This window comes from Ursus arctos, unplaced genomic scaffold, assembly GCF_023065955.2.
Source record: "Ursus arctos isolate Adak ecotype North America unplaced genomic scaffold, UrsArc2.0 scaffold_25, whole genome shotgun sequence".
Taxonomy (NCBI): Eukaryota; Metazoa; Chordata; class Mammalia; order Carnivora; family Ursidae; genus Ursus; species Ursus arctos.
In genome coordinates, this window is record NW_026622930.1 from 8,388,209 (window position 1) to 8,458,067 (window position 69,859).

General features: G+C 52.8%; 2 protein-coding genes and 1 long non-coding RNA gene across 5 annotated transcripts; 1 reads left to right on the top strand and 2 right to left on the bottom strand.

The window, feature by feature from the left end:
- Positions 1 to 255: 255 nt before the first annotated feature.
- BDKRB1 (bradykinin receptor B1) lies at positions 256 to 26,621 on the bottom strand. 2 transcript variants are annotated; one of them, XM_026515356.4, is made up of 3 exons: positions 26,532 to 26,621; positions 8,493 to 8,619; positions 256 to 1,779 (listed from the first exon to the last, which is right to left on the bottom strand). In XM_026515356.4, the coding sequence occupies exon 3, from the start codon at positions 1,766 to 1,768 to the stop codon at positions 707 to 709; it is 1,062 nt and encodes a 353-aa protein (XP_026371141.2). In that variant the 5' UTR covers positions 1,769 to 1,779; positions 8,493 to 8,619; positions 26,532 to 26,621; the 3' UTR covers positions 256 to 706. The 2 variants fall into 2 exon arrangements, with proteins under 2 accessions (XP_026371141.2, XP_057174364.1); XM_057318381.1 differs by having other exon boundaries at positions 8,493 to 8,671; positions 26,532 to 26,617.
- BDKRB2 (bradykinin receptor B2) lies at positions 19,398 to 49,884 on the bottom strand. Of its 2 annotated transcripts, none has more exons than XM_026515354.4 (3): positions 49,289 to 49,884; positions 26,532 to 26,641; positions 19,398 to 23,042 (listed from the first exon to the last, which is right to left on the bottom strand). In XM_026515354.4, exons 2-3 carry the CDS (start codon positions 26,603 to 26,605, stop codon positions 21,938 to 21,940), a joined length of 1,179 nt encoding a protein of 392 aa, XP_026371139.2. In that variant the 5' UTR covers positions 26,606 to 26,641; positions 49,289 to 49,884; the 3' UTR covers positions 19,398 to 21,937. The 2 variants fall into 2 exon arrangements, with proteins under 2 accessions (XP_026371139.2, XP_026371140.2); XM_026515355.4 differs by having other exon boundaries at positions 26,532 to 26,636; positions 49,289 to 49,867.
- An 8,465-nt stretch (positions 49,885 to 58,349) lies between these two features.
- LOC130544817 (uncharacterized) lies at positions 58,350 to 62,235 on the top strand. Its single transcript, XR_008961441.1, has 3 exons — positions 58,350 to 59,219; positions 61,549 to 61,700; positions 61,918 to 62,235. It is a non-coding gene; the product is annotated as an uncharacterized LOC130544817 (long non-coding RNA).
- Positions 62,236 to 69,859: the final 7,624 nt, after the last annotated feature.

Below are 69,859 nucleotides of genomic sequence, written 5' to 3' on the forward strand. Positions count from 1 at the left end.
CCTCTCCTGACAGCCCCTTTCCCTCTGAACACTCAGGGTGCTGGACATGGGGCGTGCCACTGCGATTTCTTGTTTTCTTTTTTTATATTCTAATTATTTATGCAAGTTCCTTGTGGGTGGGATCCCTAGCTCAATCATCTCTGTATGCCTAGCAGTCAGCCTAGAACCTTTTGGATTGGCACGTGCAACATAGGCAGGGAGACCCTTACCAGAAGTTTCCTGTGGCTGCTGGAACAAATTAGCACAAACCCGGTGACTTAAAACAACATGACTTTATTGTCTTCTGTTTCTGGAAGTCCGTCTCAGTGGGCTTAAGTCCAAATGTCTGCAGGGCTGGCTTCTTCTGGAGGCTTGAGGGGAGAATCCGTCTCTGTCTTTTTTCCAGCCCCTAGGGGGCGCCAGCGGGCCCTGGCTGGGGCTTCTGGCATCACTCCAGCCTCCTGCTTCTGCTGTCACGTGGCCGCTTCTCTTTTATAAGGACCTTCGTGATGACACTGGGCCCACTCAGAGAATCCAGGATCATCTCCCCATCTCTCCTTAGCTTAATCATACCTGCAAAGTCCTCGTACCACAAAAACTTACCCAACAGTTTCCAGGGACGAGGTCCTGGCCATCTCAGTGGGCTCATTCTTGAGCCCACCACAGCCGTATCTATTATGTCCGAAATCACAGATGAGGAAGGCACGCCTCGTAACTCCCTGCTGTTTTAATTCTGCCAGAAGTGTTGGAGAACATCTGTCCGGTGGGGCAAGGACACTGGAGTAAGACTCCGAGGCGTGCATTGCTGGTAAAGTTCCCAGGCCTTGGTCCTGAAAAGCCGGCCCACGAAGACGTAAATCACGGGGTTCAGGCAGCTGTTGATGAAAGCGAAGAAGTTGGTGTATTGCAGGCCCAGGTCTATGAAATCCTCCCAGAAACAGCCTCGGACAGCCCGCATCTGGTAGAGGAATTCCAGGAAGGCGAAGAAGTGGTAGGGGGTCCAGCACACCAGGAAGGCCGCCACGAGCGTGAGGATGAGAGCCGTGGTCTTGCCACCCGTGGGGCCCCCACACCGCGTCCCCTGCACCTCCGCCTGCCCGTGCAGGGAGGCCAGGATGTGGCAGTTGAAGAAGACGATGGCAGCCAGTGGCCCCAGGAAGCCCAGCACGTTCAACTCCACCATCCTGGCCAGGGGCCAGGGCCCGGGTGGGTGCAGGAGCACGCAGGCGTAGGAGTTGTTCAGCTCTGGGACGGCTTCGAGGGAGCGGAACAGGAACGTGGGGACGCTCAGGAGGCCGCCCACCAGCCAGATGAGCAGGCAGGTGGCCTGGGCCCGCCGCCGCCGCCGCCGCCTCCGGCTGGCCATGGGGTGCACCAGCACGCGGTAGCGGTCCTGGCTGATGGCCACCACCAGGAAGATGCTGATGAACAGGTTGGCCTTGATGACTCCATTGACCAGGCGGCAGAGGAGGCCCCCGAAGGGCCAGTGGAATTGGTTGGCGATGTTCTCCGCCCAGAAGGGCAAGCCCAAGACAAACACCAGATCGGAGGCGGCCAGGTTGGCCAGGTAGATTTCTGCCACGTTCAGACGCCGCCGGGGCAGGAGGAAGACGGACAGCACGAAAAGGTTTCCCAGCAGGCCGCAGACGCAGATGACGATGATCCATGTGGGTAGCACTCGGTGCAGCAGGGCCCAGGCTTCGCGAGCGCCGTCACAGGTCGTGGCATTGGGAGGTGACAGCTGGCTCCGGTTCAGTGACAGGAACTCCAGGAGGGTCCGGGACGCCATCCACAGGGGACCTGCATTGAACAGCACGCGGCGTCACCTGGGAGGCCACCAACTGCAATTCGAGGGCCGGATCAAGCCCGCCCCGCAGGTTTGGAAAATAAAGTTTTATTGGCACACGGCCACACCTGTTCATTTACATGTTGTCCAAGGCTGCTTCTGTGTGGCAGCGACAAACGCTGCGTGGCTTGCAAAACTGAAACTATTTGCCATCTGGTTCCCTTGATGAAGGGTTTGCTGACCCCTGGTATAAAGGAAAGGACCAGGTCTTTCAAAACCGAGTCCAAACCCTGGCACAACTACTCAGTGTGGGCCACTTGGACCCACTGATTTTTATTTTCCTTTTTGGAAGTTGGAACTAATCGTATCCCTCTTGTGGGATTGTGGCGAGGACTGGGGATAGGATCTGTGGAGCGCTTGGTGTGGTTGCCTCGTCCAGAGGAAGGGCTCAGTGGAAGGGGCTGATTAGTCTTATTAACAACCCCATGATTGGGGCGCCTGGGCGGCTCAGTCATCATCTGCCTTCGGCTCAAGTCATGATCTTGGGGTCCTGGGATGGAGCCCTGCATCGGACTCCCTGCTCAGTGCGGAGTCTGCTTCTCTCCCTCTGCCCCTTCACCACCCCCACTCGTGCTCTCTCTCTCTCTCTCTATCTCTTGCACAGGCACAAACAAATAAATAAAATCTTAAAAAAAAAACCAACCACATTATTATTGTTAACAGTTTTGTTAAACATTTAACGAGCACCCACTTTGTGCCAGCTCTATGCCAGGTGCCAGAGATACAGAACAGGAGCCAGCCCCCAGCCTGCAGGTGCTCACTGCCTAAAGGGGTTGCAGACATGGAGACAGTAGTCAACGACCTAAGAAAGAATCAAGAAGGGCTAGGAAAAGGTACAGCCGGTGGGGATGCCCATCCATTGGAGCCGAGACCAGCACGGTGGAAAGGGTGGGGGCAATGGTGGGAAGTTTCCAGAACGAGGAGGTTCTCAAGCTGGGCTTGAAAAATACAAGTAGTAAAAGAGTAGCAGCTCACACGGATGAAATGTTCTCTATCTCCAGACACCATTCTAAGACTTCCACATTTAAATATTTTTTCATTTAATTTTCTCAACAGCTCTGTGGGGGTATGGGCTTTGTCCTCTCCAATCGGCTGCTCAGAAAAAGGAGCGCCGAGGGACCCATCACTCCTCTACAGTCACACAGATGTGGACTGCCTGATTCCAGAGCCCGGGCCTCTGTCTACTTGATCCTGCTGCGTGTTTTGTCCCCACTTGGTAGATGAGGAAGCCAGGCTCAGACGTTAACAACCTGTCCTGGGAGACCTCTGTCCACGCTGACCCCTAGCCACAGAGCTGGCCTGCCTCCTGCATGCCCACGATGACTTTCAGGGTGGGAAGGAAGCAGACCGTGCCTCCCAACCCTCTGGAACCCCATGGAAAGAAGGGACCACATCCTGTACTCGTGGGTTTGTGGGTACCTGCCAGCAAAGCTGGCCACAGCCGGCTCAGAGGACGCACGTGGTCCCATGCCCACAGCGAGCAGCGGTCTGCACTGTGGGATTTCTGGGGCTTCGCACCTAAAACTCTTACCCCCCCGGATGAGTTAATATATGCAAAGTGCTTAAAATGGTTCCTGGCTTTTCATAAGCACTCTATAAATGTTAACTCTTATTATCATTACTGTTATTACTTAGTGATGCTTGAGAGTCCTTCAACTGGGCACGGCCTCCCGGTATCTAACAGAAGATACTGTGTAAGAGAGAACCAATCTTGGAAGAGTCTATTTGGCTGTGTGATGTTGGGCAATCACTTCGTGTCTCTGAGCCTGACTTTCCTTATCTGAGGACACGATGACCATCAAGTTTTTATTCTGTTGGTAACTCACACACTTTTCCATTCACACCGAGGATAATTCACCAGTTCCTCCATGCATTTATCTACTGAACTAGTATTAATTGAGCACCTACTGTATACCTGGCGCTGTCCTAGGTATTTGGGACAGAGCAGTGAATCAAACTGGCAAACCCCCCATGCCCTCAGGGGGCTTCTAGCCTAGTGGGAGGAGAGAGCCCACAACAATGAACTTAGTGAGTAAATGTGTTAGGTGGGGAGGGGTACCAGTGGGCATGGTAAAGTTGCCATCAACCGAAATGGAGGTTGCAGACTAAAGGCGGGGCAGGATTATTTGAGTGTGGGGGGATCAGTTCACTCTTGAACATGTCAAGGTCAAGATGTCCATTGGACACCAAGTGCGGATTTCCAGGGGGCACCCAGATATTCAAGTCTGGTATTCAGTGACAAGATCTGATATAGTGACACGTAAATGGGAACTGTGATCAGCTAGATGGTGTTCAAAGCCACAAGACTGGGTGAAATCACCAAGGGAGAGTGTGTAGACAGAGAAGAGAACAAGGGGCTTGGCCCCCAGGGGGCAGGGGAGTGGGAAGCACGGGGAATTATGGGTTGGGTGGCTGTGGGGTATCTGGCATGTAGGAGCTCTGACCCTGAGTGTATGAAGACTCAGGATACTCTTGTGTTGTCAACTCTTGCAGGGCATAAATCCACAACTAAATATATATTTGGTTATTTGGAAATACTCTTTTTTTTTTAATTCTTTTTAAAGTAGGCTCCACGCCCAATGTGGAGCTCATACTCATGACCCTGAGATCGAGAGTTGCATGCCCTACCGACTGAGCCAGCCAGGCGCCCCTGGAAATACTTTTAAATTTTGCAATGTGCCCTTTCTGGCAGTGATGAGCTAAAAATTGAAAGCAATGAAAATTTAAGTAGTGAGCTTCTGTTTCTCAAGGAAGTTGGTGACGAAATGTGCAAGTTGCACAGAACGCTTGCTGGTGTTTACAGCACTGTGGGGGCTGGAGCGATTTCACTGACCACAAGAATACCTAAGACACAAAAGCTGCCCCTTGAGAAGTTAGTACTTTTAAAAGATCTGCCATAAGACGCTGATCTCACCCAAATGGCAGCAGAAGGGCACTGCTCTAGGTCGCTCTGGAAGCATGGCTTTTCAACCTAGACCAAGCAGCTGTTCTGAAAATTAATTCAGCTGATTTTTGGTTCCAGGTTTTCTCCTGCACAGACAACAGTGGAGGTGGTGGCTGATTAGGGGGCAGACTCGTAAGAACGCCACACACGGAGTTCTCGGTGCCGGTTTGATATTGTTATCTTCAAATTCTTCCACTAGAAAAATCTGTCCTTGCCAATCATGATCCAGTGCACGGACTCAAAGCCAAGCTTCTGGAAGTTCTGTCTGGCTGAACGGAACAACGCACTTCTGGGGAATGCTCTTCTAAATTCAGTTTCAGTTGTTTACATTGGAAATAGAGTTATATTTTTGTGACGGTAACACAGAGATAGATTTTGCCGGGGCACGGTGTCATGGTAACAGTTACGTTCTGACTAAATAAGAGACCAATGAAACAGAAATGTACTTTGAACAGGCCACAGTGCACACACAGTTTATAATTGCATGCAAATAAGTTTCAGTATTCTACCAATTGAAACGGAGAGGATAGTTGACAACATTCAGAAAATTTAAAGACATACGCACAAAGTTAGTGAACCACAAGCTTATTGTAGTGAATTTGATGGTGAATTTAAAAATAATGCAAACCTTCAGCACGTATTTCTCCCATCATCACTCAATTTTATAAAACCTTGAGCCTAAATGCCTGTAAGTGTTACTAGCCTGTTTGTTAGAGGAGAGCTCTAGTTTTTTTTTTTTTTAATTTTGTTCCAAATCAATGGGAAATCTTTAATCAAGGTGTTCAAAGAACAGAGCGCCAAAACGTCTGCTTTGGCATGTCTAGCAGATTGTAATGATAGAAAACAAAGCTATTATGCAGAAAATAAAGGAAATATGTTGCAAAAGGGATTAAATGATTACGTTTGATGATTTAATGATTACATGATTAAATCAGAGAATGAGAACTCAGTGGCACACAAGATTTAATTTTAAAATTCCATAGTGAGCTTTGGAATACCTCAGTTTGTGGGAAGAATCTTTTGAATTGGATACATTCATATTCTGTACAGAAATGAGATGAAATTGAGAAAACCCACCATGCACAACATCTAAGCTCGGCAAAGCATTCAAAAATTTTACTACAGCTTATTTGTCGAGTTGAACCTGATAAAAATATTTGTTGAAGAAAGCCACTTTGAACTAAGGCCTAGAGGTACCCCCTGTGAAAATATCTGGGCTAAAATAGTTACATCATTTTATATGCCGGAAGTCGGACTTGAGAGTAGCCCCCACTTGCCAGAACTTGCTCAGAGCCTATCAGGCACCTGAGCACCTGCCTAGCCACGTTTTCTTAAATAAATACGTTCCAGTCTAACAGAAGGGTCAGTTGAAGGTGCTAATTTAAATGTATTAACTGTAAAATTTGAAGGCAACGATTTCAGCAATTATACGGATCAATTAAAAATAGTAAGACCAGGCAGAAAGAAAAATTCGTTCTCCAGGAAAATGCCCAGGACCTACCCGAGTCGGGCACAGAGTGGATATGTACCAAAACCAGTTTATTTTGCTTATGTTCTTTTTCAATGTTCAGCTCAGTAACATAAAAACTTTCATTTTGCCTTAATGTATGTGGGTGTCTATATGTACTTGAAGACATAACTATTTTTGAAAACAATTTCTTAACTAGAACTACTTTATAACTCCATCGCTATAATATGGCCAGTCTGTTGGGGGGTGTGTATAGAGAAAGAGTTAAATACGTCATTTTTTGGAAAGTAGCTTTGGACGAAAACTGCTTTAAAACTTCACCACTATAATATGGCCAATTGGTTGTTTAAAGCCACTCTTTGTGGGGATTCATTTCGGCAGCTGCAGGAAGCCGGTATACCCAGCAAACCTGATTTCTGAGATGCCTGGTGCCCCCCAGCACCCCGTTGTACCCCATACACATCTGCGGAGCTGTATCCTGAGACTGTCATGGGACCTCACGCCATACCTTCCTGTGCCCTTCTCTGCACGTGGTGACCAAGGTCTACCCGCCCGGAAAACCCACACGACAGCTTGGTCTCGGCCCCAGTCCTCCCTGACACTAGAGCTGGAGGGAGACCCAGATGCCCAGGTCTGAGCCTTCAGTATCAGCCACACCTGTCATCTGCAGGGGGTCCGAGATTCCGCTGGGCTCTCAGGAACTTGATCCTGACAACATGGCTGCATGAGCAGTCTTAGAGTTGTGCCCATGGTACAGATGAACAAACTGAGGCAAAGATACGACACCGGGGCCTTTGAAGATGGAGGTAGGGGCTGTGAGCCAGGAGACAGAGGCAGCCTCTCGAAGGTGGAGAAAGCAAGGAACGGATTCTCCCCTGGAGCCTCCAGAAGGAACACAGCCCTGCCAATACCTTGACTTTGGCCCAGGGTGACCGATGTTGAACATCTGACTTTCAAAACTATACGACCATAAATTTGTGTCATTTTACCGCTAGGTTTGTGCTAATTTATCACAGCAGCCATAGGAAACTCATCCAGGGGGCAAGGCTTCACCCTACGGAGGAGATCAGGGACTGCTTCCCAAGCCACGCGCAGAGACCTCTGACTTCAGCTCGAATCTGATTGGTCCTGCACACACTGCCCTCCATCCCACAGCCTGTGTCTGCTCAAGCTGGGTTTATTCGTTTTTTTTTTTTTTCTTAAGACTTATTTATTTATCTGAGAGAGAGCACGAGCAGGAGGGGCAGAGGGAAAAGGAGAGGGAATCTCAAGCAGACCCCGCGCTGGGAGCCTTACAGGGGCTCCATCCCAGGACCCTGAGATCATGACCTGAGCTGAAACCAAGAGTTGAAGGCTCAACTGACTGCGGACCCAGGCACCCCAAGCTGGGGGTTATTTTTAAAGGGTTTGTCTTTACCATCTGCTGTCTGTGTTTATGTCAATTTGGACAGAAAGGAGAGACCTTCCTTTACCAGTTCTTAGTTGTAGCTCTGAAATTTGCCTGGCACATAGTAGGTGCTCATTAAACAGCACTGTCAATATTTTTAGTAATACTCAATCTTATTTATTAAAAACTTAGAGGTGACGTTGGGCAGGTCTACTAGAGAAGACGAGTCTGTAATTTCTATGTGCTATTTTCTGAGTTCTGTGCATTTTAACATTGGCATTACTACTCGGGAGACCACTGTCTTCCCACAAGGAGGGCTTCTTGGAATTCACTCCAACAGTGAGGTGGTGATAAAGGCATTTGAAATACAGACACAGAAATGAAAGAATCTCAACTCAGTCAAATAATAAGACGCTATTGTCAAGCCACAAATAACCCAGTCTTCTGATATCTGGTAAGCCGGCCTGGGGAGATCGGTCTGATTTTTATCCATCAGAATTTGTGGATGGAAGCCGGTCAGAGTCCACACGGAGCCCACTGGAGGCTGTCTCCAGCCTCTACATGTTTCCTGTGGGCTTGATATAAAGAAAGAGCTTCTGGAAACTTCACAGACTAGTCCAGATGCTCTCCTCCTTTTCTTCTGGAAAAGCAACTCAACCCCAAAGCAGGCATGGAATACAGTCTCTTAAACGGATTTAGAATTATGATTTAAAAAAAAAAAAACACTTAAAGAAAACCGAAAATTCTGCCAACATTTAATTGTAAAAAGAAGCTTTTTTTGTTTTTTGGTTTTTGTTTTGAGAGATGTGGATCTCCTCTTACACCTCACTCTCACAAGAGAAGAAAAAAAAGGTGGTCATTTACTTACCAGAGGGCCCAGAACTTCAGCCGGCTTTTCTGATGGCGAGAGCAGCCTTCGGAGGTGAGTTCTGCACTGGGAAGCCCCGTGGAAATGCTAAGGCCTTGGATTACACCACCTCGTCCCAGTGAGGTCACTGGAGGGATTGCCGAAAAAGATGAGTCTTCAGTGAAAGAAGCAAGCTGGGGCTTAAAAGGAAAACTGCTTTACATCTTGGGGCTGGCGAACGATTATTCAGCTCCAACCCCCCTCCTAACGTTGCTGACATCTGGGGAGGCCAGTGACTGCCCAGGAGCGGTATGTTGGCCAACATGCACTTGAAATGCATCCCGGCCCCCTCCTGAGCCCCCATGAGCCTCAGTGGACATTGAGTGATGACAGCCCCATCTACCACGGGGTCCTGCGTGCCTGAGGTTTTGCAGCAGTTTTCCTTAAATGCCTCCTTCCGAATTTCGGCCCTCGAGGATCCATGGCCAAGAATCCATTCATGTGGACCCCACTACACAAACAGTGAGCTAAGAAAAATTTGACTCATGCGGTGTCCAGAGTTGAGTAAGATCAGATGCACTTCTCCTAATCTTCTCTGGCAGCTGCGGAGCCCATTTTTCAATGTTCATCTGCATATATCAAGCTGAACTACTCAAGACCTCGTGTTCAGACAGTAAGACATTTCTGGCTTGCTTTGACAGCCTCAAGATCCTTTCACTGAAATGCTCCTTATCCTCCCGCTTAGAAAATGAAGACGTTTCAAACTCCCTCCCGAAATGCAGGAGAACACATCCACACCAGGACTTGAATTCTGGCTTCTGGGTGATCCCCAAAAATCTCAGGGCCCCAGCCCTCCCCACACCTTAGTCCTGCCTCTTGGATGCTCCATGTCCCCTCCGGATGTTACCTTGAACCCAACATGTCTGGAGCAGAAAAATGACCCCTTGGTCTTCAGAATCTGGTCGTCTCTGTTTCCTTTTTCTGCACTGGCACCTCAGTGGGGACAATCTGCCCTGTAGAATTTTCTAGCAATTTTCTCCTGTTGCTAGATGTATTAAAATTGTGGAAGCAGCAAATGAAGAAGAAGAAGAAGAAGAAGAAGAAGAAGAAGAAGAAGAAGAAGAAGAAGAAGAAAGAAGAAGAAGGAGGAGGAGGGGGAGGGGGAGGGGGAGGGGGAGGAGGAGGAGAGAAGGAGAAAAGAAGACTCCAAGACTCAGTAGCCCATGAGTATTTTAGGGAGGAAACTGGAATTTGTCTTTGGGAAGGCCCCTTCCCATCAGGGGAGACCTGGGATTTTTTTTGAGTAACACAGATGTTAGGTGAGTGTCAGCCACCGTTTGGGGGAGATTTTCATCAGAGGGTCCTTCCTGATTAGTAATGAAGATTGGGGTCTCACCAGAGCAAACCCTTTCCAGAAAGCAGCTGCCTTTTCTCCCTTCCGTATGTGTTTAGACTGGACTATTTCTCACGAGTATCTGTTCTTATGGGATGCCTTCCTGCCCAGGCCCTGAGACCAGTTCTGGGGGAGATGGGGTCTGCGGGTCTGATCCTAGCCCCGCTCACGTGGGGTGGGGAATGGCCAGTGAGGACAGGGGGCCTGTGCATGGCAGGGCCCTCTGGCCCGCTTGCCATGGGATGGCCAAGGGAGCTGGGCTTTGGGAGATGACTCCATGGAGGCCTTGCCAAAGCCATGGGGCCCCATCCCGGGGGCGGGATGGAATGTTCTTTTAAGAAAATGGGTGTTTCCAGTGTTGCTCACTCAGGGTGGAAAATGGGAAGTGGGCCTTGGTCCCATGGGGGAGAGAGTCTCCCTCTACTTCTGGGGCTGTGGGGAGAGGGGGCCTGAATTCTGAGGGTTTGAGGACAAGGTGAGGGAACCCCAAGCCTGTGGGAAGAGGGGCTCGATTTCTCAGGGCTGAGGGCAGGATGAGGGAACCACATCTAGGAAGGGGTACAGGCCCCTATAATGTGGAGGTGGGCGAGGCTGGGAGTAGGATGAGGGTCCTCTGGGTCCTGGGGTATGTGGGGGGCGTGTGCAGGGAGAGTAGGACAGCAAAGAGGCACGAAGAGGTGGCCAGCAGATTACCCAGGACTGCCATCTACAGAGGACAGCCTGTCTGGCTGGGCGGGACAGGTCAGCCTTCCCTGGGATGGTCCCTGAGGTGAATGCCGGGGAGTCTGGGCAGCTGTGTCTCCTGAGCTGTGGGTAGGCTCGGGCTATGCTCCATGCATTTTCAGGGAAGGTGGGCTGGAGTTTGAGGGACCCGGGGACTCACGGGTCACAGTCCCCACTGTGACATACACAGTTCTCCAGTCGCTAAACCCCAGAACCACCCTGTCTCCTCTCCCAGTCCCATCCAGCAGCTTCTGCGAGGATACATCGTTGGGAACACCTAGAACCCAAGCACCTTCGGGGTTCTTGCTCAGTCTCCACAATTACATGTGCGGTCCCTACTATTAACTTTTCTTGCAGCCGCAGGAAAGAAACCAAAGCCGGGCACCTTCTGGCCCGAACTGAAGGCCCCCAGTCCTCTTTGCCCTCTGTCCAAGCCTTCCTTCCTGTCGTCAGTGTTAGACACTCATGCAGCAGACACGTCTATGACACAGAACTCCCAACAAACCGCCTTGCTTTCGGATTCTTGTCCTTCCGTCGATGCTTGTGCTAGATTAATATTCCAGAGACCCGGGATTTCATCATTTCACAGGACCACACCCCAGCCCCTGGGAATTCACGGACTCCTCCACGGTCCTGCTGTAATACCCAGAGCCACCGCCCACCCTGGGTCTTCTGTTGCGGCCGAGGGGTGACTTGCAGGCTCGTAGCACCTCTGGACTTGTCTCCCCGTGGGCATTTGCTGGACATGGCCTCCTCTCTCTGTCTACCTCATGCCCCTCCATCATTCAAGGCCCATTGTAACCCTTTGCTCCTGGATGAGCACAGGTCTGTGTGTTCATCCTCGTATTCTGCAAAGACGAAGGGAGCATCTGCCTGCCTGGTGCCTGGTGAGTGCTGGGTGTCAGGGGACAGAGAGAAGAAGCCTTGGTGTCCCCCCGGGACTGCTCATGTGCCGGTGGACCTGGCAGGTGGTCAAGCCTGAGTTCGCAGCCAAGTGGGCAAACCCCGCTTACAAGAGCACACAGCGGGCCGCACAGAGTGGGCGGGAACGGAGGCGGCCAGACTAAGGCGTCAAGGTGGAAGGGGGTAAAAATAAAATCTTAAGGTTTGTAGGTTTCACAAAGTGCAAACCCCTGGAAATCGAAAGGGTGACGATTGCCGGCTTGAGTGTGTCCCAGGCAGCTCTAAGCACTGCCCCGGCCTAAGCTGATGGCCATTTTGAGGTGAAGGGCTCTGGGCACTGGCCACTCGGCAGAAAAAGCTCTGCTGGGCCAGGGGTTCCAAAGACCAGGAAGGTTTAAAAATGGCCACATAAAACTCTGTCTTTGTGTCATTTTTGCTTTGGGAGATGCTTTCTCACCTGGACAGGGGGGCCAGGCAGACCCTCATTGGAGGGGAGTTGGGAGAAGCCTGTGAGCTAACAGCTGCGGCCTGGAGCGCACTGGCGCTCTGGAAGCCTCTCCAGGGACACCACTCGGAAAGGACGTGTGACCGGGGATGCTCAGCCACATTCTGCTACGTTCTAAAGCCTAAGTCTGACCGTGTCGTGTCTCTGCTGGAAACCCTGACTGCTCCCATCTCAGGCACAGGAGCGCACCAAGACTGCCTTTTCTGAGTGTCCTTGTCGCGGTCCCCACCTGCTCCTCCATTGGCTCTCCTGGCTCTCTTGCTTTGTTTCGAACACGCCACATCCTCTCCCACCTCGGGGCCTTTGCACTGGCCATTCCCTGTGCCTGGAGCACACCTCCCACGCCTCAGGTCCTTCTGGTCCTCACAAATCCTCCCTTATCGGAGAGCCCTTCCCTGAAATAACTTCTCCTCCCCTCGCCCGGCTTCACTGTTTATCATAACCGATATCATCACCTGGATACGTGGTTTAGTTTTTACTTCCTGTCTCTCCCACTAGAGCGTGAGCTCCATCGGGCAAGGGGTTTATCTCTGTTGATTAGAGTCCTATTCCAAACTCCTACAACAGAGCTCAACAAATATTTGCTGAATGAATTCATAACCCTATTTATTTATACATCAGAATATCAGTAAGTTTGTCTCCGGATCAACCCGCAGTCCTGAACCCCTTGAGGGCACCAGGTCCCTTGTGGGCGCTGGGAAGACACAGATGAACAAATCTCTTTCCCTGGCCCGTTCTGGGGCTCTGAGTCCATCTGAGGACAAAGACACACAGTGACTGTATGCCATGGAATGCAGAGTGACAATGAAAAGCCAAGGCTCTGTCCGAGTATGAGGACCTAAAGAATTTAATTCTGCTTGAGGCCGAGTCTGGGAAGAATTATGGCAGAGGGATATTTGAGCTGGGTTTTGAGAGATGAATAGGAGTTTGGAGGGCAGGCAAGCTGAGAAAAGCTTTGTAGGTTTCTGCATGCGTGTGTGCATGGACATGTTTGTGGAAGGCTTCCTTGGGACCCGGAGTTGGAAAGCCCAGGCTCAAGCCTCCTACTGCATTGACTCATTCTTTCTGGGTATCACTCAGCCCCTACCCTTGGGCAGGCCCTGTGCGGGTATGCCCCGAAACGCTCCTGTTTTGGAGTAGCAAAGAGAATTAAACAGTTTCAGATCGGACTGAGAAATTCTCCGACAACACAGATACCCCACCCCCAGCCCCGTTGTCGGGGAGGAGGGAGAGCTGGGGCACCCTGGCCATCCTGGGGATCCTCTGACCCGGTTTCTTCATCTGGAAGTGGATGTGCCCTGCCTACTTCCTAAGCTGTTGTGAAGATCGAATAGATCCATGGAAAACGTCGATACTGCGTCGATATTGCATCATACGGATGCTCTCAGGGAAGATGAATGTGTATTTTCCCAGTTTTATGACCTTCCTCTGGGTTCTCTGGCAGAAATTGCCCATATGGAAAACCTCTGACATCATTTTTCAATCAACCTAGACGCCTAAATGGCCCATGTGTGCAGCAAAAAAATGGGGGGCATGAAATCAAACCAGTTTTCCTGAGAAACCAGTAGTGCTGGTATGTCTTTAAGAGAGATGGGGTTGATGCTGTAGGCATGTGTCGTTCACGTAAATCGCGCCGGTGCCCGTGATCAGAAATGCTTCCACGACCTGGGTACAGGGGAACTGACATGCTGGAGTGAACTTTCACCTTTTCTTGAGGACTTGGGGTCACCCTTGACTGTCCCAGTCCTCATAGTGGCTACACACATGTGACAGAGACAGAGAAGTTGAAGATCCCTGTGAAAGACCTAAATGGGGTTCTCCCCTGGGCTCTGGGATCAGGGAAGATGCCTCAGAACAGAGCTAATGTTTCAGAATTACTGGCTTAGATGTTGTCCCAGTCAGGGCTCTCCAGAGAAATCGAACCAATAGGATAACCACCTCTTTCTTTCTTCTTTCTTTCTTTCTTTCTCTTTTTCTTTTTCTTTCTTTCTTTCTTTCTACCTACTTACTTATCTATCCATCTATCATCTGCCAATCAATCGATCAACCAATTAATCTATCTATCTATCATCCACCCATCAAGATATTTATTCCAAGGAGTTAGTTCATGTGCTTACAGGGGCTGGTTGGTCAAAATTCATACAGCAGACCAGAGAACTAGAAACTCAGGCAGGAGCTCGTGCTGCAGTCTCGAGACAGAATGTCTTCTTCTCTGGAAACCTCAGTGTTTGTTCTCAGGCCTTTCAACTGCTCAGACGAGGCCCACCCACATTACAGAGGGCCATCTCCTTTACTGAAAGTCGACTGATGGCAGATGTTCACCACAACCCCCAAAGACCTGCACAGCCACACCTGGATTCGTGTTTGATTGAATAACTGGGTGCTGGAGCCCCACCCAAGCTGACATTTAAGACTCACCAGATGGCATTTAGAGCTGTGATCCTGGCTGAGATTAGTAAGGGGCCCATGTAGAGAGATGAGAGGAGGGCTTAGGGTTGAAGCATGAGGAGCTCCAACATTTAAATGTCAGGTGGAGAAGGAGGTACGGGGCAAAGAGAGTAGAAAGAGCAGCCAGTGGTAGACAGGTTCTGTGCCAATCAAGCCTGGGAGACCATGGGTTAGACCAAGCAGAGAGGAGTGTGGCCCTCTTTCCTGCAGGACTTCTCAGGGCCTTTAATACATATCCGTGCAACGTGCAGCCCCGCAAGGAAGATGTAGGAGTTGCAGTTCTCGGACTTATTTGACCAATCGGGAGTTAGGTTTTGGTTTGGTTTGGTTTGGTTTTGAGAAACTTTGGGAAAAATCTGCAAAAGTCAATAACGGCACTGAAATAGCTTTAAGATTAGAAGGTGAGCTCTATACTTCAAGGAGAAGCTGATATCGAAACTGAATTGAAGAGAAGGAATTTGGGCAGTGATGGGGTGGGGTCGCCGAGGGGAGATGACCAGTTCTCACAGTGACAGGGTCACTTCTTCCTCGTGGATCGTGAGGACAGGGGTCCGACCGCCCTGAAAGGCCATTTGCGGTCAGGATGCCAGGGTCTCAGTGCTTTGTCTTCCTCCAGTGGGATAAGTATTTTGGGGAAAAATCTGATTTGGAAGCAAGGCCTGATCTGGAATTCAGGGCAGGCCGGTCTGGGCCGCAGAGCTGAATCTCAGCTCCCTCACTGTCGAGCCAGGGGCGGCCAGTTTCTATGCCAACTCCTGAAGCCTCGGTTTCTCAGTCTGTGGTCGGGGGGTGCTTCTCAGAGTTTGGAGATCAGGTGAGCCACAGGGGTGATGCTGCTGGCCCTTGGTCAACAGCCGATGGGAGCTGGCTTGGTATCGCTTTGCTCTTGCATAAGGAAGGGTTACGTAAGCCGTCCTCCGTCTTGGCCAGGACCCAGAGAGGAAACAGGCCCACATGGCTGGCCCGCTGAGTGGGCCTCGGAAGGTGACTCAGCGTGGAGGGGGTGCCCAGAGGGGCCTCAGCCCTCTCTCGGGTCATCTTGTGGGGACTGTCTAGCAACAACCTCTCCCCAAGGTGCACTTGGTGGCCAGGCTGCCTGGAAGCCAGGAGCCAGGCCCTGTGGCCTCTTAGATGCCCTGAATCAGCCTGCCTTTGGGGCCTAGGCAAGGAAGAGGGGAACAGGGCGGGCCTGGGCCTGGGCCAGCAGGGGGGCCTGGGTCAGCCCCTAACGTCTTGGGAAAGGCCTCAGGGTCCTCCTTTTGAAAAACTCTCCGACATTCTGTACGATGGTCTATTCTGCTCTTTCTCAGGGGAACATCTGTCACCACCTAGCATTGCCAGCCCTCAGGAGACCCGAAGAAAGCCTGCGGCTGACTTCTGCCTGGCTGGGGACTGGGGTCTGTGTGGACCGTGGTAGGCGATCTCAAAGGCGAGGGGGCATGCCCTCAGAGCCGGGAACACACGTCTGTCCATCTCCTCGGGCTGCCGCAGCAAAGCGCCACAGACGGGGTGGGGGCTTAAAACAGTGGGAAGTCGGTTCCTTCTGTGAGGGTCCGAGGGGCAGTCTCTTCTATGCCTCTGTCCTGGCTTCTGGCGGCTCCGGGGAATCTTGGACGTGCCTTGGCTTGTGGAAGCATCACTCCCAACTCTGTCTACATCTCCTGATGGCCTCTGTGTCTCTGTGTGTCTCTCCTCTTCTTATGAGGACCCCACTCATTGGACATAGAGCCCACCATGTTGCAGTTGACCTCATCCTAACTTAATGACCTCGGTGAAGACCCTATTTCCAAGTCAGATCATGGTCTGATGTCCCATATGGATATGAATTTGAGGGGGGAGAGAGCCCATTTAGCCTGCGAGAACACTTTGATCTGTCTTACTCTTCAAAGTACCTGGATCCTCATTTTATAGGCGAGAAAACAGACACTCAGAGAACTTAGCTGGCTTTGTCCAAATTCCCACAGCCAGGAGTGGCAGAGCGGGGATGGGAACCAGGATCTTGGCTCCAAGCCCAGGGCGGTCCTTGTCGAGTGGCTCTGCCCTTTATAGTTTGTGGAGCCCCTTTTCAGAGTTATTAGCTCTGGCTGAGATAGGCACACTTATTGCGTTCTCTCTCCATTTTACAGATGACGAAACGGAGGCCAAAGGCCATGGAGGGGGTGGGAATGAGCGGAGTGGTTTGGCAAGATCACACGGTGAGTTAATGGCGTGGTAGGGACTCCAGGCCTGGCCTCCAAAATTCTTCCCCTACAATTAAATATCACATCTCAGCGTAAGCCCGGTGAAAGGAGCCAGCCACAAAAGGCACACGGCGTATGATTCCATCCATATGAAATGTCCAGAGACAGAAAGAAGGTTAGTGACTCCCAAGGCTGTGGGGAGGGCGGGATGGGGGATTTCACTTTGCGGTGATGAATGTGTTCTGGAAGCAGAGAACAGTGACCATCACACAGCTCCAAGAATGAACTAAAAGCCACTGGAATGGGCGAACAGTCTGGCATGTGAATCATATCTTGATAAAGCTGCTACGGAGAGTATTTCTGGGTCAGGTGTCAGCCGCCAGCCCCAGCAGAGATCTGCCGGGGGCAAGTACGCACAAGGCCGACAAGATCCAGTCTGTTGATTAGGACAGACACAGCCCCAGCGCCGGCTCAGAAGCTCTTCACGCAGGAAGGCACCTTGAGGCTTTCCTGGTGACAAGATTCCTAACCCCCTGGTTAAGGCACGAGCCAGCCGAGACCAGGTGGGCTTCCCGAGCCCCCTCCTGAGGAACCGTGTGGCCTTGGCGAGTTACTTCCCTCCTGGGTCTCGGTTCCCCCATCAGGGACTGGTAAGCACCTGGTTCTCTGAGTGGTCATGAGGGAGGTTATGACCCCTCTGAAAGGGGTCAGCAGAGAGTGGGACATTATCATGGGGCCATTTGACCTCAGCCAAAACCCAACAAACAAACCTTCCAGCCAATGCCATTGCCCAACTGTGACCTCCTTGCTCACCCCGGACCCCCGTATCCTCCAGGGCTTGGCGACAGGTTCAGAGCTATGCGAGGCTCTATCACGGGCTCAGGGGCTGAGCGACCAGGAGACAGCGGAGCTCGTTGCTGGGGGCTGCCAATCGAGGCTTCACCTTCCAAACCATGAAGACTCCGTTGGTGGTTTCATACATTGATGGTAGCCCCCATCACTAGCATTCGGTCCCGCCAGGTCACTGGGGGTCGGTTTGTATCTCTACACCGGGTCCTCACCCACTTGGCCCCGGGGCAGTGTCAGGGGCTGGGCAGTGCTCCCGGGCTTCTCCCCATCACACCAGCTCGCTGGTGCCACGGAGGGTCAGTGGGGGTGAGGCCGCTCATGTTGCCTGGCTGGGTGGAGGGAGGTGGCAGCGAGGCTCTCCCAGCCTGTTTCCACCCGCCCAGAGCCCTGCTCATGGTTCCAGCCGGGTGGCTTCTTCTGGAGTGCAGACTTCCTCGAGTCAGGCTCCCATTTGGGAACCAAGTCCCTTGGATGAGTGAGCTCCCTCGGGCCGTCGTGGGCCACTTTCTCCAAGCTCAGAGCTACTGGGGAGGGAGGCGTGCAGGCTGAGTGGGAAGGGTGGGCACTGGAGGGGGAATGGAAAATCTGCCAGACTCTGTCTAGTTGTGGACCCTAGGGCCAGAGGGTAGAGAATGAGCCAGAAAGTAGAGAGAGGGAAACAGACAAGGCAGGCCTGGCTCGTGAAGGGTCTTACAGACCACATTATGGATGTGGAACTTTATCCCAGGAGTGGTGGGACACTGTGGCAGGAGTTCTCATTAGAGACCATGGTCACTCACATCTGCCTCACGGCCGTCATCACCACCATGGCAGCTCTCATGGGTCCAGTGCCAACTCTGTACCCGGCACTGTGCTAACACGTGCTATGTGAATCCTGTTAACAGTTCTATGGGGTAGATCCCATTATTATCCCCATTTCACAGATGAGAACACGGAGACTCAGAAAGGATAAGAGCTGTTCAAAACCACACAACAAATAAGAGCCCCGGCCAGAGCTAAAACTGAATCCAGGTCTGCGATTCCAAAGCCTTGGCTCCTCAACACGGTCTTTGGGTGTATAGCCCCTCAGAATGGTATGTGCATGACAACACGTCCTTGGCTGCAGAACGAAGAATAAGGATTCGCAGATGGTGGTGGTCAGACTCAGAAAGGAAAGAAGCAGTTAGGTTCAGGAAACCCTTAGGTGGAATCTAAAAAGAAGTGCTGATCCATTGGGTGGAAGGAATGAAGGAGAGGGTGCATTTACCGATCAACCCCACGTTTCTGGCATGGGTGGTTGGAGGTGTAGACGGACTAGTACCATTTCTGTAGACACAGAACACAAGTTTTCTTTAATGAATGAGGGAAGCAATGAATACACGAATAATGGAGAGGCCCCCCAAATGAAGTGGATAATGAGTTCCCCATCACTGGGATCATGCAAGCAGTGGCTAGACAACTGTTTAATCTAGACATTGTAGAAGACACTCCTGATTTGAAGGGGAGGTCAAATGGAAGGGACTCAATAAATATATTGCATGCATGAGTGATTGAGTCTCTGCCATCACTACGATACGAGGTCCTCATGGGGTCCCACTGGACCTGATGGGAGCTGGGTGGTGAGTTACCACTGTAGGGATGGAGGCAGGGGAAAGTAGCAAATCCTGTTAAATTTTCTTACATTTCTATTTCAGTATATTTTAGAGCCTACATTTTAATACATATTAGTAAGTTTGCATATTGGCTATGTATAATCAAAATTCCTTTACTTAGAGAGTTACACAATCACAGAAGTTTGGACACCACTGTTCTGCGGGCCAGAAGCCCTAAAATAGGTTGAGTGGAAATAATGACCTGCCCCCCCACCCCCCCAAGGCTTCTGACTGCCTATGACAGTGTCCTCACAATACTCAGGGGTTCCGGAGTTATAACACATGAAAGATCTCTGCAAAAAAGGCCTCATCCATTTATTAAGCTGTATGGAAAAGATGCATGTTTACACGTTTCACCCATTTCTCATTATTTGTGAAATGCTCCCTCTTTACAATGTAACAGCTCTTTGGGTCTTTCAAGGACAGATGTTCTCTATCGCGGTGTCAACACAACCCACAGGGCGGCTGCCGTCTCACAGACTGATTGCTCCTCAGACCACAGGAGGACCCCCAAGGGACCATTAGGGTCCCAGAGCTGTGATGTGGCTCTGCTCAGAGAAGACCTTTAGACCATCACACGGCAGCTGATGCATGAGGACTCCACAGCGGCAAAACACAGCCTCCTTTTTATTCCACAATATGTGCACCTGTGTAATTTCATTCAAATACGAAACCACTGCTACTCCTTATTCAACTGTTTTCTTTCTCCAGCTGCAAGTGCGTAAGTTTACTGGGAGAGGTGTGTGTGGCAGGGGAACAAAAGCTGGGGGTCTTTTCTGATCCTTTTTGTCTGAAAATCTAGAGCCGGCTTGATGAGGATTTATGGGCTGTTGGCCTTCCCAAATTGCCCCATCCTTTGGGTTTCCATCTTCTCCAGAGAGAGCCTGCTAAGAAGTATCCATTTATTTTATTGAGCAGATGAGCGCTGCCCAGGTGCTGCGTACCTTACTATCGTGGAAGCTCCTGAGCCCCACTGCTACTGAGCTGGCCCTCCCTGCCTTGGTTCTCTGCCACTTGATGTCAGAGCCTGGGTGGTGCGTTCTCCATACTCCCCAAGGGGCTGGGCACGGTGCTGACCCCAGGAGGCAGATTGTGAAACATGTGGGAAAAAAGAAATGAATCCTCCCTGGAGGACCTGGGGCTTGGGGACAGGGCTGTTTCTTAAGGCTCTGGCCAAGGATGCTGGTCCAGCTTCCTGCTGCCTGGCACCTGGGAACCGCCCCACCCCACTCGTCACCCCGCCCCTCTATAGTGCTGGCTGCAGGCCTCCTGGGGGAGGGCGTTCTCCCTTCTCTGTTCTGCAGAGGACCAGCTGTTTTGCTGCTCATTGTGTGGGTCCCTCCCCAAGGCTTCGTCACAGTCACACCTGCCCGGACCTAGCCAGCCCTCCTGACCCAGGGCTGCTGCTGGCACCCATGAACCGCTCAGCCCTCTAAGGGAGCTTGGTACCAGGACCAGTGCTTTGGGGTCGATGACCTTTTTGCCAAATCATTGGTCGGCCACCCTCGAGTGGCCCCCACTTGGCCACCGTCCAATAAACCACCGGTTGGTGCCCTTGGTTGCTGAGACAGGGACGGTAGGCAGGCCTGGACTCCTCCCGACTACTGTCCACCCCCAGGGAGGGTCCGAGCATGTGGATTCCCTGAGTAAGTTCCATCGAAGATCTCTTGGGCTCATCACAAATCAAACACTGAACGGGTGGCCTGCCCCCAAAATGCTTGTGTATGTATGTGGCGGGGGGGACAGAGTATGGGAAGGAAAGGTGGAAGGCAGTGAACATTACTGAGCTGCTACAATGTGGCAGATACTGATGGGTACTTGACACGACCCTTAGCAACAAAGCTATGTCTTTACAATCAATTTACTTCCGTTCTGGGTGCGTAATAATGCCACACGTGTATATAGCACCTTTCCTTCCTTCAAAGTACTTCTATGCCTGTTGCCTCTTTCAATCTTCACAACACCCTGGTGTTCCAGAGGACGACACGGGCAGGGACAAAACGATGTGCCACAAGTTACGGGCTGGCAGCGGCAGGCTCCTCACCCCTCTCCTCTGCACCGTCCCCAGTGCCTTGCTTGACCACGTTGGGTCACAGAACAGCCTTCTGATTGCAAGTAATCACCCCGTTCGAGTTTGCAAGTTCCTTCAAGACAGAGATGATGCTCTCTTTTTCTTCCCTCTTGCCCATGGTGCTCAAGGCTGCATGAACAGCAGGTGCTGGCTAAGTGCTGACTGAGGGTGTTTTTGGCACAGACTCTCTTGAACATGGGCAGGGGAAGTGATGGAATCCTGGTCTCTGGGTTCTTACCAGGGATCCCTCAGAGTTAAACCTTCATAAATCTGAGAAATCATCCTCCAGAGTCCCCGCTGGGTTATTTAAGAGACCTAAGGTGAAACCCCAGCCAGGTCCCACCTGTGCACTCAGCCGCGGCACCAGAGCTGGGGTGGCCGTTCTCCTGGAAGCCTGAACTGGCATGCTGTGGCGGGGCGGGATGCCACGTGGGAGGGAAGCTCAGTCACTCCTGTCCCTGGCCCCAGGTGCCCTCCATTCCCAGGATGATGCAGGCTGGCCCAGGGGTGGCAGCCAATGAGCACAATAATACTGTCGTGTGTATGGAGCCCTTGGCTGTGTGTGAGGTCACCCCGTCCTCACGGCCTGGCTCACTGCAGTTTGGGCAGGGCAGCCATGAAGCTCCTGGGTTTTCCCGGAGTCACCGACTTATTGCCTGAGGTCACACACATGGCATGCCCTCCATTCCTTCCTGGGCACGTCCTGAAGTGCCACTGTCCCTCCGTCTTGGCACACATGAACAGGGGTCCTGGTGGCGTCCCCTCACTGGCTGTTCCCCACCCACTCTGGCAGTTTGTGGATCTGGCGCTCCACGGAGATGGAGGTCCGGAGCGTGCCCATGGAGTTCTCCATCTTGCTGGGCTCCAGCATGCAGCCCCCTTTCTGGCACAGTGCCTGGAACACCTCCCGGGACTTCTTGCGGAAGCGCTTGCCCACAATCACGTACACCAGCGGGTTGAGGCAGCTGTTGCTGTAGGCCACGTAGGTGGCGATCTGCGTGAAGACGTCGATCACGTACTCATCCCAGCAGCCAGACAGGATGTCCAGGCGCAGCAGAGTGTCCAGGACGGTGCTGATCTGGAAGGGCAGCCAGCAGATGACGAAGAGCAGCAGCACGGCCAGGACCAGCACCGTGGCCTTCCTCTCCGTCTGGATCTCCTTGAACTTCTGCATCTCATTGTTACGCAGCACCTGCATGATCTGCACAGTGCAGAAGGTGATGATGGTCAGGGGCAACAGGAAGCCCACGAAGTTGAGGAGGATGTTGGTGAACACTTCCCAGGTGCGGGACGGGTAGGTGATGACGCAGGCAGTGACGTTGTGGCCCTCGTCCCTGTACTCCTTCATGGTCCGGAAGGCCAGCATGGGCGAACTCAGGAGCAGCGCGCAGCCCCAGATCACCAGGCTGTAGAGCTTGGCCCAGCGCACCCCGCGCATCCGGCCCGTGGACATGGTCTTCACCAGGGCCAGGTAGCGGTCGATGCTCACCAGCATCAGGAAGGAGATGCTGCTGTAGAGATTCATGTAGACCATGGTGTTCACCACACGGCAGAGGACCTCCCCGAAAAGCCAGTCGAAGTTGTTGGCGATGGTGATGGCCCAGAAGGGCAGCCCGCAGGCCAGGATGAGGTCCGCCGCGGCCAGGTTGCCCAGGTAGATCTCGGCCACCGTGCAGCTGCTTTTGTGCAGGCAGAAGATGCTGAGGACGAAGATGTTCTCGAGGGCCGCCAGCACGAACAGGACCCAGAGGAAGGGGGCCTGGATGGTGTTGAGCCAGTTCCACTCGTCGGAGTAGAGGCAGGTGCTGGGCGCGGTCCCATTGAGCGTGGGCATGAGGACTTGCGACGTGAGGTTGAGCATTTCCGTGCTGCAAGAAAGTGGAAAAGAGGCTGTTACACCTCGAGTCACAAGAGGCAGGAGAAACAGCTGCTGCAGAAGGAGAGGGGAGATCAGCAAGCAGCTTCCAGAAGCGAGGTCGGGAGTGGCACTCAGGCCCTTTCTGCCGCACGCTCAGAGACTCGGGTCCGGGCAGCCCGGACTCCCTGGGGTCTTTGAGAGGTACCCCGTGTCCTTGGGCTAGGCCGAGAGCTCATGGTCTTCGCCTCTTGGCTCCACTGGGATGTTTCCTTGGCCAGCGTCCATCATCAGCACTGACAATTACAGTCTTGGACCCTGGACCTCCTCGAAGCTTCCGTGATGGGAGTTCACCATTCCTTCCTTATCGCACGGGCCCCTCCCAAGGGAGCTGGTCGTCTTTCAGCCTCTCAGGGCCTGGTCATGGTGAGTAATTGATTAGAGGAGAAAAATGATATCATGCCAGACAGGGAGATTCCAGCCTGGCTCCGAGACCACAGCCCATGTGCCCACACCCTGTCTCCTTCTGGTAGAGGGCAGCATTGTGCTTCCAGAACTCCCACCAGCAAAGTGTTGATGATCATCAGAGGTTGCATGATGGAAAAGGAGGGCAGGGGCTTTGGAGCCAGGCAGTCCTCCTGGGTTCAAATCCCAGCTCATTCATTAGCTGTGTGACTTTGGGTAAGTCTGAACCTCTCTGAACCTCAATGACCTACCTTGCAGAATGGGAATAACAAAATCTACTTCTCAGGGTTGTGGTGGGAATCCAAGACAATTTGCAAAAAGCCCCAAACTCTGCACTTGGTTCAATAAGCATGAATAATTATCTATTTTTGTGAACTTATTAAACCACCAGCAACACTCTGGTTGCTCCTGTGTTAGTGACTTTATCATTAACCCACTGGTTCCTCTTTCATGCTTGGGTGAGACTCAGACCATGGGACAGTTCATTTTCTAGAAGTGTCACTGTTAAGGCTAATTCATCTCTACCTTCAGCAAAAAGGCATGGGGCTTGGACAGATATGGGTTCCAATCTAGCTGTGTGGTCTTGGGCAAATTGCTTGACCTCTCTGAGCTTCTATTTTGTTTCCTTTGGAGTAGAGTATTACTCTCTTCTTGACTTGCTTTGCATAGTCGTTGCAAGGTTCGAATCAGAGTGGGTCTGAGGACACATTGAAAGCAGAAAGCACAACTCGGAATGCAGGACTGAGTGGACACTTTCCTAGTGCCCTCTGGGGTTGGCGGGGAGTGGGGGGACGGCGGCACTAGAGGGGCTCTTCCTGGGAGGGTGATTCCTTCCTGGGCAGGCTCATGGGGGAGGAGTTGAGCCACGGCTTATGGGAAAGAATCTGCTGTTCACCTCTGGGACTTCCTCGGAAAATCCCCTCTACTTCCAGGAGTAGCTGGCCAGCCTTCAGCGGCCAGACTGGGCACCTGTGACTAACATAAGCATTGATGAATTTATCCTGGAAATGTGCCTCGAGCTGCTTCTCTGTGCTGAGCTCCACCCTGGCTGTGGGGAGCCAGAGGCCAGTACCGCGTGTCACCTGCCCTGCCCAAGCTCCCAACTGTGATGAATGCCATGGGGTGGAAGGAAGGGCATGGGGCACAGAATTGGGGGGGTGGAGAAGGTTGGAGGTGACTCTCGAGCTGGGTCTCCAAAGATGAGCAACGAATCAATGGAGAGCAAGAAGGACCAGCGTTATACGGTGACAGCTGATGGCTACGCTTGCGGTGACCACAGCATAATGTACCGAGAACTTGGATCACTGTGTCGTACACCTGAAACCAAGTGTCGTACACCTGAAACCAAGGTAGCTTTGTGTGTCAGCTGTACTCAAATAAAATTAAAAAATAAAACAAACACAACAACAACAAAGGAGAAGGGACAGACCAGGCAGAAGGAGAAGCTTGAGCGGAGGTGCAGAGTGGAGAAGCCTCTGGCATGTTCTGGAAGGCAGACTGGACAGGGAGGCAGGAAGTGGCAAGAGATGGGATGAATGAGGGAAAAGGGACAGTCACCACCGGCTGCTAAGAGACTGAGACTTTAGCCCTGAGGGCTTTACGGAGGGAGCAATGGAATAGAAAAAACACTCTAGAAAGATCCTTCTGGTGGAGTGGTGGTTTTAGTCTGTCCAGTTTCTGTGCTGCCCTTCCCTTCAAAAGGTAGAGTCTAGTTCCTCTTCCAGTGCATGCAGCCAGACTTAGTGACTTGCCTCCCACCCGTGGTGGCAGTGACAGTGTATCACTCCAGTGCCAGTCATAAAACGCATTGCAGGGGCGCCTGGGTGGCACAGTCGGTTAAGCGTCTGATGCTTGGTTTCGGCTCAGGTCGTGATCTCAGGGTGCTGAGATCGAGCCCTGCGTCCGGCTCCACACTCAGCACGGAGTCTACTTGAGATTCTCTCTCCCTCTGCTCCTCTCCACCACGCACCGCCCCCCCCCGCCCTCTCTCTCTCTAAAATAAATACATCTTTAAAAAAGCTGCAATGCAGCTTCCTCCTTGGCCTCTTGGGTTGCTCGCTGTGGGGGAGGCTGGAGAGCTGCCTCTCGGGGTCTGGCTCTCTAGAGACTGAAGGATGGTACCAGCTGCTGCTGGCTCATTGCCCAGCAATATGGTCCCTCACCAGGGGGATGGCCCCTGGCCCCTAGTTGGCACGGGATCTTCCAAGGTGGCCTGGAGAGTGTGTACCTGGGAGTTACATGCCCTGTGGCACGGTCATCTGCACAGTAGGCTGTACTCAACACAGGGCTGAGAGGCCAGGCTGGGCCCTTCTCTGCTTTGTCGTGCCAGCGTTGCCCCCTGAGGACCGACCCTCCCTTTCCTCTGCTTCCACTCGGGATCAGCTGTCCCAACATTCTCTCTCTCTCTCTCTCTTTTTAAGATTTTATTTACTTATTTGACAGAGAGAGACAGCGAGAGAGAGAACACAAGCAAGGGGAGTGGGAGAGGGAGAAGCAGGCCTCCCGCCGAGCAGGGACCCCGATGCGGGGCTTGATCCCAGGACCCTGGGATCACACCCTGAGCCGAAGGCAGACACTTAGCGGCTGAGCCACCCAGGCACTCCCGCCCCCCACCATTCTCTCTTTAGCATGACTTGGCCTTCCACCAGACGTCAGACATGTGTTGGACACTTCCCATCTCCATAGTGACCTGGCACATCTCTGTCTGATTCCTTGGGTGTTGACGTCAGAATGTCACTTTTTTCATTCCCAAGCTCTTTTGGGATCGCTTGCACATGACCACCAGTACTGTGTCCTCCTCCTGCATCCCTATGCCCCACCAAACCCCACAGAACGCTCCAGTCCCTCTGCTCCCACCAGGCCCATGGGGATTTGAACACCGGCCTCACCAGCCCCCCTGAGAGTTCTCGTCTGTGGATTTAACATCTCCTGTTGCTTCAACTGTTGTCCAGAAGATGAGGGTCACGTTCTCCAGGCCTTCTCCAGGCTGTCTGCCCCTCCCTTATAAAGACTAAATCAAGGAACTCTTTTGACTTACCCGAAAGAGGCTGTGATGGGCACAGGGTCCTCATGAAAAGACAGGAACATTGATCTCTTCCAGTTGGAGAACATTTGGACTCAGAGTGGGACGTAAGTGAGGCTCCTGGGCTGACCAGGGGAGAAAAGACAGTGAGACGGTGGGCTGGGGACCATAAAACACGCCAGGGAAGGGGAACGGAGTCCTTCACTTAGCAAATGTTTATTAAACGACTACTGCAGCCGGGGTGCCTGGGAACATCATGGTACAATGTCTTGTCCTCCAGGAGCGTACAATCCGATGGAGAAGCTAGATGTTACTGAATTAGTCACTAATTAATTGAAAACTGGCATAAATGCTATGAAATAAAGATCCCATGACAGTGTGTAACACGGAGTCCTAACCAGCCTGGTGCGGGGAATGAATGGATATTTATTTTGAAGCCGGAGGCTAGGCAGGAGGAAACTGGGTAAAAGGATGGTGGTGGAGAGGAGGATGTCTGGGTGGAAGAAGCAGCAGGTGCAAAGGCCCTGAGGCAGGAAGAAGCTTGCTGTGGACATGTGTTAGGCCCTGGTGGCTCCTGGGGGAAGGAGGGGACAGGCTTGTGGCGGGGACGTGGAGGCCGGGAGATGGGTTAGCAGGTGCTGCCCATTCATCTGGGGGCAGTATGATGGAGACTGGAGAGGGCGAATCCCAGGGGTGTTTAGAGAGGAAAGCTGACATGCCTGGCGTAAGACTGGCTAGGGAGAGGCTGGGGATGAGGGTGAGCAGCGTGTCAAGGACCAGCCCCCCCCACCCCTGCCTACGGGTGCTCCTATCTCCTATGAAGGGAAGAGGCAGAGGGGGCTAACTTGGAGAGAGCATCATGTGTGTAGACTGGCCCTTGTTAAGTGCCAGTGGGGGTGGAAGTAGCTGTTGGTCCCAGAGTGGGTCTGGAGCTCAGGGGAGAGGCCCTGGCTGGAGGATCTCCAGGGACTTCAAGCCTAAGGAGAAAGGCAGGTGGGGAGAGCAGTTCCAACCCTTTGTGGTGGTGGGTGCTCCGGTGAGCTCTCAGGTGCTGAGAGATGTGAGCCTTTCTGCACAGCAGGGCTCTCGCTGACAAAGCCTCCCTCCATCCCTCATCCCTTTACTCTGTACAGCTGGCCCTTGCACCGCACAGCTTCCAACGGCAAGGGTTCACTCATGCGGATGTTTTCCAGTACATATGGTACCATCCTGTAAATGTATTCTCTCTTCCTGATGCTTTTTTTTTTTTAAAGATTTTATTTATTTATTTGACAGACATAGAGACAGCCAGCGAGAGAGGGAACACAAGCAGGGGGAGTGGGAGAGGAAGAAGCAGGCTCATAGCAGAGGAGCCTGATGTGGGGCTCGATCCCAGAACGCTGGGATCACTCCCTGAGCCAAAGGCAGACGCTTAACCGCTGTGCCACCCAGGCGCCCCTTCCTGATGCTTTTCTTAATAACCTTTTCTCTTCCTTAGCTCCCTTTATTGTAAGAGGATACCATATAGTACGTATACAAAGTCTGTGTTCATCGGCTGTTCATGTTATCGGGAAGGTCTCTGGTCAACAGTAGGGGATGGAGGCTTAGACCCCCACCTTCTGGTCCAGACCTCGAGCTCGCTCCCCGATCTCACGGGACCTCTTGTTCCTGTCCCAGAAGGGTGTGAATGGCTGGGTGCCTGGGTGTACATGCGTGTGAACATGTGTAGCCATGGGTCTGCCCTGCCTCAGGTTCCAGCCCCTTCTTAGCGAGAGCAGCCTGTGCGAACAGCAGGCACACAGGCTTCCAGAAGCCAGCTCTCCGAAATCATTTGTGGGGCGTGGAGGTAAGGCAGTGGACTGTTCAGGAAATAGGAGCACATTAGGAAAAGAAGAGACTGAGTTGGTAAGGGAGAAATGAGGCAGAAGACATTTGATTCACATCTGGGAAATGTTTTGGCAAACCCTAAGCTGAGTGGAGGCCAGGATTTGGGACTCCCCAGGGGGAACAACGGGCAGCCAAGTGTTGCTGATCCTTTGGGGGGTGCGATCTGGCGAGGGGAAGAAAGACCTCGTAGATTGCCTTTTTGGGAGGCCCTCCCTGGCCCCCACGAAGAAAATTCAGCTGGAGGTCAGAGGTGGTGTATTTGAATCATTCATCCCTCCGTGCTGCTTGCTGAGAAAGAGCAGGTGAGCTCCCTCTGCCCCATGGGGCTCCCTCTCCTGCTGAGGGACCTGAGCCTGGCACAGGCCTCCCTTTTCCACGGGGACAGTGACAGGCGCACAGGCGACTCAGGGCCTCCAGCTCTGTCACCCTGGGGAGTGCCCAGCATTTCCCCACTGCCCTGTCTACCTGCCGGAGTGCTCCCGGATCTGGCCAGCTGATCCTTATTGACGGCTAATGGCTGTAAACATTGCTCTCATTTTCAAAGCAAAGCTGAGGGCTTCTCTCTTTCCAGTCCTGCAGAGAGAGGGATTTCAAGTCCAGAGAAGTTGGTCCTGTGGAGGCCTGGGTGTTGTTTCTCTGCCTCTGCTTTGGAGGCTCCCAGCGGAGGTCTGTGTGTGTGGGAGCTGCAGGCTGCTCCCCGCCACTCTCCCTGCAGCCTCCCCCACACCCGGGGGACCGCGCCAGGGGCTCTGCGCCCCCGCTTCCCAGGGACTTGGCCAGTGGGAGCACCAGCAGAGCCTGGAGGGAGGGAGAGCATGAAGATGGGGCATCGGCTCCCATTTCCCTGCCTCGGGGCCTCAGTGGCTGAGGTCACAGCTCCTATCAGGGGCCCTTTCCACCTCCCTGGCCAGGATTCCAGAGACGACTACCTCGACCGCCTCATCTTGCTCAGTTCTCAGGGAGGGAGAACTCCTAGCCCCGAGGCCCAGGTGGCACCCCCACACGCTGTCCACACTCTGTAAACAGACCCCCTGTCAAAAATCTCTCCATATTACCCGGTGTGAATGTGCCTTCTCTGTCCTCCTGGGACCCTGTGGCGTATACCCTGGGATTATAAAATCCGAAGTCAGAAAGGGATTAGAAGGAATATGGGAGGGAGCATGGATGGGAGGCACCTTGGCGACGAGGGCGGGGCGGGGCCAGGGCCGGGGGGGGGGGGGGGGGGGCGGTCATGGTGGTGGTGGCCAGGAGTGCGGCACTCTCTGTCACCCTGAAGGAGCCCCTTGTCCCCCCCCCCCCATGTTGCGGTCAGTCCCCTGCAACAGGGCTGGAGCAGCGCCAGGAGGCGGGGATGACTCTGCAGCTGGGCTTCCCCTCCTGCCTCAAACGGGTGCTTCAGAACGCACATCCCACGTCCTGATTCACTTGTTCTGCATCTGCCTCCGAATCCTGGCCAAGAAGACTCGCTTCAAAAATATGTCCCTTTGCTGAATCACATCAATACCGGCTGTCCGCTCCGCAGGAGCAAATGCCACTGGAGTCTCCGAGGGAGCCCGTTCTGGCTTCCCAGGAAGCCGTGTCTGAGGGGCTCTGAGGCTGGGGCCGCCCCCAAACGCACAGCGTCCCTTTCTCCAGGACCAACCTTCCACTCGTATGGGGCCCCCAACCTTGCAGCCAACTCCGGGCATCGCTTCGTGGCTGCAGTGAGGGGTGTGGGCCCTTCGGTGCGGAGCCCTGTAGCGTGTGCTCATTCCGCCTGACGGGCCAGGCCCGTGTGGCTTCAACACCTGTCTGGGATCTGTACCCCGCTTTCGACAAAGAGGGCGGGCCCCGTGCCTGAGTCTAGCCAGACCCCAAGAGTGTTGTTCATAGTCCACTGTATTTATTTTTTGCAGGTTGTTTTCATGACGGATGATAGTCAGTTTCCATTTAATAAAGTTGGTGATAGGCAGTCACAGGTCAAAAGTAAGTGTTAGAGAAGCAGGGGTATAGGGGGCTCAGGGGTGGCGGAGACAGCACGCGGAATGACCAAATTTGGGAAAACACCCCCAAAGCACCTAGCTAGACACTTGTGGCCCATGATGAGGGGGGCTGCCTGGCAGCTAGGCTGTGGGAGCAGACGTCGGACCTGGAATTGGGTCCTCCTCCCCTGGCTTGTTACCTGGGGGTCGGTATAAAGACAGCCGCCCCCCCAGGGCCGCGGCGTGAGCTGGATGAGTCAGTATGTGTCAGTACATGCACACGGCACCTGGGCAATACGTTCTAGAACGTGAGCTGACCTTCCTGCCCCAGCAAGGGGGCTGGTCTGCTTCAGCCACACAATGGGTTGTGGGATTTAGGAGACCCTTCTCAGGACACCCAGGCTCCGTTTTCAGACCCTGACTCCTCAGCTGGGTGGAGAGAGATAAGCGTGTGGCTAGGACGTGACTGGCCGTGGATGCAGGGAAACCACGAGGGTGCAGTTCTAGCTCCCATGGGAGCCGGAGCGCGGGTGTTCTCCTTTTGCCTCGTGTGTGTGCGTGGTGTATATGTGTGTGGTGTGTGTGTGTGATTGTGTGTGTGGTGTGTATGTATGTGGTGTGTGTGCGTGTGTGTGTGTGGTGTGGGGGGTGGTCTGTGTGTGGTCTGTGTGTGGTGCGTTCGTGTGGCCATCGAGCCCGTTGTATTCAGTACCCCACGAGGGGACGCTCCGTCAACTTTGCACTCTCCGCTGTGCCTGCACTGATCTGCGCGTTCGGATCTCTTGAAAAACACTTGCTCCGTGAATGAGTGGAATCCCTCAGACCACCCAGCAATTTGGAGGCAAGGCCAGGGCCAGAGAGAAGCGAGGTCTCTTGAGTCACATCGTGGAGCCCTCTCCCGGACACCTCCCCAGAACAGATGCTTTCCTCTACACTCTCATTTCCACGAGTACCCGTAGGGTGCTGTTTATAGCCGGTCACCAGGGAATAGTTGGGGCCGCAGTAAACATTGGAGTGGCGGGGGAGGAGGGGCTCCTGCGCCTCATTGGCCTCAGCAGCCCGGGAGAAGCGTGTGTGGCCTGGGCACATAGTTTCCAAGGGACCCGTTTCTCCTTTGCCCTGAAAAAAGGTCAAAGCCGTGTCTGGGGAAGGATGGGGTTCTGGGAAGTCAACCCCCATTCTAGGAACTCCTAGAGAGCAGAATCAGAAGGCCCAGTTCCATCACTTGGGCTCTCCTGGCATTTGCACACTTTACGGGCCTGGGATGTTTTGGAAACATTTGCAGAGACGGCAAGAGAAGCCGGGGGCCCCGGGCCGCACTGAGCTCTGCAGCAAAGGGTAGAGCGCGCTGGCCCGACTCTGCACTCTGCTCGCCTTCGGACGCCCCGGGCCTGGCTCAGTCTTTATCTTTTGCTTATTATTGGCAGCTTATTCTGCTCAGCATGTTTTCCTTCCTTCCCCCACATTGGGTTTTGAAGTTTTCATGATCGGGCAACGTCATCCAACAACCTAACACCAATCCTTCCCCTAAAAAAAATCCCACCCTCCCTTTTTGTTTTATAAGATAATATAAACACAGTGAACAGCCATTTAAACATGTTCAGGTCTCCCAGAGTTCTATCCCTATGCATATCCACATGCAAGCATCCTTTCCTCTCCTGTGGTTTTACATGGAATATCATATCAAAGGAATTTTTTCCATGTTGTTCCGTGGTTGTCATAATGACACCTTTCAGAAAAGCATTGCATTTGTTTATCGTTATTGATGAAACCATTCCTTTATTCTAATCCCTTGTCATGGGATACATTTTCCTAGTGCCTGTGCAATGGAATAAAGGGAAACCTCATTTAAAATGGGGTCAGTTTGGGGCACCTGGGTGGCTCAGTTGGTTAAGCACCTGACTCTGGATTTTGGCTTAGGTCATGATCTCAGGGTCGTGAGATCAAGCCCCGCGTCAGGCTTGGTGCTCAGTGGGGAGACTGCTTAAGATTCTCTCTCTCTCCCTCTCCCTTTGCCCCCTCCCCACCGCTCTAAAAAAAAAATTAAAAAATAAAATGGGACCACTTTACCCAAAGGATACAAAAATACAGATTTAAAGGAACATACACACCCTGATGTTTATAGCAACATTATCAAAATAATCAAACTATGGAAAGAGCCCAAATGTCCATTGACTGATGAATGGGTAAAGAAGATATGAGATATATATATAGATATATACACACACACATATATATCACATCATATATATATGACGGACTATTACTCAGCCATCAAAAAGAATGAAATCTTGCCATTTGCAGTGATGTGGATGGAACCAGAGGGAATTATGCTGAGTGAAATAAGCCAGTCATAGTCAAATACTGTGTGATTTCACACACATCTGGAATTTAGGGAACAAACAGATGAACATATGGGAAGGAAAAAAAGAGAGAGATCGGGAAGCAAGCCATAAGAGACTCTCAACAATAAAGAACAAAGTGAGGGTTGCTGGAGGGGAAGCGGGTGGGGGATGGGCTAGATGGGGGATGGGTATCAAGGAGGGCACTTTTTAGGATGAGCCCTGGGTATTATGTGTAAGTGATGAATCATTAAATTCTATACCTGAACCCAATTTTACCATATGTGTTAGCTAACTAGAATTTAAATAAAAACCTGAAAAAAAATAAAATAAATATTTTTCCAAATAAAACAAAATTAAAAAAAAAAAAAAACGCAAAATGGGGTTGGGAGGCCAGCAGGGGGAGCTCTCACACCACACACTCCCCGTAGCGCTTTACAGACCCAGCAGAAGACATGAGCGCGGAAAGAAGCTTGTGCCTTAGGACCCCAGCAGAAAGAAGGAAGATTCTTTTCTTGCCCAGCAATAGCCCAGCCAATGAGAGATGGTCACAGCTCAGCCAGTGAGAAACCACTGCGCTTGGAACTCCCAGTTTACTCCAACAGGCTTTTTGTTTACAACAGCCCCTCGCAAGTTTGCCCTTCTCTCTGTAAAAGAGCCTTTCTCTTCTTGGTTCTCTTCACTTGCCCAAGGTTTTGCTGTAGCTTGTGTGTCCCAAATTGCAACTCTCTGCTATTCTCAGATAAACCATTTTGCTGGTAAAGCCACCGACAGTCTTATTTTTAAGGTCAACATGCCCCAGCCACGTTGCCCCCCCTCCTGTTCCCCCAGGACATTTGCTATGCTCCCACCTCTTTGCCTTTGCTCCCCCTTTTGGGTGTGGGGGTGGCTGCAGCCTGTGGGGATGGCAAGGGCAGTCCAGCTGGCTGCGTGAAGGAAGGTTGGGGAATCAGCAGTCCCTGCGCTTTTGGTTTGGGGCTTGAGCAGGGAGTTTGATGAGTGTATATGGAGGAGCAGCCCCGGTGTGTGTGCGTGTGTGTGCCCGCGTGTGTGCACGCATGAGAATGTGGAAGAGCACAGGCTGGGTACCTGGAGATGTCCCCAAGGGGTTGGAATGACTAGGGATGGGAGTTTCACGGCCGAGATCCAACCAGGTCAGAATCCCGGCATCAACACGTACTAGCTGTGTATAACCTTGGACAAGCAGCTGAACCCCTCCAGCTTTTTCATCCATCGAATGGGCATGTTAATAGCACTTACTTTGTAGTGTTTCTGGGAGATAAAGGAGGTTAATGGTTGCAAAGTGCTTAGAACAACTCGACACATATTCAATGCTCCATCAAGTCAGCGTTCCCTTCCTCTCCGCCCTATGTCAGGTTACTGCAATTTTATTGGAGGAAAGAATTTTCCTTAAAAGGAAAATGTTCAACCTACCCCCACCGTCTTTTACAGAAGGGAAAACTGAGGCCCAGAGAAGTGATGAGATGTCTAAAGTCACACAGCAAGTAAGTGCCGGCCTGTGACAAGAGCTGAGGCCTTGCCTGTCTCCTGATGGAGTGGCCTTTTAGGGGTCTGGTGCAGGCCAGAGGCAGTCAGGGTTCTGGAGGCAGTCACAGGACTGGGGCCATTGGGGACAGAGCCCGAGGATCTGTCTTAATTGATGCATGGGATTCTTGTACCAAACCTATTCCTCCTTTCTTCTTCCTTTCACCCCTGGAAACTCTTCCTAGGTTAATCTGACAGGATCCTGGAATATTAGGGTGGGCAGGGCTTTCGAGCATTTCATCAGACCCGCTCACATTATGGAAGCGGTCACGGATGCCCAGAGATGGTGGGCATTTTCCCAGGACACACAGCCAGCTAGTGGCTGCACTCAGCCATGAAGCCAGGTCCTGGAATCCTGGTACCCAGACTCTCTGTTCGTTCGTTCTTTCGTTCTTTCTTTCTTTCTTTCTTTCTTTCTTTCTTTCTTTCTTTCTTTCTTTCTTTTAATCATCCCACAGCTGTCCTCATCCACATGGAAGAAAGAGCTGGGTGCTAATATTGTCTGATTGTGAACATGTTTAAAACCCCCCAACCTCACACCCCTAGCCCGTGCAACGGTGTGGCGGGCAGACACCAGACCTAAGAGCAGCCACTTTTGTGTAATTATAACAGTGTCCTTTCCACTCCCCAAAAGTTCCAGGGTTGCTGTCACGAGCATGTAAATAATTTATAAAGGGAGGAAATAGAAATCCTTGCAAGAGAGCCTTGCAAGAAAGGAAGGCTGTGGGTCCGGAGGGAGTGTTTTCCAGAAAAGCAATTCCCCTGGAAAGGCTCCGGTTTGGGTGTGCTGAAAACACTCATTTCTTCTGCAGACTCTCTGGCTCCCTGAGGGTCCTGGTGGCCCAAGGGTGGCAGTGGGCCTGCTGGGGTGGGAGGAGAGGGCAGCTGGCCAGGGGCCTTAGCCACCTTGGCCACTAGCCTGGTTCCTCTGCCACAAGCACGCGTGTACCGTGACTGTCTTCCCACGCAGCGGGTTTACAAAACGAGGGGGAGGAAGACAAAATAAACAGAGACTTGGAGCCAGCTGTAGAGAAAAAACCAACACTTGTGGCACGAAGTGGTTCGGGTCCTGCTGAAGGTGCGTGCGAGAGGAACAGTGGAGAACACCCAGTTTGGGGCAGGTGGAGTTTTGTGCCTTCCTGCACACCGTGACGTCTGAGGTCTCCGTTCCGAAGGGACGTGTTCTATTGCGCCTTCGTTTCCTGCTCATTTGTGCATTCAATGCACTTCTATTCCCCATGCAATCGTCAGGTTCAGTGTGAGATATGGGGGCGGGGGAGGAGCGCAGACACACTGGGCAGGACCAAAAGAACGTGGACATCAAGCCACGCCTTAGTGCCATCCCTCAAGGACCATCTCCTGTCTCTGTCGCTGAGCACCAGATGTGACCTTGGATCAATGCCTTGCCATCTCTGGGACTTCATTTCCACGATTACAATAAGCAGATGTAATAGATGGTTCTGGAGACCTCTGTACAACCATGTCCCTAAAGAGGAAATGGGCTGCCACAGGGAAACATGCAAGCTGGGGGAGGGGGACCAGCACAGTGCTGTTTCAGGGTCTCATGCTCTCACTTGCTGGCATCCAAAGCCATTTATGGAGATGGATGGAATGAGTCAATCTTAGCAAGCTCCCCTTTACCAGGAAGCATGCCTCCCTGCTTGCCTGCCTCGGAGGACCCCGGGGCCCTGCCTGCCAGGCCTGCCCGAGACAAAGCCACAGTCAAGTCTGAGCCTGGCTCCAGCACTGGGACTCTGGCTCTCTGCCCAGTTCTGCGTTGGGAGGTGGAGCCTGTTGGAACCCAGGGAGTCAACCTTCAGAATTAATCCCAGAGCCCCAGGTTCAGCCTGTGTGATACCTTTTCTAGAAAGGAGTGGAAGGGGAGCATATTTCTTAGTGTTGATCTGCAAAGGAATAGACCTTGAGTCTCCCAAGACCTGAGAAGCAGAGAGGATGGGAAAAGTTGGCCCTGAGTCCCCAGCACAGGTATTGATATCATGGACATTGGCAAACCGGGTGTCTTGGTTTTGTCCGGCTGATGGCCTGCGGCAGGAGACCTAGTCCCTAGGGTACATGGGGATAGCCTCCCATAGAAAGGGGATTGTGAAGACTGATAACGGTGCGTAAAGCACCTGCAAAATAAATGTTTTTTCTTTGCACATTTCAAGGCCCATTATAGATCATCTTCTGCAGCATAGGGACTATGTTACTTCCCTATTTCATAGATGAGCAAACAGAGGCCCAGCTAGCACGGTGGAGCTGCCGGGATTGGAATGCAGGCAGAGCCCCAGGTTTGTCTTTCTGTTTTTCTTTTTTAGCTTATTGTTACGGATAACTTTGAAAATATACACAAACGGACAGGCTACCATCATGAAACTCTCCGTATGTATCCCCCAGCTTCCGTAAGCGCCAACTCACGGTCAATCTTGTTTCTACACCAGAACCCACCCCACCTCTCCTGTGAGATTTAAAGCCAGTCTCCCATGCCTACCCTTTATTCCGTAGTATTTCAGGGGGCGTCTCTAACAGATAAGGACTCTTTTCAAGAAGCGTCCCCCCAGACCCATGATCACATTTATAAGAAATCAACAGTAATATACTAGCATCAACTCTCCAGGTGGTGGTCCAATTTCTGCCGGACCCAGATGTCATATATATTTTTCAAGTTATTTTTTCTTCTCTCTTTTTTTTTTAAGTAGGTTCAGCACCCAACGTGGGACTCAAACTCACCACCCTGAGATCAAGAGTCACCTGCTCTACCCGCTGGGCCAGCCAGGCGCCCCCAGTTATTTCCTTGAATCAGAACCCAACGTACTTTACATATTGCATTGGTTGATATGTTCCTTATGTTTCTTTGAATTTGGAGGTTTTCCTGACATTTTTCCCTCTGCTTTCACTTCCTTTCAGTTCACTTCCTCATGAATCCTGAGTGTTCGTTCTTTGGTGTCCCACAGCCTAGAGCAGTGCTTTTTAAGTTATTCTAAATTTTCTAGTAGCCACATTAAAAACAAACAAACAACACCAGAAAAAGAAGCAGACTGAATTAATTTTAGTACCATATTTTTAAGCCAGTATATCTAAAATATCATTTTGATACGTGATCAATAAACTCTTGTTTGTTTATACATCACTCGTTCCATGAATTTGTGCTCGCTTCCTGGGGGCCAGCCACCAGGACATACGCTAGCCTCAGTTAGTAGGGTTTACTGTGATTGCCAAGCAGTGCTCCAAGGGCTTTCCATGAATTAATTGAGGAAATCCACAACCACCTTAGATGGACGTCTACTATTTCCCACAGTTGGGAAAGAGAGGCCAGAGTCACACAGTGAGGGCCTAGCAGAGCTGGGATTCGAACCCTGACACCTCGCTGCACGGTCTCTCTTTATAGTGTCACTGTACGGTAAACTAGAGCCAGCATGTGCCCTCGGGGATCTCCCAGGGGGTTGGAGTATGCCTAAGGGTGCAGCATGGGAGGCTTCCTGGAGGAAGTGATCGGCTGATCACTTCAGCACCCACACCAGCTGACCTCAACCATAGAGCTTTCGTGTATAGATCTCACCTTCACGGCTTTTGCACTAGGGTCCCTGACCAGCTAAAGAGCAGGGTGTTGTCAGGGTGTGACTGACACCGTCACTCTGGAGAGCTTGGGGGCTTCCCTGAATTGGGAGGCAGAGAGTCAGGGGGCTGAGGCGGCCACGCAGGAGAGCTGGTGGCATCAGAGGGGGGGGAGGAGATGGACAGATGGGAGATGCCCGACAGGATGGACTCCAGAGGGGGTGAAGTGTGGATGACCAGGGCGGGTCAGTGGCCTTGAGGGGGCTTGGAGAGGGAGGCTGGGAGCGTGGGAGGGGGGTCTCCTGTGGTACCTCCACCTGCAGGATCGAGGTGACCCCTTACCTCCCAGAAGGCAGGCGTGAGCAAAACCTTAATGGTTTCTTTTGCTCCTGCCTCTGTGTCTCCTGATGCAAAGTTCGGTCAGCTTCCAGCTGTCTGTCTGTCCTGGTCAGGAAAGCGTGTGCCTGAGAAAATGCCCCCGCACTCATCCTGAGCTGCCCCAGGGACCGACTCACAGGCCGGCTGGCCAGTCCCCAGCGTGGGGTGGACTCCCAGTGAACACTTGCTCAGGAAATACTCCTGCCGTTCCCTCGGACTTGCGCAGGACGGCTTGCGGGCGGTAGAGCGACTCCTGCTGTCCTGTCCTTCGTCCTTGGGACACCCGTCCCGATGAGGGTGGTGAGCTTGTCCAGCCAACTGAGGGGAGCCAGAGGCAGGGGTGCGGCGTGCCAGTGAATGTTACCAGCTGGCTCTTGGGGGCGGCAGGGATGGGGTGGGGGAAGCCTCATTTGTAGCCTTTGCAGATTTGTGTGGTGAAATCAGGGCTGATTTCAAGCCCGACGTGATGTGTCGATGAGCTCGCAAGGTTCCTAACAGTGTCGTCATCGGCTCTGGGCCTGCTGGGCCCCAGACGCCTCGGTCAGAGATCTACCTCTCTGCCTCCCTGCCCACTTTCCCCATTCCAACTCCTATTCATCCATCGGATCCAGCTTCATGCCACCTCCTCCAGGAGGCCTTCGGAGACCTGGCTGAGCTGTCCCTGCAGAGAGGCTCCCAGCCCCTATGTGCTCATTACGTCTGAGCACACTGTGTACACAGCTCCCTTACTGCCTCTCTCCCTGCCGGGTCAGTGTGGGTGTGTATGGGGGGGATACAACGGCAGGAGGTGTATCTGCCTTCCCCTCCACTGGACCCCCACCTCCGGCCACTGGCCGTGGCCCATAGCAGGCGCTTGGGGTTTAGGTGTCAGAAGGGCAGATGAGGATGAGGAAGGTGACGTTGACAGCAAATGCGTGTACCATCTGCCGGTCGCCCGCTCTGCTCTGAGCACATAACACATAGTAACTCATTTAACCCTCACAACACTGCTAGATCGGCATTGACGGCCCCATTTTACAGATGAAGAAACTGAGCCTCAGCAGTTTGGTGGCAGAGCCAGGCCTGGGATGCTGTATAAAAGTGCTCTCGTGTCCTTGGGTTCCCACCGGGCCTGTAAGAAGTGGGGGGGTGTGTGTGTGGCTCATAGTATTGTCTTCATTTTAATAAACAGCAAAACAGGCTCAGATCTCTCTCTCACACACACACATGCTATTCCTTTTCTTTACACCCATCCCGACTGCCATCTGGTCAGTCCCTTGAGCACAGGACAGGGTTCTTGCTTCTCTGAATGCCTGGTCCTGTTAGTGCTCAGCCGACCGAATCTTTGCCCAATTGCATTGCTCTTTGTAGTAGTGAGTTTCCCGTCACTGGAGGTGTTCAAGTAAAGTCTGGGCAGGGTTTTTGGTGTATTTGGACCAAGGTTCCTTAAATCCTACAGATAGAAGCCCTACAACTACCTATAGCTGTCTAAGCCAATGCCACGGTCCTGTCACTCCTTGGCCTTTCCGGTTTGAGACATATATGAAATTCGTATGTTGCAAAGGTCCTAGGGCTGTCAACTCTAAGTCAGGTGATTCACAGACCTGAGCTCCTTAATTCTCCAAGCAACACTGTGAGAGGCTTACCCCGGGTGCGATGCCACCTGATTTTTGCGTGAAAAATGAACTTTAGAGAGGTCACCACCCCCAGAAGACCCCCCAGCTACAAAGATGCAGAGGACGGCCTGAGACCAAGGTCTGCATTTATTCTAACCCACTGGGCTGCCTTCTGCTTGAGGCGGGGGTGGACTGGGGCAGGGTGGAGAAGGGGGTCGAACATCAGAACACTGTTATGTCTTCCTGTAACCCTGCTAAGGAGCCGTGGTCTGCCCAGGGCTCTGAGACCTTTGCAGACCCTGCTGGGCAGGTGGGGGGGCGGTGCAGGACCCCATGGTTTCTCATTTCTGGTGCTGAGGCAGGTGGAAAATTGCCACTTCCTGAGCCAGGATCGAGGAGAATTTCTGACACGCACAAGCCTGTCTCGTCCCTTGTGTTTTCCAGTTTGGGGACTAGAACCGAAAGCCTCTGAGACGCCCCGCCTGGCCCATTGCGAGTCTGTGCCAGGCAGAGGCCGTTTCCAAACTCACCCTCTCACACGCTCTGCTCTGAAGCCTGCCGCAGGAGAAACAGGGGCCACGGTCCTGTGTCCCTGCTCACTGCCTGGTCCCTTAGCCTGGCTGAGACTCAGTTTCCTTACCGGGAAAATGGGGTTGGTTTTTAATAAGTTCTCAGTAAGGATTGCTATTAGTAAGCGTTTTCATCTGATGCAATGCCAGACCCCCCATCTCCAGGGTCTGGCTGCCTGGCTCCGATTCCTGGAGGCACCCACCGCGGCCAATACAGCATAAAAACAATCTGATTTGCAAGCGTTTAATGGGCCGGTCTCAGACTGAGACAGGTGTGGCTTGGGTATCTTCTCTGAATATAGTTAGGCTGGAGAGGGTGAGTGGATCCCAAACCCGTCACTAGAAAATTCAATTGGGATAATTCATTGAAACAAATCAAGAACCTAAAAAAAAAAAAAATCCCTTTCCTGTTTGCTTGGCATTTCTGAAAAGAATCAAAAGAACAGGAAAAGCTCCATGCATTTAGAGGAGGAAAATAAGAAAAACCAAAATATTTAGGACCAGGAAATCGGTTATATATATTTAAAATGATGCTTCAGGGATACCTGGGTGGCTCAGTTGGTTAAACGACCCACTCTTGGTTTTGGCTCAGGTCGTGATCTCAGGGTCGTGAGGTTGAGCCCCGCGTGGGGCGCCCCACTCAGCAGGGAGTCTGCGTGAGGTTCTCTCTCTGCCTCTCCCATTTCTCCTCCCGCTCGTGCTCTCTCTCTTTCTCTCTCTCTCAAATAAATAAATAAATCTTTAGGAAAAATGATGCTCCAAACGGTTCACCAAAAAAAAAAAAAAAAAAAAAGTACTTCTGATATCATGTAAAGCAGAAAAAAAAAAGCAGAGCACTAAATTGTACACACAACATTTGAATATAGGCAAAATACTGAATTATTAACTGACGGTGTTTGTCTTTGAGTCTGGGATCATTTTCTTTATTTGTTGTAGTAACCTCCAATTTTTCTATGAAGGAGATACATGACTTTTGTAATGAAGATATTTAAATTAAGCTAAGTGCTTTCTCCTATTTTTCAAAACATAGGGAATGAATTATGGGTTAGGTTGTGTAAGGAAGAAAATCAGCCAACTTGTGTTCAAAGGAAAAGATTTGCTTACATAAAAACTGATAAAGATGCAATCCTGTTTTCATTTAAAATGAAATGTCTAAAGTATTTATGAACTGTTTCTCCAGTGTTTCCTGTTTACCCAGCCCCAGCTCTGAGCAGGTGGTCAGCAGGCTTCTCAAACCCAGGGAAAAGTACCCGGATGAGTTGCTGCTGAGGGAGTTTCTGGGAAGCTGCGGTTTTCTCCCGGTCGTAAGCCCTCAGTGTCAGAGGACTCGGACTGATTTCCTGAATTTGGGGTCCCCGTGGCAGAAGCCAATCGTCTCCCAACTTCTGTTCTAGATTTTGATTAATGCCTCTGTTGCCTGGGTTATGTCTCTGAGTAATTTTTTCCATGACAGTTGCAGGGATGGCATATTTTGTGAGCCTTCAAGATTTGAGCATGTCTTTCTGCTACTTTTGCTCATGGAGGACCGTTCGGGATCACAGCCTGTTTCCCTCCTGAATCTATAGGGGTTCCTCTGCTGGGGAGCTGGCGTGTTTGTTGCCGCAGAATACCTGAGGCCAGATTGATTTTCCTTCGTTTGTAGGCTGCTTGCCGCTTTCCCCTGTTCCCCCGCCTCTGTGTTGTTGGTTTTTTTTTTTTTTCAATTTTAAGATTTTATTTATTTATGTGTCAGAGAGAGAGCACAAGCAGAGGGAGCAGCAGGCAGAGGGAGAGGGAGAAGCAGGCTCCCCACTGAGCAAGGAGCCGGATGTGGGGCTTGATCCCAGGACCCCAGGGTCATGACCTGAGCTGAAAGCAGACGCTTAACCGACTGAGCCACCCAGGCATCCGACCTTCCCTCTCCAGCCTCTGGTGTATTCAACTGCGTCCCCTGGCTGCCCTAGGTCCGGCCAGCTGGGACACGTGAGGCCTATTTGCCTGGGTCCCCCACTGGTAGGGCAAGGAGCTTTATCTCCCACGTGCAGGACGTGGTGGGGAGCCAGTGGATCACCCCTGGCACCCAGGACCTCATTACGCCTCGGCTCCCTTTCCTGCCTCAGGAATAATCGTCATTTCCACTGTCTTCAGATGTAAGGGTTTTTCTGTGTGGTGACTGCCCCCGGGGGCTCCCCCTCCCTGCCCCTCAGCCACAGCTACCACCGTCCAAACAGACTCTCAGAAGAAGTTCCCCAGGCCATTTGCAAGGAAAATCTCCATGGCTCATTCTTATTCTTACAGTAAACATGGGTCCACGGCCAGGGACATGCAAGGTGTCGCCGTCAGGACTGTTAGCGCCCAGCTGGGGCTTCTGGATTACGTCCCACTGTGGGAAGCACCCAGGCTAGGGGGGGGGGGCGGCCCCTCTCTTGATACCGTTGCTTATCCGGGGAAGCACGATGTCCTCATGGGAAGTACCAGACCAGGTCCCAACCTAGCTTGGCCTCTGACTCGCTCTGTTTTAGCTCTGAAGACTTTTCCTTGACTCTCGAGTGGGGAGAGCAGCCCTGCTTAGTGGGGTCATCAGAGGGAACACTGGTGACAGTGCTGGGTGGGAAGGGAACCCAGAGGTGGGGCTGAGATGACTTCAGGTGGCACTGTGTGTGTGTGATACGTGTGTTTGTGGGGTGTGTGTGTGGTGTGTGTAGTATTGTGTGTGTGTCCGTGGGGTGTATAGTGTGTGTGTGTGCATGTGTGTGTGGTGTATAGTGTGTGTGTGTCTGTGTATCTGTTGGTGGTGACAGAGGCCCAGGGAAGGCAGAATGGAGACCCTGCCTTTGGCTCTGGATCTGAGATGCTTGGGAACAAGCCATGTGTGTGACTGTCCCGGGTCCTCTGGGGATGACACCAGGGGCTCCAGAAGCAGAGTGCTGTGTGAGAGTTTCTTGGGCCCTCGACTGTCTCTCCCACCAGGCTCTGTGGACCTTGGGGGCGGGTGTCTGAGCTGGAGCCCCGATCAGTAAGGCAAGGACAGGGGGAATGTGGCGTCACGTGGCCATCTGCACACACCGTTCTGTTCTTTCAGCCGCACAGCGGCTGTGGACCGTGGGCTTTACACCCCAATAGGGCGAGAAAGGAGAGGCTCCGAGAAGTCCAGGACTCGCCCTGCGTCTCTCAGCCACCGAATGGCCACGCCTGGGTCAGAACGCTGGGCTGCGGGCCAACAGGCCAGTATCCCCCTATCCCGCCCCTGGCCCAGGACCGCAGCCGACTGGAGGCCGCTTTCGGGGAAGCCTGCTCTCAGTGTCCAGACGGACCTTCAAAGAAGTCGACTTTGCAGAGACGTAGGCCTGTGAATGGCTGCCGTGGGACTGCTGGGAAGGGACCCTCTTAGGGGCCTGAGGCTCAGGGCTGCTGGGCTGACACGCGCTCTCTCACCGGTGCCCCAGAGCCTTTAGGGTGTGGGGGGGCTGGCTTGCACGGTGAGGCTCACAAGAGATTAGCCTGGAAACTCACCTAAATACCAGTCTGTAGTGACAAAGACGTCTCCTCGGGACACCTGCTCTCTCTTGGCGGCCAGAGCCACAGAGGTTCCAGAGCTTAATGGCTGTGGCTTCTGACAGCCAGGTGCCTCTGACTGTCACTGCAGAGACTGCTGTCCCCAGGCCCGGCTGAGCCTACCCCGGTGTAGGCCCTACCAGCCAGGAGGGTGCCGCGGGGTCTGGTTCTGGGTCACCCTGTGCCCCGCAGCTCTGCTCCGTGCTAGTCTAAGAAAGTCCTTTCTCCCAGCTTAGTTCTGCCAGATTATGACCATTTTTTAAAATCTGAAGCATCCTTTTAAAACAGTTATGAAGCTTCAAAATTACCTTACAACCAAACTTGCTAGCCACACCTTAGACTTTAGATGGTTTCGATCACACTAATTCACGGATCACGCTGATTTTTTCTATAACATCTTCCCCTTTCTTGGATTATTTGATGGGATTAATTTCTCATTCGGCTGGAATGAGCATACAAGTAAAAAAAAAAAATTTTTTTCCAGAAAAATACTCCTCCCCAGAGTCTGAGCACGACAAGCTGTTTTTGGGTCCCCAGCAGCATCCTGGTGCCCAACACAGAGCCCCCACCCAGCAGATGCACAGTGTATGCACTTCCTCAAAAACTCACAGAATTACCAGAGGGCCGGCCTGTGCCCCCACCCTGGGGTCCCTCCTGTTCCCTCGATGCCTCTTCCCTGCACTGGCTTCTGGGTGCCTGTGCCAATGTGTAATTGTCCCCTCCCTTCCTCTGCAGGACAGACTCAGGCTGTGGAGAGTGGGCATCTTGGAGGACTTTGTCTCCTTATTTCCACTTTATTTTCTTTCTTTCTTTTTTTAAATATATATTGAAATTCTGCAAAGAGGTATGCCTGCTTGCGATAAGAATTTCAAAGAGTAGGAAAGTGTATACATGACCAGGAAGCCTGCCTCCTGGCTCTGGCCCCGCCCCCAGCATCCTCCAGAAGCAAGTGCTCCCTCTGGTTTCCCCCGGCTCCTTCCAGACCTCTTCTGAGTGTGTAGAGCATGGTATGGGTACCCGTTGTTGTAGGAGGAGAATGGACCCGTCCCGGACGCACAGTCGCCCTGTTGCGTTTAACAAGCCAGCCCCCCACTTCAAAGGCACCAGACATGGCAGGCAGTTCCTGGTTCCTTTTAGGAGATTTCCGATTCTATGATTATTTGTAGATGACTGAACCAAAGCTAGGAGAGGTTAAGGGGTTGTCCTGGGTCACACGGCTGGGGAGGAGTGGGGGTGGGATTCAGTCTCTGCGATGGCTTCAGAGCTAGGAGGGAGCGAGGCTTTGCTGCCATGGGGGTCTACTGCCCGCCTGCCCCAATTCATTTGAGTCCCCTGCTTCCCACTGTTTCAGTTACCACGAGTGATCTGTGCAGACTGCCTTGTCCGCAGGCCTTTGCCCCTGCCGAGCCCACCTGTGCCAGGTGGAGGCACCCGGCTTTTCCTCTCCCCTCCATGTTCTTGCATTCTAGCCATTCATTTCTGGACATTTCCGGTCAGAAGAGAGCCCAGAGGCCCCTTCTCCCACCCCCACTTTACTAGCTGACACTTAACAACATCCCCTAGGGGTCCTACCAGGACCTCCTCAGGGTTGTTCCCCTCAGAAAGCCCTTTGCTCAGGCAGTTTGTCTCCCAAATGTGGACATGGGTCCACCTGTTTCAAAGTCCCGGGAGCTGGTAGGAGTTAAAGTCCCGGGAGGGGGCCCTGGTGTCTGCAGGAGGCCGGAGGAGGGAGCCAACCTCCACATATGACAGGATGCACAGCAACGTCTGGAAATGGCTAGTCCTTCCCTGTGACACAATGCCCACGCCGGAGTGTGGTCGTTCAGGGAACCCTCAGGAAAGAGGAGACGCGGAGTCATGGGTATAGATCAGCACAATGACAACCACTGAAGTGACATGCACTCTACAGTTCACAGCATCCTGGGGGATGTCAGGGACAGATAACGCCGATTTTCAAATGCGGCCCCGTGAGGCCCAGAGAAGCGAGGTGACTGCTCTGAGGTCTCTCTGCTGTCTGGTGAGTTTGGATTGGGGTCTGGAAGCCGGTTGTCTGTGCCCCACCTGCCAGCATTCCCCAGGCCCCAGACATCAGGAAGCCCATAGGCATTGGGGGTGGGGGACCGGAAACCTAAAGTTTGAGCCCTGAAGGGAAGTATGATGGGGCTCCTGTTGTCACCACCCAAGGATGCGTTGCCTGGGAACCTGGGCGCGTGGTGCTGGGGGCCCTTTTCCCTGGGAATCCCCAAGACGCAGTGGCCCCATTGCAGAGCAAAGACAGCACCTCTGATAGCCCCAGACCCTGTTCTTACCCCCCCCCCCCCCGGTAAGCCGTCCCTCTGCTAGGCGGGCACCTGCAGTGAGCCTGATGCCTGCTTACAGCCCACCGACACCATCAGAGTTAAGCCTCGCCGTGGTCCTCACAAACAGGAGTGGAGATCCCCATTGCACCGTGGAGAAAGCAGGCTCAGAGAGCCCTAACCGGTAAACAGTCAGGATTTGAACCCACAGCTCATGTGTGTTCCAGTGCTTTGCGCTGTGATGATTTGGTGGGGGGGGGGGCTCATATTTTTCTAGCTTCCAATAGCCTCCAGATCCCACTGGGATGACAGAGTCAAAGAAGTAGCTGACTGTTTGGGTTTGTAGGAGAAAGTATGTCTTGGTGAAGGAGCTGAGGATAGTTAGCTCAGAGAAGGCCTGCGAGGACTAGAATGCATACACTCCAGCTCCAAGAAATAGAAAGTGGACCATTGGGGCGCCTGGGTGGCGCAGTCGTTAAGCGTCTGCCTTCGGCTCAGGGCGTGATCCCGGCGTTATGGGATCGAGCCCCACATCAGGCTCCTCCACTGGGAGCCTGCTTCTTCCTCTCCCACTCCCCCTGCTCGTGTTCCCTCTCTCGCTGGCTGTCTCTCTCTCTCTGTTAAATAAATAAATAAAATCTTTAAAAAAAAAAAAAAGTGGACCATTGCTCATTGGGACAGGAGTCTAGCTCCAGCCTAAGGAGGGACTTTTTAACGGTAGAACACTCCTGAGACGGAGCGGGCTGGCTGGTGAAGTAGTGAGCTCCCTGTCCCTGGAAGTATGTACACTAAGAAAGATACTCACAGGTCAGGGGGTTCCCGGACAGGGTGGGTGTTGGGAGGGATGCACTTGGGGGTCAAATCTTAGCAGGTTCGGATCATTTGACTCATGGTCTTGAGATATTCTACGTGCCTTCTGAATTCTCAAAACAGCACACAGATCTGCTTCGTGTTCCTTTTTTTTTTTTTTTTTTTTTAAGTAGGCTCAATTTTTTTTAGGGCAGTTTTAGGTTCACAGAAAAATTGAGCAGAAAGTACGGAGACTTCCCAGAGGCTCCCTGCCCCCTCTCACCCACAGCCTCCCCCATGATCAACATCCCCCACCAGAGGGGTGCATTTCCTGCAGTGAATACCTTCATTGGCACATCGTTATCACGCAAAGTCCGTGGGGCTCCTTTGTACACTCTGTGGGTTTGGACAAATGTGTGATGACGTGTACCCACCACTACAGCCTCATAAAAGCGGTTTTGCTGCCCTAAACATCCTCTGTGCTCTGCCTATTCACCCCTCCCCACCCCGACCCCCAGCAGGTACTGATCTTTTTTACAATCCCCATAGTTTTGCCTTTTCCAGAATGTCGTACCCTTGAAATCCTCCAGTACGTAGCTTTTTCAGATGGGCGTCTGTCACGTAGGAATTCTACCCATCCATCATCCATCTGCTCATTCGGCAGGTAGTGACCGGAGCCTGCGTTATGCTGAGCACGGTTCTCCGTGCAGGGGAGGCAGCCGTGAACCGAGAGAGGAGAGCCCTGCTTTCATTCTGAAAACCAGTCCCTCTGGCCCGCTCTGAACTGCAGGCCAGGCCAGACGCTGTCACTGTGTTAGCCGAGACCACGTAGCACGGCTATTTCCCCTGTGTGGTCCCTGCTTGGCCGGCATCTCTCAAATGTGGTCTAATCCCAAGTCCTTAGACCACCACCCCCCTGCCCCCAGACTCAGGCAGTCATCTGAACCTTCCCCTGTGTGTAAGTGACAGAGCCAGAGTCCCAAAGAGGCTGAGGCATCCCCTGACCTGAGCAAAGGGCTTGGGGGAGGTGATGTCCCCGCTCTGAGACTGTTTCTTCACCTCTACCCAGAGGGGCTTGGAGCACAGGATCGCAGGGATTTTGTGAGTTTAGGGCAGGGCTGGAATGGGGCCCTAGGCTTTTGCCTGTGGGGATGGCATGGGAGCCTTCTTGTTTTCAATGTTTTACCCAAACCTCTTTCCCTGGCTGTTCCCCAGACCTGCCTGCCTTCAACCCCACGCAAGGGGAAATGGCACACTCTTTCCTCAAGCTTGTGGGGCTCTCTGTCACCCCGTGGCTGCCAGGGCCTGGAAGGACACAGAATGACTTTCCTCCAGAGAAGAGGCAGTGCCCTCTGGGGTCGCTCACCCTGGCCCCGGCCCAAGCCCTTTTCTCTCTTACAGAAGAAATTCAAGGGGGTTGGGCCAGGGCCCCCCACCGCCCCACACCTGGGCCAGAGCTCCCACTTCCTGTGTGCAGGAGCCACAGACAGCCCGTGACTCAGGGAGGCACATTCGAACCTGCCCGCCCAAGCAACGCCCACTGCCCACCCAACCCAGGCTCATGTAACCACCTGCCCTTGGCAGCCCTCCTGGAGCCCCACTGCAGCTGTGGTGGCAGGCACACAGGCTGGCATGAGCCCATGCCTACCCTTCCACCTCCCTGCCAAGTCATCTCCACGCTCAGGAAACAGGGAAAAAAAATAATTTGCTCAAAAATGTTACGCAGGGAATAAGAGCAGAGCTGGGACTCCAACCCGTGCAAAGCCCAGGCTCTGAATGGGTGTCCAGGTTTATCCCTCAGCCCTGGACAGCCAGGACCAGGACCAGGACCAGGACCGGGACCGAGGGGCTTTAAGCCTGCCTGAGTTCCCACCGCCTCCCTGCACATCACATTTACAGACCCTCTCCTCTGCCCTCTGATTTAACCCCCTCCACCCCGAGGGCCAGCTAGCAGGGTACTTTGCAGACAGAGAGACTGTGAGGCTCAGAGAGGTTAAGCAACTTGTCCAGGGTCACACGGGGCCCATGAACAGCACAGCTGTGAGTTAAAAGCCGGATTCCAGAGTCTAAACCCCACACCCATCCCTGCTTGCCCCTTGTTGCTGAAGTCCGAGGCAGCTACCCAGAGTCCATAAAAATCAAATCATTAAATTGTTCACGCAAATACACACATGACTGTCTCGATTCAGGGAGAAGACAAACCTGGAACAAACAAGATAATTCCTCCGGCTGGGAGCCCTTCTTGTTACTTGTTAGGACTGGGAAAGGAAGGGAACTTCTCCGCAGGACCTGAGGGGACTTTACCCCCAACCCCAGGGAAATTAGCCCCTGGGACACTCACCTGCCGGCTCTCTCTTTGTGCTGGGACCTCCTGTCCTCCTGGCAATGGTGAGGCGACTGGACCAGACCCTACCCGGGACCCCCGTTGTCCAGAGCAAGCCACGCGGGTACCTCGGGCGCTCCCTCGGTCCAGTAGGGCTGCCTGATGTCCTCACCCCTCCTAGGAGCCGCCAGAGCCGCCAGAGCCCGCGCTGAAGTGGTGGAGGGAACAGCTCATCTTTCAAGGGCTGGGTGGTGATGTCACCGCCCTCCTGGGCACTTCCTCCCTCCACCTCCAGCCCAGCCCAGCGCTCCTGCCCGGTGACCGGGCCAGTCCGGCCACAGTTTTTAGAACCCACGCCTGCAGAGGCCAGGCGGGGTGGCTGTGGTCACCCAGGGCTCTTCCTGCCCCCTGAGCCTTGAGAGCTCAGGGAGCCACATGGAAGATTTCCAGGTTAGCCCAAGGAATATTCTATTGTAGGCTGGCTGCCGTTTAGAGCCACAGGGTGGTAAATGTATCCAGTGCTCAAAATCGGCAGTCCTGGATCCCCGTCCCCTCACTCCCTGCCTCAGGGCCTCGGGAAAGTGGCTTACCCTCTCTGAGTGGGGAGATGGAGCGGAGATCGTGACAAGTGTCAGAGGGGGTGTGGTGAGTGTTCATGACAGCCCTGACCCATCTATAACTTATGCTCTGTGTCAGGCATTTTTCTAAGCACCTAAATGGATGAACTCAGCTGATCCTCGCAGGAACCCAGGCAGACTGGCTCCAAAGTCTGTGATCTGAACCGCTGTACGATCCCCTTTCTCAATTACATGCAATCATGGATGTGAAAAGTGGATTGCTTTGCAGGTGACTCCTAAAAACCAGCATTCCTCCTTCTGGCACGGCGGTAGACAGCTGGCACCCTCTGTAAGTGATAAGTTTGTCTAATACAACATTTATCTCTTCTCATTACTTCCCTCACGTGACTGCTGTGATGTCTGAGTTTCAGTGTAAACAGTCCGCCTGCCTCCCAAGTGGTAGAAACATGGCAACTACTTCGGAGAAGGAGCGCCTTTCCCTGTCTTGTTTTCTGGCAACACGTGAGGCTTGTGCCCCCCCAGATCACCCCCCCACCCGGTCTGGGCATGTTTGGCAATGGTTTCCTCCCACTTCCACACGGATTGGTTTTCTTGGCTTTACTCCGGAGACCTGGAGACTTACGGATGTTAGCACTTAACCATTTCCAGCAGCTTCAAAGCCGGCAAGTTCAGGGCCTTTCCAATGTATGTATTTTTAAGGTAAAACCTTTCCCTCCAAAGAGATCAGATAAAGTGGAATGGGAAATAAATAAGAGGGTCAGAACCCCTTTCCCTGTTACCTTCTCTGAAGCACGTCTACAAATAGTGATCCAGTTCCACTCTGTCCTCGTAGAGATAGGGAAACTGAGTCCCAGGAAGGTGTATTGGGATCTGGGCCTGACGTGGCTGTGGACTGGTTGCATAGACTCGAGTCAAGTCCCTCCCGGGCCAGGTGCCTCGAATGACTCTCCAGAGTACTGGCCTGTCCCACCACATTAGGCCTCCTTAACTTGAGAGTTCTCGCTCTCCGTGTGGAGACGGGGCTCTGGGGAGAGGCTGCACGGGGCCCACTAAGTGGGTGTGCAGAATTGTGCGTGTGTGCCTTTCCTGGGGGAGAGGATCTGTTGCCTTCCTCAGGTCCGGAAGACCAAAGCATGTTGGGACCCATCAGCGCAGAGACTTCTCGAAGTCCCCAGCTGGTACATTCTCAGGTTCCAGGTCTATGGGATAAAAATCCTTAATTATCTGAATGCACTCTTGATGCTTCTGTAAATACTATTGACTGAGAGAGCTCCAAAAGGCATCTGTCCGTCTACACCCTTTTCCATATACCCCAATAATGTAGGTTTTTTAAAATAAAGATTTTATTTATTTATTTGAGAGAGAGAGAGAAAGAGTGCACGCTAGCATCAGCGGGAGGGGGAGAGGCAGAAGGAGAGGGAGAAGCGGGCTCCCGCTGAGCAGAGAGCTCAATGACGTTGATGTAGGGCTCGATCTCAGGACCCCAAGATCATGACCTGAGCCAAAGGCAGAGGCTTAATCAAGTGAGCCACCCAAGCGCCCTGGAATGTAGTTTTTGAACAATACCGTCTTGATCCACTTTTGAAGTTCTGGTTGGAGGCTGGTCAGTTTTTGTTAGCAGTTAAGTTCACGTTCCAACACTTCCCTTGCTGGGCTCTCACACTCGGGGCCACTATGTACCTAATCCCCCTGGGGCCAGGTACCGGATAACTGTGGACAGCCCCCATACCCTGGAACTTGGGGAAACTTATTCAAATTAGCCAATCCACAGGGAGCCTGGGAATCGTAACTAAGCCCGCCCTGCTGGCCACAAGTAAGCTGCTCCTTGCAGCTACCCTGTCCCTGGGTACAACCCTTTGTGTGGACGTGCCTGGAAGCCGTCTCACATTTGGAATGAAAGTAACAAAAAGCTATACCTTTCATCCCTACAATTGTCATTGTGTTGTGTCTTGCCATGAAAATAAAGTTTAAATCTTATAAAACAATCACCTACTTTTTCATTCACCTACAGGTCTATCTACCCATTCATCCAAATACCCATCCATCCACCCATCCATCCATCCATCCATCCATCCATCCATCCATTCATCCACCCATCCATCCATCCATCCTTTACCCAACCCATTCACCTATTCATACACTAACCCATCCACTCATCCACTCATCCATCCATCCATCCACTCATCCATCCATCCATCCATCCATCCATCCATCCATCCATCCATTCATCCACCCATCCATCCATCCTTTAACCAACCCATTCACCCATTCATACACTAACCCATCTACCCATTCACTCATCCACTCATCCATCCATCCATCCATCCATCCATCCATCCATTCATCCACCCATCCATCCATCCATCCATCCTTTACCCTACCCATTCACCCATTCATACACTAACCCATCCACTCATCCATCCATCCATCCATCCATCCATCCATCCATCCATCCGCTCACCCGCCCACTTATCCAGCTACCCACGCACTCATAAATCAGACATCCACATAACTAGGCTGTGCATTGTTCGACAGAAGTGAATGTATCCAACACACCCTTGCCTGGAAGCAGTCTGCCACTGAGGCTCGTCCCCTGCTTAGGGGCAGAAGCTGGGTGGGGAACCATTTCAAAAGGAGCTTCAGGTGGACTCAGGAACAACTCTCTCTAATTTTTATCTGTGTTCGCGTGTTTTCTGTCCTTCATTTTTCTATGAGGCAATTTGACTAAACCCTTCCTGCAAAATGACTGCGGCCACTGACTTGTTATACTCCTCCCCCTTGGGTCTGCTTGGCTGGGGCCCTTAGAGGGACTCAGGCCTGCCAGGACTCCCAGCTCCAGCCAGCGCACCTGTGTGCAGAGAAAACAGCACAAAAGCAAGCTGTAGACATGTATGTACCTATGCTTGTTTATAAATGTCTGCCCCTCCACCCCTGTGTTCTGGAATGTTCTCTCCAACATCTGTGTGTGAGGCCAGAGTTGTCACTCCCACCCCTTACCCCCCTACCTAGGAAGGCCCTTGTCACTGGCCCCCAGGAGTGGGCTGTGCTTTTGTACAGAACGCCACCGTCCTGACCAGAAAGCCAACCCCTGTTCTCTGTGATCGGCAGCCACTGAGGGAAGGGCTGATCCGTCACACCGCCCCGCCCCCCCCCCCCCCCCCCCCAGACAGACCAGTCCTGGAAAACCGGCAGGCAGAACTGAAAGGTAAGCTCTGACTTTGGTGCATAGCAAAACACATGCAAAACCTGTAATTTTGACTGGTTGGCTCTGACAGCCACACCTGTGAACCCCACAGAGCACATCCCAGCCCTCCGTCCCGCCTCTGGTCCCCACTCCCAGAGTCCCTTACACGGACGGCCCTGCTAGAGGCCTTGACCTTGAGCACAGTCCCAGCTCCGGCCCTGTGGCTGCCGACTGCCTGATGATAACACTGTTGGCTATTTAATGTCGTTCTAAGGAAAGCAAGGTTAAAAATGTAAATTATTAGCAGGCATTTTACCATTTATCTTCATATTGCTCAATGCCAATTTTAAATGCGAATATCACTGTGTTTGAGTCGTCGGTGGAATCACCAAAATGACATCATTCATTGTTTCATAGCTTGTATGTGCCTATGTGCTTTCTTCTTATCAGACTGGGCAACACTGCAAAACACAAGCTCATCTGTTTTTGTTTAACTTCGGGATATGGGAGTTTTCCCCACTGTTTCTATTTGACTGGCCTTTCCCACAACACCTAACCCTCCCGGATTCCAGATTCCCGGAGTGAGTGAGATCCCTGCTATTCCTGGTATGCAGACCTCCGAGGTGGGCTGGGAGTGGTGCTCTAGGGTGGGGGAGACAGCAGTGGGGAGGCCCGTCCCTCCTCAGTCCCTCCGTCCATCTCCTTGCTGTTCTTCCAGGTGGGTGGTGGGGCGTGCTCCCCTTGGGCCTGGCAGGCTGTTGAGCACCCCAGGCTCGGTGGAAAGGAGCCCTTGGTCTGCCCGTCAGCCTAGCCACACTTCCTAACTCTGTCCTTGGCCCTGGGGCTGTCGCCAGTAGGTCTTGAGAGGTGGTTACTCACTTCCTGCGGCTGGGGCTGGGAAATCCTCAGGGCGAGGAGGGGAGGCTGGTTCCTGGCATCCCTGGGACCCTCTTCTCTCGGGACTGACCGCTGAGCCAGGGTCCCCAGGAGGGGGAGTCCGGTGAACAGTGGAGGTGGCTGAGGCTTCTCCTCCAAGGACTTGAGGGGGCAGGGATGGGGAAGGCTGGGTGATTGGCTAAGATGTTTGGGGATGTGCAGGGAGGGGGAGCTGGAGGGACATCGAATGACCCTCCCCACCCCCATTTGCCCTCCCAAATCCCAAATTTGGGTTCCATCCCCTTGGCCGCCAGAGGTGGCGCTGTGGGCCCCCTGTTCAGGGGAGACTCCGTAGGGAGGGCAACCAGTCCTGGAGGGGAACTCGTGTCCCATGTGTCTACCAGGGGCCCCTTCACCATCTAGGTCTGCAGCCCCCGTGGACCCCAGCTGGCGGTCACTCTGCGCTCTCCTAGCTGACCCTCCCTCACCTGGGCTGCCTTCCCCTCACTCTCTAGCCGGCACCGTGCACCTGCTCCAGAAGCCCCCTGCCCACCGAGCTCGAGCTCGGGGCTCTGCAGCCCCTCACTTTGTCTGTGCTCTCCAAGTACCCCAAACCTGTCGTCCCTCAGGGGCTCCTGAACCCCGTCCCTTGTCGCTGGGGTGGCTCATGCCCACGATTTTAGATTCTAACTGCTCTGTGCATCCGCTCCCCCTGGTACCGCAGGGGCGATACTCCCGCCTGGTGGGCGTGAGGCTCCGGTGAAAAGGGGGTATGCGGCGGGGGGTATGCGGCGCGTTGGCTGAGCAGCAGGCGGAGGCAGGGGTCCCTAAGGGGTGCAGACCTGACCTCCAGCCCCACACCATCACGGCTGCTCTAGCTTGGGCAGGGTCCCAGGCTCCTCATGGTAAACCAGGATGTCACGTGGGCCACGGGGGCTGCTGGCAGCCTAATAGGGACTGGGGAGCCCTGCCCCTCACTGGATTAGTCCCCTCTTCCTGCAGTATGGACCACAGGCACTCTCCCTTCCCTGCCTTTACAAAAAACACAACAGAAATTAACCATTTAAGAGCTCATTGTCATGGAGCAGATTCACCACGTGGTACCATCTCCTCTGTCTGGTTCTGAAACATTTCCATTTCCCTCAAAGGAAACCCCGCACCCCATGGCAGTCACTCCGCATTGCCCCACTCCCCAGCCCCCGTAGCCAGCCACCTGCTTCGTGTTTTGGGATTTACTTATTCTGGGTATTTCCTACCAATCGAATCGCACGGTCTGTGAACATTCGCTCCGCCTGATGTGTGGGAGGCTCCCCCACGGGGCGGGGTCTGTGCTTCCAGCCTATTTACAGCCCCCCTTTGTCCATCCGTTCACTGTTGACGGACACTTGGGCTGTTTCTCCCTTTTAACTGTTGTGAGCCACGCAGCCATGAACATCTGTGTAAAAGGATCCGAGTTTCTGTTTTCAGTTCTTTGGGGCACATGCCGGGAGTGGAATTGCTGGGTCATGCGGTAGCCCTATTTTACCTTCTTGAGCACCCGCGGGACTGTTTTCCACTTCACCTGTCCCCGCGGTGTCCTTCCCACGTGCTCCGCACTCGGGTCCATGCGCTCGGCCTCCGATGCTGCTGGGGAGCGAGGGGCACTTCGACCTGGGGCTTAGACGAGTTTCTGCTGACTCAGGGGCCAACCCTTCAGCCCCAGCATCCATACCGCCTTCACCCCCAGTGTCGGCTAGAATATCTTCAGTTCACTGAGGTGCAGGCCCACGTACTCCTCCTCGGAGTCTTTTTTTTTTTAAGATTTTATTTATTTATTTATTTATTTATTTATTTATTTATTTGACAGAGACAGGGAACACAAGCAGGGGGAGCAGTAGGCAGAGGGAGAGGGAGAAGCAGACTCCCTGCTGAGCAGGGAGCCCAAGGTGGGGCTCCATCCCAGGACCCTGAAATCATAACCTGAGCCGAAGGCAGATGCTTAACCGACTGAGCCCCCCAGGCGCCCCTCATTGGCGTCTTATAATGAAGCAGAGAGGTTGAGTATTTGGCCCAGAGTCGCCCAGCTCTGAGAGAGGCTGAGTTGGAGCAGGAATCAGGCCTCCTGACCCTGGTGCTCTGGCCTGCACGATGCGGGGCGCCGATCCAGAGTCTCCTCTTCCCTGAGGGTCGCCCCACAAGCCAGGCTGTCCCTGGGACCTGTCTGCCCTCCACCCCAACACCAGTGCCCCGGCCTCCCTGGGAGAGAAACACAGAAGTACATAACATTCTGGGCCACATTCCTCTGCGCAGGGTGGCTGGAGCCACAAGCCGGGGCCTGCATCCAGGTGCCCTTCACCCTTGAGTAATTCCCCTCGGGTTTACTTTCAGGTCTGTTTTCTGAACGCAGCCCCTGGCCCCTCCCGGTCCCGGCAGCTACGGGGCTGGAGAGCTCCCGTCCCGCCACGCTGAGGTCAGTCGCAGCCACCCTCTGGCAAAGCCAGGCTCCTAAGTGCTGAGCACATCGCTCTGGCCAGGCCCCACCAGGCAGGTTACAGGTGTCACCCCCGCCCACAGGGTCAGCCTGCAGGTGGAAATCATAGCATCATGTCCTCAAAGAGGAACCTGGGGCTCCCCAAGGTCAACAATGTGAGTTCAGGTACATGACCCAGCTACCCTTACCAAGATCCCTGCAGGGGCCCCAGCTAGTCTCCCATGCCCCCCCACCCCCACCCTTCCTCCTCCAGCTGCCAGAGGGATCGTTTTGTAATTAAAAAACTTAAAAAAAAAAAAAAAGAAATGTGCATATAGTAAAGTTTACTCTTGGTGGTGTCTGGGTCTGTAGGTTTTGGCAAATGCAAACTCCTGTAGCCGGCACCCCATGGCCCCCCAGCACAGTGCAAGGGCTAAGCACGGGCCCCTTTGTTCTCATGCCTCCCTTACTCTCTGGCAACTAGTGCTCTGTGTTCTGTCCAGAGGGATTTGTAAGAAGGTAAATCACCCTCCTGAGGCTTCTTCTAAAATAAAGCCCAGCCCCAGGCCCGGTGGTCCAGCCAGCGCTTTCCTGCTCACTCAGGACACTGGCACTGCAGGTCCCTCCCCGGGGAATGTTCTTCCCTCTGGCTCCCTGCCAAGCCCTCTTCTCCTGAGTTCCAAGGCCCAGCCTCAGTGGCTCCTTCCCACGGAAACTTCTCTGCCATCCTGGCTAAGAAGGTGTCCCCCCACACCCCCCCCCCGCCTGTTCTCCTGTGTCCCCTGGGTGCTCTTCTGTGGGACAGCCGCCCTGTGCAGTGCTGTGAGCTTGTTCGCCTGTGTGTCCCCCTGAACTCATAGCTCCATGAGGGCAAGGGCCGTATCCACAGTATCCTCCAGTCCACAGGCAGGCACACACTAGGTGCTCAATAACCGCTCAAGGAAGGCCGCAGACGGCCGTGAACCCGGTGCTTTCTGATTCCCAACTGCACCTTTTTCACGATGGCTTGTGGCCTCCTCAGAATTCTCACACATCTGTCCATCTGTCCATCCATCCATCTGTCCCTCAAACACCCCCCAGGGCCAGATTTGTTCTCTTGTGCCCATCCAGGGCTCACAGGAACTGGGAAGGCTGGTACCTGATTTCTCATGGTGGAGAGATGAGCAGCTCCCTCCCCAAGCACTTCAGAGGCAGGAGAGGACCCTCCCCTCCATTTCCTCACCTGGCTGCCTTGTCACAGCTCTGTGAGGTGAGTGACACTGGAATCATCAACAGAAGGGAGAGTGGGAGCTGAAGAATGTGTAGGGCGGCCCAGTCCCCACAGAGCCACACTGTGTGCGCTCTGAGAAAGGCCGCTTGGGGCGGCAGGAGGTGGGGCAAGGGGACAGCGCTTACACGGGGCCCTGGGGGGGGCACAGCGGGAGCCTGGAGCCTGGGAGGGTCTCTGAGGGAGCCTGGGGCGGGGAGGGGTACCTCAGAGCCGGAGGCCCCCCACCCAACCCTGCGCCTAGTGGGGAAACTGGGGTACTTTCAGCTGGGCTTTTCTTTTTCCAGCCCCACCGGCGGGGGCAGTGGGTCCCTAGTGGGTCCCTGTGTTTCTCGGTGGGTCACAGAAGCAGCCTGGAGACGTGGGAGAGGGGTGCTCTGGGGCTGAGGGAGGAAAGCCTCGGTGTCATGGTGACAGCGAGCATGTCCTGTTGTTCCTGCCCCATAAATAAGCCCCGCCTTCCTAAATGCCACCCCGTCAGGAACCCTGAGGGTGTCGAGCTGCAAGCAGGATCCTGAGTTCCCTGTCGCCAGAAATAAGCGAGGGGGCCCCCCCTACGAGGCAGAGACCGTGTGGGTGGTGGCTGGCCGCCCTTCCGGGCACTGAGCTGAGTTCCCCTTCCCAGACCGGAGTGATTCAGAAAGTAAGGAGGTGACCTTTTTCCTTCCCCGAGGGTCACTTTTTTGATTCCAAGGTTTTTTTTTTTTTTTGAGGAAAGAGGACATTTTAGCAATCAGATGGAAGCCGGAGAGGGTGATGTCAAATGACCGAGGAAGCCGTGGTGCCTGGCGCAGGCGGACGTGTAATTGGTACTTGCTGATCGACTGGACAGATGAGTTCTCTCCCTGGCCCCCTGCGCACACAGCACTTAGAGACAGACAGTAGAACCCGGGGCAAGTCTGTGCACCCAAGGCCGTGACCAGACGCTCAAGTCCCCGGGGGTCGGGGGCAGGGGGCCATGCAGCCAGCTGCGTGATGCCCCGAAGCCCCCTTGGGGCCACTTATGTGCGGACACTGCTGCTGCCCCACTGGGCGGGGGGTCTCACCGCTGCTGCTGCGCCCAGACTGGGGCTGGATGCCTCGCTGTCCCCTGGTGCACTAGGGAGCTGGACGCTGCTGCCACCACCTTTCCCGGACGGCTTCCCAGTGCTCACTAGCTTTGGATTCAAAGGCCCCACGTGGGAACGTCTGATGGGAAATCCTGGTCAAGTATCTGCATCCCAACTTGCAAGAGAGGCTGGGAACGCGTAGGCAGTCCTCCAAGACTCAGGGGTGGGGAACTCCCATACTCAGCAGGGGCACTCAGAGATGCAGGGGAGACCCATAAGAATAAAGGCGCTCACAGCCCTCCTCTGCGGACATCCCACAGCCTGGCCAATCTGCATCTGGCCTTGCCAGGCTTCTGAGCCTCCCCGGACGCGGCCCCCCACCTGTCCCCGCATCTTGGTGTGTCATCACACACATAGATGTTCCTCTTGCTTCCCCTCCCTCCGCCCCCCAATGTGATCATATCAACAGTTTGGGTGCATTAGTTTTCATGTTGTTGTGCCCACGTGTGCTGTGCTGTGACTGGGGAGCCACATGTCCCGCCACGAGTAAGTATATTGGTTTCCTAGGGCTGCTGTGACAAATGACTTATGACATGCTTATGACAGCAGAAGGGTGTTCTTCTCAGTTCTGGGGGGCACGGGTCCGAGATGCAGATGTCAGCCGGGCTGCACGCTTCCCAGTAGCTCTAGTGGCCAGTGTTCCTTGGTGCTCCTTGGTTTCTGGCCACCTTCCCCCCTCCCCCCCCGCCTGTCACCTGCCTTCTCCTCTGTGAGCGCCTGCTCTCCCCCGTCTCCCTCTCATGAGGACACTTGGGATGGTATCGAGGGTCCACACGGACAATCCAGATTCTTGTTGTCTTCATCACATCTGCAGAGACCCTCTTCTCCAAATAAGGGCACCTTTATCATTTCTTCGACAAGTCTCTCCCTCTGCTTTGCTTCTGTTTTCTTTTTCTGCAACTTCTAATGGCTTAGTTTGGAACCACCTGTACGGAACCTCTAACTCTTAGAATTTTTCTTACTCATTATTATTATTGTTTCCCTTCTTTTGGGAACTTCCTTTGATATTATTTTTGAACGCTTCTTTCGAGGATTAGTTATCATATTTGAACCGGCTCTGTTGGTTCATATAATGGACACATAATAAGCCGTGCCTATTGCAAGTGTGCAGTTCGGCAGGTTTTTACGGACGTATACGCCACGAAGCCATCCCCACAATCAAAATACGAACACATACGTCCCACCATGGAGCCCCTTGGGGATCCCTCCCTTGCAGCCCTGCCACCCCCACCTTCTGTCCCATGGATTCGTTTATATTACTTCGAGATTTATAAGGATGTAAGCATGCAGGGTGCCCTCTTTGTCTGGCTTCTTTGACTCAACATGATTATTTCAAAATTCACCTATGCCGTTGGGCCTGCCAATTGCCCATCACGTTCTACTGTTGTGTAGATGAATATACTAGACTTTGCTTTTCCATTCATCTGTTGATGGATATCTGGGCTGTTTCTGGTTGGGGCTATTAAGAATCAGCTGCCGTACTGGAGGAGATAATGCTAAGTGAAATAAGTCAAGCAGAGAAAGATAATTATCATATGATTTCTCTCATCTATGGAGCATAAGAACTAGGATGATCAGTAGGGGAAGAAAGGGATAAAGAAAGGGGGGTAATCAGAAGGGGGAATGAAGCATGAGAGACTATGGACTCTGAGAAACAAACTGAGGGCCACAGAGGGGAGGGGGGTGGGGGAATGGGATAGACTGGTGATGGGTAGTAAGAAGGGCACGTATTGCATGGTGCACTGGGTGTTATACAAACTAATGAATCATTGAGCCTTACATCGGAAACCGGGGATGTACTGTATGGTGACTGACATAATATAATAAAAAATCATTATAAATAATAAAAAAAAAAAAAATAAATAAATAAATAAAAATAATCAGCTGCTGTGAATATTCACGTGCAAGGCTTTTTAGGACATAGAGTTCCTGTTCTCTTGGGTAAATAGCTAGGAGGGGAATGGCTGGGTGAAACGGTAAGTGTATGTTCAACATTTTTGGGAATTGCTTAACAGTTTTCCAAACTGCATGAATCATTTACTTTTCCACCCGCAATGTATGGCTGTCGCAGTTAGCTCGTAGTTACACTGGCACTTGGTAAGGTCAGTCTTCTTAATTTTAGCCAGTCTTTATTTATTTATATTTTGAGAAAGAGAGAGAGAGAGCATGTGCACAGGGTAGGGGTGGGGTGGGTGGGGGCAGGGGCAGAGGGCGAAGGAGAGAGAATCTCAAGCAGACTTCATGCCCAATGCAGAGCCTGACATGGGGCTCGATCTCATGACCCTGAGATCACCACCTGAGCTGAATTCAAGAGTCAGATGCCTAACCGACTGAGCCCCCAGGTGCCCCATAATTTTAGCCGATCTGGTAAGTGTGTAGTGGTGCCTCCTTGTGGTTTAATTTGCGTTTCACAGTGACTAATGATATTGAGCACCCTTTCATCTCCTTATTTGCCATCGTATAATCTTTTTGGTGAAGTGTCCTTTCAAATCTTTGTCTGCTTTTTAATTGGATTGTAGGTTTCTTTATTGTTGGATTTTGATAACTCTTTATATACTCAGGATGCAAGTCTTTTATCAGATACGTATGTACTTGGCAGAGATTTTTCTTCCAATCTTAGTCGTGGTATTTTTAATGTATAAGAGTTCTGTGTATTCTTATTCCCTCTTATAGCACCCTGTTCTTGTGCAGTGAGTGCAATATTTTATTTTTGTGAGAATATTAATTATAATTTAAAAAATGTCTGCACTGTCTCTTCTAATTTTTTGCCCTGCTGATCCTTGGTCTCTTTTCCTCTTTGCTTTTGGGTGAGCAGGTTTCCTCCAACAGCCAGTTCCCCTGGCTGTCTTTTTATCCTGAGGAGTGAGCTGGTCCTAGGTTCTGCATACTTCCTGGCCTCAGTGACAGGTGCGCCTCATGGAGAAAGAATCCCCAGCAAGCCAGGACTGCTGCTGGGGAAACTTCAAGGTCAGTGCTACAGAGTTTCCTTTGAATACACTCAGCTTCCCAGAGCAGAGCCCTCGGTCCCCGGCCTGAGGAGGCCAGAGCCCGGCCATTGGCCTTCTGGGGACAGGGCAGGGAGGGATCTGTGGGTGCCAGGGCTCAATGGGCAGATTTTCACTGAATCCTATGCTGTTCAACTTCATGCCTCATCTCTACCCTCTCTTCTTTGATTTTTCCAAAGGATAAAACTCATGTCTGGGGCTGGAGGTGGCAATGGAAGGAAGGAGAAGGTGATGCTGGCGTCAGACAGGAGACTGGCACCCCAGATATTTTGCAGAGAAACTTTCTTCCAGTCTCTACTCCCACCCCTTGCAGTCCTATAGTCAACATCTTCCTTCCAAGGCACCTGGTGCCTCAGGACTGAGCCCCTGTGGTGTCTGAGCAAGTGGTGTGTTTTTCTTGGTTCAAGCCGTTAGATGGGAACCACCTCCATTTGGCCAGATCTTTCTTCTGCTTTCTGCCAACTAAATATCTCCGAACTCAGCTGCTATGGCAGCCTCTGCCGGGTTTATGAAATTGTAGAGTAATATCTTTTTTGGTAACACCTCTACTAACATTTTAAAGGGGTTTGGGAGAAAGAGGAGACCCATGGATGGCCAAGTGCCACTTTGATCAAAACCAGTATTTCTCTTTTTGCCTATAACTCCCCTTCTTTTCATATGACTTATTTGGCTACTCCTGCTGCCTGTTCAGCCTCCCCTGAGTCATTGCCTCCTGTCCCTCCCCATACGCTTTGTCCCTCACTGCCTTCTGTCCCCTCTCTACCAGGCCAATGGGTCTCCCACAGCTCAGCTGTGATCTTTACCCCTGGAGGCTCTTTACATATTGGCAGCTCCAGTGTGGTGGGCAGATGGATGAACTAATGTTTTCAAGAGGGAATCTTTACCCATCAACCAGCCTCAGGCTATGTGAACAACTTTGCTTTGTCGTACATTCTGGAACTCAGGCACTGGTAGGCACCCTGCGCGGTGGTGGCCGTGGGCTGCCCGGTCCGCAGTCTGGCTCTGCTGTGAATCTCAAGCCAGGCCCTAGTGGAGCTTCCTTATCTGTCAAATGCAGCTGGAAACAGTCCCGAGAGGATGGCTTGTGTAAGGACCTCAGGGGTGCTGCACGCATAGGGCCTGGCACGCTCCTGTCACTTACTATTATCCCCAGTCGGGGATTAAACGTTCCATGGACACATGGTCACGGGCAGCTCCCGGAACTGGACCCGCCTTCCCACACCTGTTGTTCGGGGGTCGGGGTCGGGGGTGCAGCACGCTGGCTCAATGACCAGAGGCAGCTCCGTGCCCTGTGTAGTCGCTGTGCTCCCTTCCCTGCCCCCCTCTCCGGGGTCACTCTGGGGCTCCCACACTTCCTTAATTTCTGTTCATTTAATTACATGCTCCTTTACTCGAGAGGGCAACATCAGGACAGCTTGAGGCCTGTCATCTTCTGCCAGACGAGGTCGTGGGAGCTCATGCACAGCTCTGGGACTTTGGCCATCTGCTCTGGAAGTTTCCACCTGGACCAGGACCCCCTTGAAGGTGCAGGCAGGGGACACATCCTGAAAAGAACCCTCAAGCCGGTCGGGAAGTGTTCACCTTCCCACCCTCACCAATAATAAGAAATGATCATAAGCTGTTATCAGCACCTGCCGGTGGACAGAACTAGGCTGAAGGCTTTTTATAATTATTACTTAATTTAATATTCAAAACACACCTGTGAAGTAGGTGTCTCCTTTTACCTGTAGTGGTGCTGAGGCTCAGAGAGAAGCAGTAACTTGCTCTAGCTCATGAACTAAGAGACGGGGGTGTGCTCAGCGCTCAGACCCCAGGTCCAGTGTCTAAGCACCTTGCGGGCTCTCGATCCCCTGCTGACCCGTAGCCTGGGATACCTGGTGTATGACTGCAGATCTGGGCACGTGCTGGAAGAAACTCCTTCCAGAGTGGAGACACAGCCAAAGGCTTCTGTGCAGGGCATTTACTTGGGAGGTGACCGCATGCGCCGAGCCATGGTGGGGGGAGCTGGGCTCACCTCCGTGCCTCAATACCCTCCCTCTCCTGGGCTCCCAGCCATCTGGATCACCATATTAATTCCCTTGCCTTTCCCAGATTCTAGAGGCTGACCCATCCCTGGACTCATAGCCCTTCCAGCTTCAAGACCAGCAAAGGCCTGTCTGTCCCTCAGATATGGTTCTGGGTCAACCCCGCAGACACAGGCCCAAGCTAGAGAAGAGGTGCAAGGAAAAGGGAGTCAAAACCGAAAGGACACAGGAGAAGGAAGCAGCTTTGGAGCTTTGCAGCTGTCTTGCTGTGTCCGCCCAGCACTCAGCCCACATCTTCCAAGAACAGCCCCTCTGATTCCCTATCGGAGGCCCCCTTGGTCCCCATTGCATGCAGTGGGGACTGTCAGTCAAGCGGTAGGCATGTGGCTGAGTTGGGTGGATCAGAAGATCTTCTCCAGGAACTTGACCTTCGAGAGGATGAATGTGAGGACGGAGCATGGTCAGGGTGCTTTGGTGCAGAAGGACGCACGGGAGGGCTTCTGACCCGTTGGCAATGTTCTGTTTCTTAACCTGGCTGGTGGGTGCACGGGAGGTCGGTTTACATCATATTCCTGACACCATGTTGACCATACTATGAATACAATCCCCCCCGGCTTTATTGAGAAATAACTGATAGGCGTCACCGTATAGGTTCGAGGCGTACAGCGTGAGGGTTTGATTTCCGTATATCGTGAGTGAATGTCATCTTTCACATGCAGGGTATAATTTGGTCACAAAAATCAGGCAGTGGTGGTGGGCTGATTTGTCCTGCTTGCAGAACTCTAAAGGGACCCTTTGCTAGTCCCTGGTGCTGGTGTCTCCCCTGGCCGTGCCCCGTCCTTCGCAAGACTTGGCCTTCTGGCTCCTGTCGTTCTGGGAACTTTCCCAATGTCTCTGGCTTTTCCTCATCCGTATCCTTGTCCTCAGCCTCTCTCCTCCTTACGTATGCCAGAATCGGTTTCTGTGGCTTATAACCAAAAAGCCCCTCCTGAAGCAAAGGAAACGTGATGTGGGCGTGTGTGAGCACGAGCGTGCCGGTGTACGTGTGTCGCGGTGTGAGTGTGTATGTGTGAGCGTGGGGGAGTATGTAGGCGTGTGAGTGTGTAAGCGTTGTGTGTGTGTGAATGTGTAGGGCCCACTGAGGAAAGCTGACTCCGTTTTCTGCCATTGCAGGCAGGGAAAGACGGAGGGAAGCCCTGTTTTCTGTGTACGGTCCCAGGCTCACCCCCGGGCTGGTGTGGCTGGGGTGGCACAATCTGGTGGCTTAAGAGTTCCTTGGGGCGGAAAGGTGAGCAGCGGATTCTGCCCCCAGGCAGAAGAAGTCTTGGCAGTGAGAAGGGGCGTTCGTGCCAAGATGCAGAAGGAGACAGACGGCTGTGGGTCGCAGTCAGGGCTGAGGGCCCGTGGCCATCCTCTGATCCAGCTTCTTGCTGTATAGACCCAAGTTAAGTCACCTGCCCCAGTGACACAGAGAATAGGCGGCTGAGCTGGGTCTTGGGTCTGAACTTGCGGTTGGGTTGTCCCCTTAGAAAGGAAAGACGGAAGCTGGCATGAGACCTGGGTCTTCAGCAGCTGGGGTCCGGAATGTGGGGCTGGAGGCTCTGGGTGAGGAAGGGGAGGGGGCGATGCGGAGTCCCGTGGGGGTGAGAGGTCTCCGGGCAGGCTGCTGCCACGCGGCTGGCGTGTGATCGGGGGTTGTGCAATGATGGGGACATTTCTGAGCGTGAGCCTTAGTCATCTAGGCAAACAACATATGGTCAGGGATGAGAAAGAACGCTCACTGTACCCAACTGGAAACACGTTTGCATCATGATGGACATTCATATATCCTTTTAAATGCTGTGCAGGCCTACTAAGTGCCCTGCTCACAGCCTGGGGACTCCATGAGGGCCAAGCAGCCTTCTTGCTGGAGAAACCAAGACATTCAGGGAAGACGGATATTAAACATGTGATTTTACACATAGTCATGATTCAGCCACTTTTGTACTAAGTGTCAGGGACCGGTCCCCGTGGAGGTGACGTTATAAGCCGCTGCTGGGAGAAGGAAGCTTTGGCACAGATAATGGGCACCATAGAGCCCAGGCGATGGGAACAGCATGTGCAAAGATCCGGGGGCTGGGCGAATGGACCTCATGGGTAGGACAGGAGGAAGAAGGCTTTTTGTGATGAGTGGAAGTGGGTGAGCTTGATGGGGCCTCATGGGTATTGGAGGAATAGAGGGCGTCAGGGCTGGGTCTGGGGGTTGAAGAGAGGGAGAGGTGGAGAAAGGCCTTGTCGGCCAGAGAAAGAGGTTTGGACTCTGTCCACAGGTCAAGGGAAGCCACCAGGGGTTCAGTGTCTGCGTGTGCGCACGTGTGTGTGCGTGTGTGTGTCAGTCTCTTTCTCTATATCTTATTGGTTCTGTTTCTTTGAAGAGCCCTGTCTAATCCAAATCTCTCTTCCTGCCCCCCCAGGACCCCTCTCTCCTGTCTTCTGGGCACTCCACGTTTGCACGGCCCCTTGCAGCTTACAGCCCTGGCCGCCTCCATCACCCATTTGCTCCCTGAGGTCCCGTGAGGCCGGCTCCAGGAAGACCATGATCAACCCGTGAGCCTCATAGCAGTCAAGTGCATGGACTGCTGGGTCTGACCCACGGTTCTGCACCCCGCATGGGTGCATATCTAAACTGCTTGTGCCTCAGTTTACTCACCTGTAAGGAAGGGGTGATCCTGTCAGCACCAACTCACAATTTACTGAGGGCCATCTGGGAGTCCCGGGAAGAGCTTGCACGCTTTCTCTGCAAGTTAGAGGCAAAGCCGGGGAGGTCTTCCTGACCGCTCAAGGCCTCAGTTTGTCTGTCTGCAAGGTGGGTAGGACCAGGCCCACTCCCTGGGAGGCTATCAGCAGGGGCACCTGCCCTGCGCTGTTCCCGCTCCTGAGTGAAGGCAGAGCTCGCCGGCTGTCCCTGCCGAAAATGCTAGAGGACCAGTCTCCCTGAGGCTTGGGAAGGCTGGGTGGGCACTGGCTGTCAATGATCTCAAGGTGGTGGTCCGGACTCCTCTGGTGGGCTCTCCAACCTCGCACGGTGGGGGGCGAATTACTGACTCTTTTCTGCAAAATGGAAAAATACTTCCGACTTATTACCAACCCATGTGCCAAACCCAGCGGCCGCCAGCAGCCAGGGGACCTACAGAGCCGAGGGCCGCAAGCCTCTCTGCTCGGGGAAGGTTACTAAGATATGTGAGACCTTCTTTAATTGGCCAAATCGACAAGCCAACCTTACACCTGAGACCAGGCTCAACTTTCTCAGGTAAACTGATGAAAAAATCCCTCCGCAGAGGGGTTGACCGAGAAACAGGTAGTGTGACTGGCTGGGTTTCAGCCCGCGTCATGGGACTGAGGTTTGCTCATACATTCATTCACTAACCGATATTCATTTAACCGATATTTTAAAAAGCACTTCCTAAGCTCTAAGTGCTGGGATACTGCAGTAAACAAAACAGGCCACGCCCCTGACCTCATGCAGTTTGTATTTTGCAGGGGGGAGACTAAAAATAAGTAAGAGTATTAAAAGTTAAGAGAACACTGGCAGAGTGGTCTGACCAGCCAGGGTAAAGGAATGCTAGCTGTGCTAACAAAGCATCTTCTAGCTCACTTAGTAGCCCAATGTGGGTGTAGGGGAGGCTCTGCTCCCCCCGTCTTGGAGCTGCTATCATGTGACCCACCTGCCCCCAGTGCCTAGTGTCTGGGAGCCCTCCCTAGATCCTTGCACTCGGCCAGTAGCCAAGGGCAGAGAGACATCACAGGAGATTGTGAGACAGTTTTAGGGACAGGCTTGAAAGGGGTGCACTTGACTCCTGCCCACCTTTCATTGGTCAGAACTCAGATCCTTGGTCTCTCCTAGACCACCCAAGGAAGGGGGGCTGGGAAGGGCCAGCTAGCCACAGATGGGAGGTATTGGCGAAAACTAGCCAGGTTCTTCTCCTGTCCTGGGAATGGTAGCAGGAAGGACCAGATCGTGTAGGGCCAGATCATAGGTCACATCAGGAATCTGGAGTTTGTTCTAGGGCCTGGGAGCCTGATGGAAGGCTGTAAAGAGAAGTGACATCACCTGATTTACATTTGTGACCTGCCCTCGGACACTAAACTGCTGTGTTCTATGTCCCAGCACAAGCCGCATAACCCACGGGCTTCCAATTTCTTCATCTAGGACATGAGGAGAAAGGGCACCCAGATGATTTTTTAAAAAGATTTATTTATTTATTTTAGAGAGAGAAAAAGAGAGAGAGAGAGCATGTATGCAAGCAGGGGAGGGGCAGAGGGAGAGGGAGGAGCAGACTCCCTGCTAAGCGTGGAGCCCGACGGGGGGCTCTATCCCATGACCCTGAGATGGTGACCCAAGCTGAAACCAAGAGCTGGGCACTCAACCGACTGAGCCACCCAGGTGTCCCAACAGGTTATTCTTAATATCCCTCACCTCCACATCCCTACCTCTTCTATGGCTTCCCGGGGACCTCGGGAAACAAGGTCACTCTACCCCTGCTGAGGACAATCCTGGGGTCCAGAGCAGAATGGGACAAGGGTGGGAAGGAGCCCCTCCACCAAAGGGCTGTCCAGCCTGCTGCTCTTTCCCACTTTCCCAGTAATGACACAGAACTTCCCTCCCTGCTCTTCCTGCCTCCCTGGTGATCGACAAAAACCCACTGGTTTCATGAATCATCTCTGCCCAGAAGAGCCTTCCGATTCCTCTCCTGGCCCCAATTCACACACGTCCTAGCAGGTTCCACTCAACACCTCCTTTTTCTGCTGTCCACAACGATTTCTCCCTTCTCTGCAGTTCCGCAAACGTCAGGGTGTATATGACCCAATTTAGTAAATGGCTTGCTCATTGATTTATAATTCATTATTTTTCTTTTTATTATTCTATTTTATTTTTTTAAAGGATTTTATTTATTTATTCATGAGAGACAGAGAGAGAGAGAGGCAGAGGCAGAGGGAAAAGCCGACTCCCCGCTGACCAGGAAGCCTGATGTGGGACTCGATCCCAGGACCCTGATCATGACCTGAGCCAAAGACAGATGCTTCAACGACTGAGCCCCCGAGGCGCCCTGATTTATTATTTTTATTTTTATTTTATTATTTTTTTTAATAGTAAGTTTCTTTAAGATTTTCTTTATTTATTTGACAGAGAGAGAGAAAGGCAGCGAGAGAGGGAACACAAGCAGGGGGAGTGGGAGAGGAAGAGGCAGGCTCCCAGGGGAGAAGCCTGATGTGGGGCTCGATCCCAGGACCCGGGGATCACGCCCTGAGCCAAAGGCAGATGCTTAATGACTGAGCCACCCAGGCGCCCCTGATTTATCACTTTTAAAGGCTCATGTTTGTTGAGTGCTTTTGATGAGCAGTTGAATTCAAGACCTGAAAGGCACAGCATGCCCTAGGCGGTGGACAACTGTGGGATTAGGCTGCATGGCAGAAGGAGCTAAGCCCCGATGGCTCTGTGGCCTGAGCAATGAAGGTCTATGTATTTGTCACAAGCCAGTTAGACTCTCCTCCAAGCTCGGACTATACATGCGGAGTTTTTTCTGTATATTTTCAGTATGTTCTACAGTGAGAAAACAAGTGCCAGTATATGTTTAAATTAGTTGGTTGATTTTTCTTAGATTTATTTTCATGAAGACAGATCACAAGAACAAAAAAGTTGCCCGCCCAGTGGGGCGCTTGGCAGCAGCATTCTTACTCGTAGAAATAATTTCTTACATTTATGATCCCGGTAATTTACCATGTCACAGTACTCCTGAATATTTTATTTCCCATTTCACTTATTCCTCAGGAAGCTCCAGTCCCACCCACAGTCCCCTGGGTCCTGGCAGGACTCTGGGTGGCGGCCAGGGGCCAGTCATTGGGTTGACTGGGCATTTGTGCGTCGAATTCAGGAATAAAGTCATGAAAGAATTTAGTGAGTTCCTGCCCGGTGGGCCCCAGATCACAGGGCCTCGCGTGCCCTGCGGTGGGTTTGGTGGGTCTCCTGTTGGCCCCGGGGGCAGCGAAGCAGGGGTCTACGGCTATCGGCCTTGGTTTCAAAGCTCACTGCTGTGACTACAGGTTGGAGCTGGGTGAA

Bases quoted from the DNA above. Each gene is read 5' to 3' on its own strand.
- BDKRB2 (XM_026515354.4), bottom strand. From the start codon at position 26,605: ATGTTCTCCAACTGGAAGAGATCAATGTTCCTGTCTTTTCATGAGGAC. The intron at 23,043-26,531 runs GTAAGTCAAAAG...ACTTTCTTGCAG, and splicing joins CCCATCACAGCCTCTTTCGG to CACGGAAATGCTCAACCTCA.
- BDKRB1 (XM_026515356.4), bottom strand. From the start codon at position 1,768: ATGGCGTCCCGGACCCTCCTGGAGTTCCTGTCACTGAACCGGAGCCAG.